At 39.3% G+C, this 72089-nt stretch overlaps 3 protein-coding genes across 3 annotated transcripts; 1 reads left to right on the forward strand and 2 right to left on the reverse strand.

Annotated features, from left to right (window-relative positions):
* Positions 1–3445: 3445 nt before the first annotated feature.
* On the reverse strand, positions 3446–4568 carry LOC110542047 (olfactory receptor 226). Its single transcript, XM_021628701.2, has one exon. It carries the CDS (start codon positions 4427–4429, stop codon positions 3446–3448), a length of 984 nt encoding a protein of 327 aa, XP_021484376.1. The 5' UTR covers positions 4430–4568.
* A 25569-nt stretch (positions 4569–30137) lies between these two features.
* LOC110544769 (olfactory receptor 10A5) lies at positions 30138–31108 on the forward strand. Its single transcript, XM_021630612.2, has one exon. It carries the CDS (start codon positions 30143–30145, stop codon positions 31106–31108), a length of 966 nt encoding a protein of 321 aa, XP_021486287.2. The 5' UTR covers positions 30138–30142.
* A 34201-nt stretch (positions 31109–65309) lies between these two features.
* On the reverse strand, positions 65310–66352 carry LOC110543296 (olfactory receptor 2D3). The gene has a single exon (XM_021629660.2). The coding sequence runs from the start codon at positions 66308–66310 to the stop codon at positions 65366–65368; it is 945 nt and encodes a 314-aa protein (XP_021485335.2). The 5' UTR covers positions 66311–66352; the 3' UTR covers positions 65310–65365.
* Positions 66353–72089: the final 5737 nt, after the last annotated feature.

The following is a 72089-nucleotide window of genomic DNA, read 5'->3' on the forward strand; positions in this document are numbered from 1 at the left end:
AACTGATTGTCTAAGATCAGAAAGAAGGAGAGAAAGACCTCCCCTATCAGTGGACTTGGGGAGGGGCATTCATGCAGAAAGGGGAAAAAGGGTGGGGTCAGGAGAGGAGGAGGGAGGGGCTTATGGGGGGATTCAAAATGAATAAAGTGTAATTAATAATAATAAAAAAGAAAAAATTTACATTTTAAATGATACTCAAAAAATGAATAAACTATAATTCGTAAAAAAATAAATATTTATAAAAATATCTTCACAAAAGCATGGTGCTAACTATATAATCTCAGCTATAAAGGAAAGGATGGATCACATTTGTCTTCTGGACGTCATTGAAGTAAATCAGATTTATTTAAAAAAAAACCAACAACTTGTAACATTTGTTATATTTTGACAAAGTTAGAATTGCAGAAAGGTCAAAAGACACTATAAAGTTTCCCACATATCCAGTCCCGCTTCCCTGATGCGATCATCTTTCATTTTGTGTAAGTCATCCAAATTTCAGAAGTAAACATTGTAATGTTACTGTTAGTTATCCAAATTCTGCCACCTAAAATCTTGTGACTAGTCAGATCCAAAATACTGTATTCCATGAAGTAGTTTTCTCCCTTCCCTCACTGGATATTTTTCAGCTGTTTGTAAGCATTTTTAATGAAGACAAATATGATTTTCAGACTTGCAAAGTAACTGTCATCTTAAATACTCCTTTAATATTCTGGAAGGTTTGAGGATATTTCCTGACTCTGTTCAAAGTTTAATGCTAGCAATCAGTGAAACTTATTAGATCAGTAACTTAGAGGAAATACACACTGTAAATCATAGTACAAAATATCACTGTACATGGTTTGTAGTGGGCAAAGGCTAAAAGACCAAGATAAAATCTAGACTAATAAAATATGTTAGGAAGATTCGAAAGGCAGATTAAAAAATGTGGTGTAACTCACCATAACTAAACACTTTGTTATATATATATATGCATATGTATGTATTTATATCTATGTATATATGTGTATATATATATATATATATATATATATATGTTGTTCTTCTCTTGCCTGTACATGCACTGCCTCCCACCGCTCTGGTTAATGCCTATGTCTGATTGCCTCAAATAGGTACTATACTATTTTGCAAGAGACTGGGGGCCCCTACCCCCAAAAAAGGACAATTATGGGGCTATATTATCTATGAAAAGTTTTAAAGACTGGCAGACTATGAAGGTGGGCTGAAACAGGCAGAATCAAATGGAAATGAAGTAGAATGAATACATATGTTTATGTTTACAGAAAAAATGTGTTACCTCAATGAAGAATGGATAAAATCAGATAATCAATAATTAATTTGAGAAAATTGAGGATTTTATTTACCTCCAATTCAATATGAGGCATGGGGGTTACATGCCTGGAAAAATTCAATTCAAGGCAAAAGGGTCTCAATCTTGTTGTAGTTTACATAGAATAAAACATCCTCCCATTATTTTTAGTGATAGATTGTTGTATGAAGGGCCCCATACTAAGTATCTCAAATTGTGTAGCCAACATTGGAAACAAATGTATTTTAGTATAACAAAAATTGGAAATGAGAAAAGCACAATGAGAAAATTCAACATTACATTTTCTCTTCCTATTAACTGGAACTAGCCTATAAAAATAAATTCATATGACAACTGAAATTATGATTCCCAGAGGAGGACACTCTCACGCAAATCATCGACCCATTCAGAAACAACTTCTGTGGAGATAGTCATTCCTAAACTTCTAAACAAGATACTAATAAAGTTATATAACTTCTTTGGTAAAATAACTATGTGTGTGTAACTCTATTTTATATATTTACATGTAAATGGTAACATATAATACTGTCATACTCAGGAGGAACAGAGCTTGAGTCTAGCAGTCCAAGGTCTGCATGAGAAAAAGTAACAAGACTCCACTCAAACTATACTTTCCAATAATGTTTCACAAGTCTGATTAGACAAGAAACAACTATAAAAAGGCAGTTAATCCAAAGGACACCAGAAAACAAAAGCTTTATTGTCTTCAGATTTTGACCCTAGTGCAAAATAGCAGGAGGCTACCTACACCCTCTCACTATCTCTTTCAAGATAGATAAAGTTATGTATCTTAATGGCTAAGCATAGCTCATTTACATGACTAGGTTAGTCATAAAATATTGTTGAAGAAGTAATTTAACATTTTAACCAAATTCCTTCTAGTCAGAGTTAAAGCTGAAAAAAATAATTAAAGCAGTTTTTATACTGTTACATAATAATAATTTCATTTACTGAATTAACATTTGTTTTGAGTCCCTAAAGCTATTTAGATCATGTTATTTCATCGTCTATAAGACTGCATTTAATGCATGAGCTATATCTTCCTTAAGTAATGCCCATATTTGTAAATGTTAACTATACTTCAATAGTTTTATTATAAATAAAAATACATATGTTCAAATCCTTTCAATAATTATAAGCTAGTGTAACATATTCCCAACTTCTTTCCAACAAGTCTGAAATAATTTGTCCCTACTTTTATGTCCTACCAAAGCTTGAGAGGTTTAGTCCCTGCACCTGCAGAGCTCAGCTGTAGGTTTTACACGGGTGCTTTATCTATGTGGCCCCACATCATATTAATTTATTGTGCATATTTATATCAAGTATGTGGTGGATGATATTATGTACCATGATAAAAAAATGTGACCTTGTATCCATGATGTTTATAGTATAATTAAGGCTACAGAAGATTAAGGAATCAAATAAACTCAGCCACTAATTCAATGACCTCAATAATTTGGAAATAAAGCCAGAAACAACCGTGGTCCAAGAGATAAACTGCTAACACAAAAGTTCGTAGTCTGGGCTGGTGATGTAGATCAGTTGGTAGAGTGCTTGAAAAGCAAGCACAAAGCCTCGGTTCATTCCCTAGGGCACACAGCTGCAGTTCTGGCACTTCAGAGGTGAAGCAGGAAGCTCAGGAGTTCAAAGCAACCTCAGTGGCAACACAGAATACATGCAAATCTGTCTCAAAGTCTTAGTTTCTTATCCCCTTTCCTTAAAACTTACTCCAGATTGTTCACCTTCTGGGCCTCTGTTATTTCACCAACCAGTTGTTGGCCTGCCTCTTTTCCTTCTTATAGCCCATGCTTCCTTTAATGGCACTTGATCTGTCAGAGCTGCAACAGTGTCCACAATGCTGACCCAGGCCTTACACCATAAACCAGAGCCTCATCCAGCAGAAATCCAGCCTTTTTCTTGAAATCTATGCCTCTTCCTTTTTTTGGACTAAGTTACAGGAGCTAGAACTTAATTGACTCCTAACTTAATCCCCCTAATTTAGACTAAAAGAAAAAAAAGGAACAAAGAAATAAAGAAAAACAAAGAAAGGAAGGAAGGAAAGAAGGAAGGAAGGAAGGAAATTAAACCCAAGTTTTATCATACTTCCTAAGTCCCCACCTAACCATCCCTGCCAGGTCTCTTGGCGTTGGCACCCTGGCCCCGATGCAGGTGTAGAGTACGCCGTAGCGCCCTTTTGACCTCTTGGTTGCGCAAGCAGTAAATGATGGGATTGAGCAATGGTACAATGACAGCGTAGAGTACGGAGACAAGCTTGTTGGTGTCAAAAGCTGAGAGTGCCTTAGGCCTGGCATAGATGAAGATACTAGCTGCATAGAAGATGATCACAACAGTGAGGTGGGAGGCACAGGTGGAAAAGGCTTTATGGCGGCCAGCAGCTGAGGGGATGCGCATCACAGCACCCGTGATGGCCATGTAGGAGGCTCCAGTGACGGACAGCGGCCCCAACAGAATAAAAATAGCCAGGATAAAGTCTGTAAGCTCTGCTGTGGACATGTCAGTGCATGAGAGGTTGAGCAATGGAGAAACATCACAGAAAAAGTGGTTGATGGTGTTGGGGCCGCAGTAAGACAGGCGAGAAATGAGGAAAACTTTAACCATGGAGATGCCAAAACCTCCAGCCCAGGATCCAGCTGCCATCTGCACACACAGTCGGCTACTGACAATGACAGGGTAGTGGAGGGGGTGACAGATAGCCACATAGCGGTCATAAGCCATCACAGCAAGAAGGACACACTCAGTGCAGCCCAAGCCCAGGAAAAAGTAGAGCTGTGTCATGCAGCCCTCGAAGGAGATCAGCTGCCCATGGTTCTGTTTGGAACCAGTGAAGCCAGCAAGCATCTTAGGAATCGTAACAGTGACATACCAAATCTCCAGGAATGACATATTAGCCAAGAAAAAATACATGGGTTTGTGGAGGGTGGGGTGTGTCCTAATTGCTGTAATGATTAATGCATTTTCAGTCAGCACCAACACGTAGGCCAGGAGAGAAAGGAAAAATAGCAGTGCTCGCAGTGGTGCAGGAGCTGGGAAACCCAGCAACACAAATTCACTCACTCGCCCACTGTGGTTCCTCTGCTCCATGCTGTCTTGTTCACTGCTCCTTAAGAGATGAGACCAAAGTGTCTTATGAAAGCAGCAGCAAAAAGAGCCTCACTTGGTGAGCTTGCTCTGGTAGGCTGCAATGCTTGTGGTACATGCAATTAGTAACACTCAATGAGCTGAGTGATAAACCAAGAAAACACAGACAAAAATAAATGACTGTATTACACACGCTGTAAGAGATGGCTTGGCCTTTAGAGAAGCATGCACTGAAAAAATACCAGGGGGGGAAAAGACATCAGTCCCAATGTCTGTCTTTTAGTCCTAAACAAAGGCAAGAAGAAAAAGTCAAAGTCATAAATGTTGATGGTGAAAATATAGAAGTGATGCATTTTTGTAAAATTAATTAAACAAACACCAAACTTAAAAAAAAAAGTAGTAGGATATTTAGAGTTTCTTAAGGTGGGAATTTATCATAGTCTGGATGAAATCTCCTATTTGAGGAAGTAAGTTACACAATGAAGAAATAGCAATCCTGTATAACACAGCTGAGTTTCTACTGTGTGCTAATAGTGTAGGCATTGTTTTAAAATATTTGTAGTAGTACTGGCTATTCAGAACAACTCTGAGGTGATGTCACTAATAATCCCACTTATGCCCAAGGAAACTGGACTATAGCAATGCTAACAGAAGGCCTGAGATGATGGCTCAGCAGTTGGGAACACTGGCTGTTCTTCCACAGGACCGGGTTCAATTCTCAGCACCCACATGTCTGCTCACTGTGTCTATAATTCCAGTGTCATGGAATCCAATGCTCTCTTCTCAGCTCCATGAGTACAAGGCACGGACATGGTGAACAGGCACAGATGTAGCCAAAAAAAAAAAACCAAACCAAACCAAAACAAAACAAAACCCATACACATACAATTAAATAATAAGAAAAAATTATAAAAGGAAAAATTAAGTGACTTGCTTACTCACAGAAATTTTACAAAGTGGAACCAGGAATTTGGGACTAGAGAACCTGTGAAATATTCAGGTAACATATATTATGAGTTTACATTCAAGAGAAGAATCTTTGAGTTCAACTTGGAGTGTAACCTTTCCCTGTAAAGAAGGGAGGCAAAGGCATAAAATGAAGGATTACCTTCTTATTTTAAAAATTGGAAAATAAAACAGCTCTTTCATTATGAACTACAAATTTTCTATACCTATGATTTGTCCCCTAAAGTTCAAATTGTCAGATTCTACTTATCTATTTAGAATCCATCCATAACGTCCTGTTAGCTCCACAGTGACCTTCAAACTCTTTAACAAAGTATACAGCTATTTCAGCATCTTCCACTGCTTTCACCAAAACATTATATTTTGTCATGGTGTTCAGTGCATTTCTGAAGCACAAGTTTATGTGTCACTGCACAGCTCTGCTCCTGCTGCAATCTCTATCAACACAGCTGACTCAATCTTTGTTTGAGAAGCATGTCTTCCTATGAACACTATTTATCCTTCTATCATTCCTATACCCCTTATAGGGCTGGCAGTGTGGCTCTGATTTACTGTTGCCATTAAAACCTTCACATACCATCACTACTTTTTACTCAGGTGGATTATAAAAAGAAGCAATGTATCTGGAGTGGCTCATGTGTCCTTACTTGTACAGCAAAGGATAGACATAACTCTCTGGATGTCATTTGAATGTAATATATGTTATAAAATTATATATATATATATATATATATATATGTATATACACATATACATATGAACTGAACTTTTCCAAACCTTTTTATGACAATGAGTGGCATGTTACTTAAGTTAGGGATCTGAACATTTTCTAGATTGTTTTCATAATTATCTTCCTGTTACCCTATATCCACTCATATTTAGCCCAGAAACTATCTAAGCTGCCTCCTCATTGCTTATGCTTATCTCTCTGCTCCTCATCCTTATTTCTTACATCTGCAGCATTTCTCCTGTCCTGTTTCTACTACCTTCATCCTGGTCCCTCATATCAGGTCTTTTTTAACTTCTTGATTTCATAGCCTTTTCACTTGTTCCCTGTTCTTCTCACCTAAACACTAGGAATTTTAACATCTGATTCATTGTTTCTAGAGTGATATTTATGCAGAAGTAACTAACAACAAAACTTTCCAGCTTAGGGAAACACATCCAAATCCTTCCAATAAAGTTTTAAAAGGTATTTTCTTTTCACTTTTCCATCATAGTCTGTCACTGATTTCCCTTTCTAAGCCAGCCATGATGTTCTTCCACTTCGTGACTTGGCTCATATACTTTTCACTGCCCAAACACTGGAGCTCTCACAAAGAATCTTTATCATTCACATTTCAGTCCCTTGTTATCCCTCCAAAGATGTCCATATTTGACTTACAGGAATTACAATGTGATGTGTTTGTTTAACCTTCTGACAGCATTTCGTATGTGGGGTTTTTAGTTAATTATTAGCAAAGATAATGTAACTGCTGGATGAGAAATGAAGGAAGATAACACATGGATAGAACAGAAAAAGTGAAGATGGAAGGAATGGAATACAGTGCAGGTGAAATACATGAATAATTTGTGTGGAAATGATCATCTATATAGAGAATGTAAATAGATCTTCAAGATATTTGACACCTTTGTAAATCTACATTGATTTTAGCTCTTAGAGACTCAGAGAAAACAATTCCACTAGTGGGCTTCCCAAGCACTGGTGGGTAGTCTGACACCCATACAAATATGGGCAGCACCAACTGGATTTTGTGGGTAACAAAAAAAAAAAAAGACATGAAATTTAGAGGGGGCCATATAGGGGAACTGAAGAAGAAAATGAGCGTGGATATGGTTATATTTCATTGTATACCTGTATAAAATTCTCAAGAATAAAGAAAAATACAATTAAAAAACATGAAGTTAGATTAAGTACAGGCAGAGTAGAACTTCTCTAAAGAAAGAGTAAGACCTTTAGATGTGTGGGTAAAGCGTGCTCAACTTACAGAAACTGTTAATTATAAAAGATTAAGTGATGATTCCTGGAATATGGAAACTACGAAGTAGAAGTGAGAGGCCATAAGGGCTGGGGGGCATGATGTGAATAAATGACAGCTTTTAGTGGAAAAGAAAGAAACCACCGTCAACAGAAGTACCAGAAAGAGATAGTATTAACTGGACTTTGGAGTTTTTTGGGTTTAAAGAGGAAAAGTGAGGTGGGCATTCTTTATAAAAATAAATGAATGATTGGAGAATTGACCCTTTGCAGAAGAATTAGCACATGATAGAATCTACTTACTTTCTCTTCTGTCCTTAACTTATCAGAATTATTCTAAGATGGTGATGTTAGCTAGAAGAGGGCTTAGGGAATAAAGGAAGAAACAAGGTAACAGGAAAAATAAAGCTGCTGTGGAGACTCCTCCTCTTCCTTCCATGATCAGGGAACTCTGATAAACCAGGAAAGATTCCTCTATACACTACCTCCCTTCTCTAGTCCAGATCTCCCTCCTCCTTCTGATGCTTTGGGATGGTATTGAAGCAGGAGCCCAAGAGACCAGAAGTGTTGCAAGATTAAAAAAAAAAAAAAGACTAAGATAAATTACATAGAAAGAAAATGCCTGGCAACCTTGGGCAATAGTTTAATAGTTTATTAGAAAAGTTATATAAAGGAGATGGTTTTCTAATTCTCCCACAGACTTATGGCTTCTCCCTTGGGCCTCTCACTGATTGGCAGTTTTTATTACTTTCTTGTTTGATATATTTTTGCTCAAAATGATGCCACGAGCTTTGAACCAGGCAAATCTGGGTATCTTGAGAACTTTACATTTCTTCTTTGAACTTTATAATCTTCTTCTATGTAATAATATTAACATCCCATGAAGTTATTGCGGGAATAAATGTAACAGAGACATGTTATGACTCATCTGTACTCAAATATATAGTCAAGTTATTCAAAGCTGGCATACCTCAGAGACACGTACACACATCCATGTTTACTGAAGCACTATTCACAATATTCCAAAACATGAAACCAGTACAGATGCCCATCACAGATGAATATATAGAGAGAAAATGTGGTATGTATGAAATAGAGTTTTATTCAGCCATAAAAATAATGATATAGTTTATTTGAATAAAAATTTGTGGGGTAGAGACCGTAATGTTAAAAAAAATTAAGTTTGAACCAGAAAGACAAAAAAGGCATATTTTATGTGTAGAATCTAGATTTTAACACACACATATACATTTATATATGTACATATACACACATATATACATTCATAATGTTTACATACAGATAAATATACACACATACAAGTGAGTTTGTGTAAGTAGAAAAGTGACTATTTGGGAAGAGAAAGGGAGAGAACTGGAGGTAAAGGCAACAGAATATAAGCAGAAATAGATGTAGGTAAAGTTTCATGTATACATGTCCATTGTTTCATACAATGAAACGATACAAATAATATTTTAAACTAAAAATAAGAAAAATAAGAGACCACCTAGAACATGACAAGGGCTCACCACTACTGGGCTGTCGACTGACCCTATGACTCCTTCCTCCTAAATTCAGTCACAAAAGATGCTCTAAATTGAGATTGAGATTTCCAGAGTTTAGTCATTTGTTTATAGTTTATACTTTACCTATCTGGAGGTTTGTTATACATGTTTATTTTCTATGAGATGATAAGGATATATTTTAGGTGCTGGGAATTAAATGAAATTATGAAAGGGCTTAGCACAGTCACTGTTAAGTCATGTGATACAGAAGCTGATGAAGTGCGGTCCCAGTCACACTGCCAGTGCTAAAGACATATGACCTTGACAAAATCATCCAAGCTCCATGGCTCTGTGGTCTCATCTGCAATATAAGAAATGTATGATTCAAGCGCTTTTCTGAATACAGTTGTAGAAAACAAATGAGTTAGCATATGAATGGAAAGTTCTTAGACACAGCATCTGGAACACAGGGTTACTATTCGAGAAATATTTGCTGAATCTAATGTGTTGATTTTGGAGAGATGAAATATTAGTTGGAAATATAAAAGAAAAATCTTTCAGATTCGGAGTTTAAGTGGAATTCTTCTAAGTATTTGGGTGAAATTTTTCCAACTTTTTTCAAAATGTAAATGATCAAAAGGAAGTATGATTGTGTAATTATCAATTTATCAGTTATGTGCTAAGAAGTCTCACAGATTTCATCACACACACACACACACACACACACGCAAGCAAGCAAGCACACACCCTCAAGGCTCTTGTTACAGTATTAAAATTACCAATGTCAGATGTGAGACACTTCCCCATACACCATTGGCCAGTAAGGCACCAGAGACCTCCAGAACAGTACAGGCTATCACCACTACTCTTCATTCTTCACCAGAACTAGCTGAAAAAGCCGCATTGCTGAAGACACCTCACACTTTGGTTGCATATTATAAAAAATAAAGCTAGAACTGAGCTGGAAATTCCCCTGTGTCAGCTAGCTTTTACAGTGTTGGAAGACTGATAAGAATCCTCAGCAGACTTGCCCACATGTGATCTCATGGGCTGCAATAAGACCTGCGAGGGAAGATATGCTTACTTTGTAATGACTGTCACATAGGTGACCAACTGCTTTCAGGCTCAGTTTAAGGCATGTTCCATATGAGGAAAGTGATACCTGGGACTAAAAACCCAATCAAGAGCCTATAGCAGGAAGATCATAAGCCATCGGAGGAAGCCTACTACTGTTGCTTTGTGAAATGGACAAGTTAAACTACCTTCTAAACACTGGTGACTATACACATATATCAGTGCTGCTCTCAGTACGCTCTGAGAAGATGCCTTATGCAGAGATTCATACCTAGTTAGTGTTGAGAATAAGTGAGTGCTGAGTGCTCATTCCTAAATAAAACATCTATACCACCCCCCTCGAAGGCTCAGGGAGTATTTGGGTGGGTGGAAAGAATAAGAGTCAAAGGATAGGGAGCAGTGACGGGAAACAGTGCCTTCTGAACATGATAAGGCTACTGCACTCATGAACACTCACTGCAGCAATGGTTACCTAAATAAAACCTGCACAAAACTGCCCGTCAGCACTGCAATATGCATGGAAAAGGAGCTCCTAAGGCCGCACTCATCACTGTGGACCATCAGCAATTGATGATTGCTGGAGGAGTGGGTATCATTTCGTGGTGTAGCCACTGATAAGTTGTTTGTACTTCAGCATGTAACCCCCTTCCCATGGTCTTGAAAGTATCCTATTTAAACACAGTTGATCACAAAAAAAGGCCATCAAACTAGAAGGAAGATTTGTTAAGAAGGCCGGAGGGCTCTGCTGAAGAGGTGCAGGGATGAAAGAGAGAGAGTAATGAGAGGTAAAAATGGCCAAAGTTCATGTTGGTCAATTATATGCATATATATAAAATTGTCGGGTTTTTTTAAAGAAAGAAGGAAACTGGCCAAAAAAGAGAAAAATGGTATAGCAGCAAGAAGAAGTGAACAAATAAAGGACTATCTGAAATAGTATCTACAATAAAAATACAACTTTGAGTAAAAGCACATTATTGGTACACATTCATTTTAAAAACTATCAACACAAACAGCTAGTTGAATTATGATTTATTTGGTCGGGATAGATGCACTACTTAAATGTACAATGTTCACAAACTTCATTTCATATGGGTGCATCCATGTGAAATGTGAAATGAAATCTTCCTTTTAAACATATATTCATTAAATTATAGTGATGAGTTTCATAAAAATATTTTCATTCATATATATAATATACTTTTATCATGTACACCCTCTCTATATTCTCTCCCATTTTTCTTTTTTTAATTCTTTATTAATTACACTTTATTCACTTTGTATCCCCCCTGTGGTTCCCTCCTTCCTCCCATCCCAATCCCTCCCTTCCTCCCCACTCTGCACACACTCCCCTCCTCAAGTCCACTGATAGGGGAGGTCTTCTTTTCCTTCCTTCTGATCCTAGTCTATTAGGTCTCATCAGGAGTGGCTGCACTGTCTTCCTCTGTGGCCTGGTAAGGATGCTCCTCACTCAGGGAAAGGTGATCAAAGAGCAGGCCAATCAGTTCATTTCAGAGACAGTCCCTGTTCCTATTACTATAGAACCCACTTGGAGACTGAACTGCCATGGGCTACATCTGTGCACGGGTCCTAGGTTATTTCAATGCATGCTCCTTGGTTGGAGTATCAATCTCAGGAAAGACCCCTGTGCTCAAATTTTTTGGTTCTGTTGCTCTCCTTGTAGAGTTCCTGTCCTTTCCAGATCTATGCTCCCTGAAAATTTTTTTCTATGTCCATATGTTTTATACTGTCCCTAATAGCCTGTATTTTCTCTTCATGTTCTTTTGAATTTCTCATTTTCTTTGAGCATGTATTTCAATTCTTCCACTTTGTCTTCAAGTCCTAGAATGTTAATTTTGTTAATGAGGCTTCCAATGAGTTTTTCACTAGACAAATTAAATTTTAAACATTTGTATTAATTCTTTGGAAATGTCATACATTGTATTTTGATTACATTTACCACCCCTACCTAACTCCTCCCAGATATAACTCCACATCTCTGCCAAACTTATGTTCCTTATCTTTTAAACCCATAAAATTCAGTTTATATTACCCAATTACTCTTTAGTTTGGGGCCCACCCTGGAACATGACCAACCCATCATATCATTAACAAAAACGAACTCTCTCTTTCCAACAGTTCTCAAATACCAACAGGTCCTCAGCTAGAAACAGGACTTTTACTCAGCTCCATCCATTCATTCTGGGACTTTGCCTTGGCTTTAGCTTTCACGGGTGCTGTGCATACTGTCACGGTCACCTGCAGTTTATGTGCTAGTTTCCTGTTGTTTAAACAAAACGCTGCCTTCTTGAAGTCATCCGCCACTTCTTAAAATTTTCTCCACTCCTCTCTCTTCTCTAAGGATTTCTGTTGTGTCTTACTAGAAGAGATGTGATACAGGCTTCAACTGTCGAGCTAAGCCCTCTGCAGCTTTTTATTCTCTTCGTGTTGACCAGTTGTGGATCTCTGTGATAATTGTTACCTAGCATAAGAAGATACTTTTCTCATGATGATGGAGAAATGCACTAATCTGAGTAGAGCAATACATGTTCTATACATCTGACAGTAGATACAAAAAGTAACAAATCCTCAACACCAAGAAAATAAATTAATTCTCTGTTAAGTGGTGCTTGTAGCAATGTTCATCATATGCTTATCATTTTGTTTCTTCTGTGTTTGTGTTAACTTCTTTTCAGTGTATTAGTCATCTTTTTTCAGCACGTTCTGGCTGTTCCATCACTACTTTCTTATAGTTTCCGAAGCGCTGCCTCTGTCTCTGTTTGGAGAATCTCTTGTTTTCTCTTTTCAGCTGTTTACTTGTAGGCAGCCTGTCATCTTAACCCAGAAATCACTCCATGTACTTTTAATCTTGTTAGAGAGTGCTTGGTCAACTGATCACTTAAAAGAGTTATTTGGCTCCAAAGTTTGGACATTTTTCCTGACATATTTCTCTTATTCATATCTAGTTTTATTCCATTGTGTTTAGAACATTTTTATACAATTTTAGTTCTCTTAAATATGCTGATGACATGGCAGCCAGTCCTGAAGATATCTGATAAGCTAGGGTCAGATGGAAGTGGAGGAGGACCTCCTCTATCAGTGGACTTGGAAAGGGGCAGGGAGTAGATGAGGGAGGGAGGGTGGGATTGGAGGGGAATGAGAGAGGGGGCTATGGCTGGGATACAAAGTAAATAACCTGTGATTAACATAAAAATAAAAAATATTTAAAAAATGAATATGCTGATGATTGTCTTGAAGGCAGAGTCTATTTTGTTATATATTTTTTATTTTTATTTTTTTAATATTAGTTACAGTTTGTTAACTTTGTATCCCTGCTGTACCCCAATTCCTCTTTCCTTCCCAAACCCTCCCTCATCTCCTCCCTGCCCCTTTCCAAGTCCACTGATAAGGGAGAACCTCCTCCCCTTACATCTGATCCTGGTTTATCAGGTGTCTTCGGGAGTGGCTGCAAAGTCCTCCTCTGTGGCCTAACAAGGCTGCTCCTCCCTGGGGGAGAGGGGAGGTCAAAGAGCCCGCCATCAAGTTCATGTCAGAAATAGTCCCTGTTCCCCTTATTAGGGTACCCACTTGGATACTGAGCTACCAAGGGCTACATCTGAGCAGGGGCTCTAGGTTGCATCCATACATGGTCCTTGTTTGGAGAAACAGTCTCATAAAAGACCCCTGTGCCCAGATATATTTGGTCCTTGTGGAACTCCTGTCCTCTCCAGGTTGTTTTAACTCCCCCCAACTCTTTTTTTTTTTTTTTGATTCCCTGCATTCTGCTGGAGGTTTGGTTATGAGTCTTAATATCTGCTTTGATACACTGCTAGGTAGAAGCTTTCAGAGGCCCTCTGCGGTAGGCTCCTGTCCTTATAGGCAGTTAAAATGTATTCTGGGGCTCATGCAGTAAACTACTTGCTGTACAAGCATAGTGACCTAAGTTTTATCTGCAGAATGGTTGTAAAATAAACAAGGCCCAAAGGTGTACACTAGCAATCCCTGCACCTGGGAAGCAACAAGAGAGGCTGCTGGCCATCCGCCTGGGTGAATAAACTTTCTGATGTTGTTGGAACAATTGCCTTATAATATCCATATGCTGTTTGTGCCCCACTTTCTTTGCTTCCCTTTCAACAGCTCCACCAGTCTTCAATGTCGGTCCACTTTTTAGACTATTTTCTCTCTGTTCTGATTGTGTCACATCTGTCGTTGTTTTTCACTTCCATGACAAAGTTCTTCAGTCTCTACATTCCACTACTGAATCGAATAGGCAGCTTAGTCTATATATTTATTTTTGTAGTTCTAAATTTTTATATGTAGCTTCTTTACACATTTCATTTCTTTATTGAGGTTTTCTATATTTTCCTTTTGTGCAGTGTCTTCATAGGTTTCTCTGAAAAGATTTTGTGATGACCACTTTAAACTCTCTGTGAAAGTTATATCATTCTGTAATCTCAGTGTTGGCATGTTTTGATTGTCTTCTCTCATTTAGTTTGAGCTCCTCCTAATTTCTAAAATGTTGAGAATTTTTCTTTTTTTTCTTTTGTTTCTTTTTATTTAATTATTTTTTTATTTTTTTATTTTTATTTTTTTTTTATTTTTTTATCAGTTACATTTTATTAACTCTGTATCCCAGCCGTGTCCCGATCCCTCATTCCCTCCCAGTCCCTCCCTCCCTCCCTCATCTCCACCGTGCCCCTTTCCAAGTCCACTGATAGGGGGGACCTCCTCCCCATTCATCTGATCCTGTTTTATCAGGTATCTTCAGGACTGGCTGCAAAGCCCTCCTCTGTGGCCTAACAGGACTGCTCCTCCCTTCGGGGGTGGGGAGACCAAAGAGCCAGTCATTGAGTTCCTGTTAGAAATAGTCCCTGTTCCCCTCACTTTGGGAAACCAATTGGTTACTGAGCTACCACAGGCTACATCTGAATGGAGGTTCTAGGTTATATCCATACATGGTCCTTGGTTGAATGTCAGTCTCAGAAAAGACCCTGCGCCCAGATATATTTGGTCCTTGTGGAGCTTCTATCCTTTCCCCATCAGACTAACTCCCCTTCTTTCTTATGATTCCCTGTACTCTGCCAAAGGTTTGGTCATGAGTCTTTGCTTTGAAAACACTGCTAGTTAGAGTCTTTCAGATGCGCTCAGTAGACACCTGTCATACGTTCAATGTACATCCCATCTGTCTTTCTAAATGAGGATTGATCATCTTACCCCATGTCTGCTCAATTGATTATCTTTTTTAGGTGTGTAGATTTCATTATGTTTATCATATCTTATAGGTCTATATAAGTGAGTATATCCCATGTTTGTCTTTCTCCTTCTGGGATATTTCACTCAGAATGATCTTTTCTAGATTCCCACCATTTGCCTGCAAATAAACGACTGCCTACAGATTGGGAAAGAATCTTCACCAACCCTTTATCTGACAGAAGACTAATATCCAGTATATACAAAGAACTAAAGAAGCTGAAAAGCAGCAATCCAAGTAATCCAATTAAAAAATGGGGAACAGAGCTAAACAGAGAATTCTCGACAGAGGAATATCGAATGGCAGAAAAACACTTAAAGAAATGCTCATCCTCATTAGCCATCAGGGAAATGCAAATCAAAACGACCCTGAGATATCACCTTACACCCATCAGAATGGCCAAGATGAAAAACTCAAGCGATAACACATGCTGGAGAGGTTGTGGAGAAAGGGGAACCCTCCTCCACTGCTGGTGGGAATGTAAACTGGTACAACCACTCTGGAAAGCTATCTGGTGCTTTCTAAGACAAATAGGAATAGTGCTTCCTCCAGACCCAGCTATACCACTGCTAGGTATATACCCAAAGTTTGTTCAAGTACACAAAAAGGACACTTGCTCAACCATGTTTATAGCAGCTCTATTTGTAATAGCCAGAACCTGGAAACAACCCAGATGTCCATCAACGGTGGAATGGGTACAGAAATTGTGCTATTTTTATACAATGGAATACTACTCAGCAATCAAAAAGGAGGAAATCATGTAATTATTTTTATTTTTATTAATTCTTTTTTATTTCAGTTTATGTACTTTAAATTCCAGGGGTGCCTCCTTCTCCTCTCCACCCAGTCTTCCTCTTTCCATCCTTCCTCCTCCCCATCTCACTTTCCCCCCAGAAAAGAGGAGCCCCTGTTCCCCCATATCAACTCTTCCCGGCACATAGAGTTACATCAGGACTGAGGATATCCTCATCCCCTGAGGGCAGGCAAGGCAGCCCTGCCAGGGGGAAGTGACTCAAAAGCAGGCACTGGAGTCCATGTTGGAAACAGAGTCCCTTCTCCATTCACCAAGTTACCCACATGAAGACCTAGCCACCAACAGGCCACATATGTGCATGGGCTTATGTCCAGACCATGGATGCTCCTTAGTTCATGTTTCAGTCTCTGTATGTCCCCACGCGTCTGGGTGGGTTGTCTCTGTTGATCTTCTTGTGAGGTTACTGCCTGCCCCCCAGGTCCTTTCATCTTTCCTCAACACTTCCCCAGAACCTTTGGAACTCTACCCCATACTTGCCTGCAAGTCCCAGATCCTCTGCTGGCTGGAGCCTCCCAAATGACAGTCAAGTTAGGCTCCTGTCTGCAAGAATAGCAGAGCATCATTAATAGTGTCAGGGGCTGGCTCTCTACTGTGAGGTGGGTCTCAGGTTGGGCCAATTACTGATTGGACATTCCCTCAGTCTTTGTTCCCTCTTTATCTCTGTATTTCTTGTTGGCAGGGTAATTTTTGAATCGAAGGTTTTGTCAGTGGGTTGTTATTCCCCTCCTTCCTCTAGTCCTGCTTGGCTAGGAGGTAGTCAATTCAGTCTTCATGTCACCCTCTGTAAGGAGTCTCAGCTAGAGTCACACCCATATCCTCCCAGGAACCTACCCTGTCTCAGGCCTCCAGCTTCACAAAGAGATGTGCTCCCTCAGTTTCCTTTCTTATTCCCAGCCCTCTCACCTCCCACCCTTGTTTTCCCCACAACTGATCCCCATTCTTGTTTCCCTCCTCATTCCATCTCCTGCCCATTCCCTCTCTTCATCCACTTCTGTTGTCTATTGTATTTATCCTTCTTAGTGACTTTCTAGCACCCTCCCTTGGACCCTCCTTGTTACTTAGCTGCTTTGAGTCTATGGATTACAGTATGTTTATCTTGTACTATAGGTTTAATATATGCTTATAAAGATACACATGTGTGTCTTTCTGGGTCTGGGTCATCCACTCAAGATGATCTTTTCTAGTTCCATACATTCGCCTGCAAATTTCATGATGTCCTTGAGTAGTATCCCATTATGTAAATGTACCACAATCTCTGTATCCATTCTTCAGTTGAGGGACATCTAGGTTGTTGCTGGTTTCTGGCTATTAGAATAAAACTGCTGCGAACATAGTTGAGCCAATGTCCTTGTTATATGGTTCAGCATATTTTGGGTATATGCCAGGAGTGGTTTAGCTGGGTCTATTCCCAATATTCTGAGAAAGCACAAGACTGATTTCCAGAGAAGTTGTACAAGTTTGCACTCCCACCAGCAATAGTGAGGGATTCTCCTTTCTCCACAATCTCGCCAGCATGTGTTGTTACTTAAATTTTTTATCTTAGCCATTCTGAGTGGTGTAAGATGGAGTCTTAGAGTCCGTTTGATTTGCATTTCTCTAATGGCTAAGGAAATTAAGCATTTGAGTGCTTCACAGCCATTCAAGATTACTCTGTTGTGAATTCTCGGGGTTTAGTTCTGTACCCCTTTTTAAAATTGGATTACTTAAATTGTTGGCGTTTAACTTCTTAAGTTCTTTGTAAATTTTGGATATTAGCCCTCTGTCTGATGTAGGGTTAGTGGAGATCTTTTCCCAGTCTGTAGGCTGCTGTTTGGTTCTATTGACAGTGTCCTTTAACTTACAGAAACTTCTCAGTTTCATGAGATCACATTAATTAATTGATCTCAGAGCCTATGCTGTTGGTGTTTTATTCAGGAAGTTGTCTCCTGTGCCAATGAGTTCCAAACTTTTCCCCACTTTGTCTTCTAATAGGTTTAGAGTCTCTGGTGTTATGTCAAGGTTTTAATCCACTTTGACTTGAGTTTGGTGCAGGGTGATAAATGCAAGTTTATTTGCATTGTTCTACATGCATACATCCAGTTAAACCAGCACCATTTATTGAAGATGCTTTCTTTTTTCCACTGTGTGGTTTTGGCTTCTTTGTTGAAAAGCAAGTACCTGTAGGAGTGTGGGTTTATTTCTGGGTCTTCAATTCTGTTCCATTGATCAATCTGTCTGTTTATATGCCAATACCATGCAGTTTGTATTACTGTTTCTCTGTAGGATAGCTTGAAATCAGGGATGTTGATACTGCCAGAAATTCTTTTATTGTACAGAATTGTTTTGGCTATCCTGGATCTTTTATTTTTTCCATACTAAGTTAATGGTTGCTCTTTCCAGGTCTGTAAAGAACTGTGTTGGAATTTTGATGGACATTGCATTAAATCTGTAGATAGCTTTAGGCAGGATGGCCATTTTTACTATGTTAAGCCAGGACATACTGAATATTCCCTTACAAATTTTGTGACTTATTTAGACCTTTGAAATTGCTCCAAAATGGAAAGAAGTACATGGTTAGATGGAGCTAGACATCCAGGTTCATTGTTTTCCTTCTACTGACATTAAAATGTGTGAGTTTATAATTATATCTGGGAATGGACATGAGTCTCAGGTCCTGAATTACCTACTGATACTGTCCTGCTCAGTATGTGGCCCCCACCAGTGGGCACCCTTGCCATTATTAGAAGATGTTAAAAGTTCTGAGTCTCCAGAATGGCTCTTCTCATAAATCTCAGAATGAAGGGAAGCAAGAGTATCTCCTTAACGGTGGGTTGGCATGAAGGTCAGAGCTCTCTATGTCTCCAGAGACACCTAGTGGAGTCTGGAGTCCAGAAGCTCATTACCTTCCAGTGATGTTAACAGTTATGACTAAATACAGTGAAGGGAAAAGCCTGACTCCCCACCAAGCCCTTGCTGATAAGAGCGGGGATAACGTTATCATTCTGTTGTTCTTTGCTTGTGTGGAATGATTATCTAACTTCTATCATACTGGATTACCCCTTTGCTGACTAGAATAAGTGTACTTTGTTAAGGCTTTCTGACTGTGCGTGTTAGCCATTTCCTGATTTTTGGCTTTTCTAAAAGCAGACTTTAGATTCATAAAGGCACAGCAAACCCAGGGAATGTATTGTTTTATGCCTTGGTTCACAAAGTCCCTCATTGGGCAATCTTCTTTATTCCATCTTTCAGAGTCCTACATTTGTGATTTTTTTTTTTGTACAGTACTCAAGGTTTCTAGCTATGGAGCAATCTAGTAAAAGAGCACAATAATTTTGAGGCAAAAAAAAATTGCATGACAAGGTTTACAGAATACCCATTAGTAACATTTTGAATTAGCATAGAAATCAAGGTTTTTGTAAGAATATTACTTACACATAAACATCATAGTATTCTTTCAAGGTAAATTATTATATATCAAGGAAGCATATTATGTTCTCTACAATAAAGATACAAATAAACAATTAAATTACTTAACACATAACTCACAGGCTGCCAAATCTACCCCAACAGAAATGATATGTGGAAACAATGAAAGTGACACAAACAACTTCTTGAAATCTCCTTGAAATAGGATCTGTTACTGTTTATGACTATTATCTTTTAATGATTTTGAGGTTTTTATTATTGCAATGAATTCAGATTTTGTTTACCTAACTTTTTAAAATTTGGTTCAAGTAATTTTATGCCTATTATTTATGATAGGCATAATTGTGTCCCCTACGTGTTCAAAATGAAAATCAGGTGATGTTTTCTAATTGATACTACTACTAATAATAATAACAAGCAATGTCTAGAGCTGAGGTTGAACGTGCACATGCCTAGTCTAGGCACCTTCCACAGTGCCCTAATCACACTGTGGATTCTATTCTATCTACCCCAGTAAGCATTTCAGTTTTCTTACCAGAAAACATATCCCTATCTTATAACACAGTGTTGAAGTCTTATTGATTAAAGCTACAGATAATTTGGTATGGCTATTGTTCAGAATTATAGATACAGAAAAATTGGAAATGGGGCCATAAAAGTAAAAAGGAACAGTTGTTTTTTAAAGGGGATAGAATGATGTTGCGATAAAATGTTATTATTTTATTCCTTATGTGTTAAGAAACCTGAAAAATGAGTCAGAGAGAAACACTACATATGATATAGTATTATCATAGCATTAGTCTAAGTGAAACATGACAAAAATACAGCCTTGTATAATGGGAAAGGGTGGGGAATTATAGCTATATGAGAAGTACAGAGAAAATGATTGATAGAAATCAGTGGACAGTTATATGGAAGAGACAATGAAGACAACGTGTTTGTGAATAATTTCGTGAAAACTACCTGTCATAGCTTTAGCGGCCAGCTTGACACAACCCAGGTTCATCTGGAATGAGAATTCTCAGTGGAGCTTTTCTGGATCAAACTGGTCTGTAGGCGTGATTTGGGGGATTTTTTTTATTATTAATTCAGCTAATTGTAATGGGAGACCCATCCCCCTAGGTAGCTCCACGCCCTGGTCTAAAAGCCAAAAAGTATGCATGCATTTACTTCTGGTCTTGACTGTGGATATGATGTGACCATTTGACTTTTGGATGGACTCTAAGTAGGAATTGTGAACTAAAACGTGCCCTTTCTCATCTAGGTTGCTTTTGTTAGAGTGTTTTATCACAGCAACAGTAATGAAGCTAGAGCACTTACCAGGAAGTGTTGTTCAATCAATTTCAATATAAATGACAATCCATTGCCATAATGAAAAATAGCTTGTCCAAGATCACAACATCAGAGGGAGAAATAAATTTTGAGTTTACACTGTTATCCATGACCACCTCAATCATATTTACCATACAGCACTATTTTTCACTTAATAAAGAAATAAAAAAATATTTCCACTTCCTCATCTAGCAAAAGTATTCTTTCATGTAGTTATTTAATAACTATCTTTGGAATATTTGTGTCTTAGTTACTGTTCTATTGTGTTCAAAAGGTGAGAGTGCACGATGACAGAGCAAGGGCAGTGTGAACAACTGAGAGCCTGCATCTTGATCCACAAGTATGAGGCAGAAAGAGACACTGGGAGACCTCAAGGCCTTCCCCCAGAGCAAGCTTTCTCCAATAAGGCCAATCATACTATCTTCCCCAAGCAGTTCTACCGAATGGGGACCAAGTAGTCAAACATATCAGCCTATAGGAGGCATTCTTATTTAAACCACCATAATTTGAAACCTTATTAATGGCTTTGGATAGTATATACATATCCTAAGGGTAATTTCAGGAAATATTTTTGTGCATTTTTATTTTATTATGACTCATAAAGTTTTGACTACTACTAATAAAATTCCTGTGTACCCTGACCCAAATTTCCTTCATATCTCTATGCTTCCCTATATTTTCAAGTGCAATCAGATTTGTGCAGTGTGGTTGTTTCATAAGGAGCATAGAGTTGATTTGTGCTTTCATTTCAGTAGAGAATCTTCTCTAGACATACACATTTACATCATTTATTTTTAGCAACATCTATAGGAATATGTTTACTGTCCCTACATACCTTGGACATGTTATCATATATTTCTTCACATTTTTTATTTCTTCAAAGGAACACAATATAATCATTTTGTAGTGTCTAAGTCCTTTCACTGAATTATAGAAAAGTAAAAGTAATGAAATTGTGTGTCCAACTGGCATCATTAACTAGAAATCCTGCTCTGTGGTTTAAATATTGCCCTGGTATAGTGGTTGTTTCTTCTGCAAACAGCATAATGTTGAGCATTGATCACGTGTGTTGCACAGATCATTTGTTGTAAATGGAAACACTGAAGAGAAGAAGAAAATGTGGGAAACTATGGGAATTGACCAGTGACAACTAACAGTAGTTGGTGGTAAGACTACAGACATAATGCTGACATAAGCAATTAGGCTGATGCAGTTTCCCTTGATGGGCACAGGGATGGACAGGCATGTGTGAGAGTTGAGGCATGACAGCAGGAGAAAGGCCAGTTATTTATTTTCCAGTCTTTTTAAAAAGGATGTATGTTTAGACAAATATATATTAAAAGGTTCAGTAAAAACTAGTTACTGAAGATAAATAAATACTTGATGAGAAAGATGATCTGTCTCAGTAGGTAGACAGACTTGAAATATTAAGACTCTGGGCCCTAACGTAATATTAATAGAAGCAATACCAATTCAAGAAGCACAAGGAAAAGCAGGAGCCAAGGCTGGAAAGAATGAGTAGAATGGGCATTCTGAGACACACAAAGTTAAAACGATGTACACAAGCCTGAAACATCATGACATACACTCTAATAATAAAAGTATTAAAAGCATAATAAAAGTAATAAAAGCATATGTTAATATGTAGCTAATGTTTGGGTCAAAATACTGTATCTACCCTTCTGATTATCCTGTATGACTCTGGACAAATTACAAAGATATTAGATTTAGTATTATCTGTGAACAAATACATTACAACACCCATTGCACTGCATTATTGTGAGTTTTAAATGCCCTAACAGACGCTTAAGAAGCTTGACAGAAATGTTCGACTCCGATATTCCATCTCACACCAGTCAGAATAGTCAAGATCAAAATCTCAAGTGACAGCACATACTGGCAAGGGTGTGAAGAAAGGGGAACACTCCTCCACTGCTTGTGGGAGTGCAAACTTGTAGAACCACTTTCCACTTTGAATATCAGTCTGGCGCTTTCTCAAAAACTGGGAATAGCTTACCTCAAAAGACGTTCCACAATACAACGAGGACACTTGCCCAGCTATGTTCACAGCAGCTTTATTCACAATAGCCAAAATCTGAAAACAACCTAAATGTCTCTCAACTGAAGAATGGGCAAAGAAACTGTGACACATTTACACAATGGAATGCTACTTAGCTTTTTTATAAGATTTATTTATTTGTTTTATGTATATGAGGGTACTGTTTTCATGCACACCCAAAGAGGGCAATGGATCGTATTACAGAAGGTTGTTAGATATTATGTGGTTGCTGGGAATTGAACTCAGGACCTCTGGAAGAGCGGGCAGTGCTCTTAACCACTGAACTATCTCTCCAGCCCCTACTTAGCTTTTTAAAACAAAGAAATGAAATTTGCAGGCAAATGGGTGGAACTAGAGGAGATCATTGTGAGCGAGGTTACCCAGACCCGGAAAAACACACATGGTAGGTGCTCACTTATAAGTGGATTTTAGGCATACAGTACAGTATAGGCAGACTACGAGGCACAGACGCAAAGAAGATACGTAACATAGAGGATCCAAGGGAGGCTGCATAGATCTCATTTAGGAGGAGAGACAGAACAGACAGAGGTCGTGGTTGAAGAGAGGGAAGGATGCAGGAGTAGAGGCAGCATCTAAGAGGGTGGAGAACAGATCTGGAGAGAGCAAGAGCCAGAGGACAGGACTCTAGAGAAAAGAGAAACTGAAGGTGGAGATGTCTCTGTGACAAGCTGGAGACCTAAGTCAGGGTAGTCTCCTGGGAGGATATCAGGATACTTGAGCAAAGACTCCAAGCAGCAAAGGCCATAGAGACTGAAGAGGACACCCACTAACTAGACTAGTCTTCTAGCAGAGAAAGGAGAACATGAACCCACCCACCAAAATTTTGACCAAAAATTTACCATGCCCACAAGATGTGCAAGGATAAAGATAAAGCAGATAGAGCAGAGATTGAGGGAACGTCCAAACCAATGCCTGGCCCAACCAAAGACCCACCCTATCAGAGAGTACCAACCCCTGACATTATGAATGATGCTTTGTTAAAATTGCAGACAGGGGCCTGGCAGAGTTGTCCTCTGAGAAGCTCTATCCAGCAGTGCCTCAAAACTGATGCTGAGACTCACAACCAAACATTGGGTGATGCATAGGGCATCTTGTAGAAAAGTGAGAGGAAAGAGTAAAGAACTTGGAGGTGACAGGAGTGCCATAAGAAGACCAACAGAGCAAACTACCAGGGCCCAGAGGGGTTTGCTGAGACTGAAGCATCAACCAAGGACCATGCATGAACTGGATCTAGACCCCCTACAAAGAAGTAGCAGATGGGCAGCTTAAGCTTCAAGTAGGTCCTCTAGTAAGGGAAGTGGGGACTGAGTAAGACACAAACTCACCTGCCAACTTTTTGATCACTTTCCCCTGGAGGGACTGCCTTGCCATGCCACAGGAAAAGAGGCCATGATCAGTCCTGATGCAATGTGATAAAATTGGCTGGATGAGGAAAAAGAAAGGGGGGAGGGAAGAGGAAGAGAGGGGAGGACTGGGAAGGGAAGAGGGATAGAAAGACAACACGTATGTAAAGTGAATTTAAAAAAAATAATAATGGACTTAATTTGGGGACTGGAGAGATGGTTCAGTGGTTAAGAGCACTGGCTGTTCTTCCAGAGGTCCTGAGTTCAGTTCCCAGCAACCACATGGTGGCTCACAACCATCTATAATGTGATCTGATGCCTTCTTCTGGCATGCAGGTATACATGCAGATAGAGCACTCAAAATAAATATTTTTAAAAAGTTAATTATAATGATTATTAATTTTATTCACATTTCAATTAACTTTCAAGTTAGCATGGAAAGTAGTTGGTTTAACTATGGCATTTTCTTTTGTAAATATTTTAAAATATTGATTTATGTTTATTTTTTGTGCAGAGTATAAAAACACCAGATCTCTTGGAACTGGAATTCCGGATGATTGTAAGCTTCCGCATGGAACTGAACCTGGGTCTGGTAAAAACAATAACTGCACTTAACCACTAATCCCTCTCCCCAGCCCCATTATGGCCTGTTAGCGCCTATGTTTCATTGTATCCTATTCTAATTCATCTCGCTCCCCTAAAGCCCTCTTTTACCCCGATTCTTTTCTTGCTGAATCTCTTTGCTTCCAATAAATAGTCCCATTCACCTGCTTTATGTCACATATACTGCATTTCCTCTTTCTCTCTTAAGCTTTCTTCCTCCCTTCACATGATCCCCTCTCTATTTCAACACACACACACAAATTCAAATCTAAATTCCACGTATTAGATAAAATATGAAGTATTTGTGTTTCTGAGTCTGACTCGTTTTGCTTAAGAATGATTTCCAGCTCTATTGATTTTCCTGTTAATGCCATAACTTCATGCTTTGTTTGTTTTTTTACTACTGTGTAAAATTCCATTATGCACAAGCATCTAGGATGATCCATTTCCTAGCTGTTGTGAATGAGACACCAGTGAGCATGGACGTACAAGTATCTCTGTGGTATGTTGACTTGCAGTACACATGTCTATACCCAGGAGTGGTATGGCTGGATATATTGTTGTTGGCAGTGTTTAATATTTACTATTGATATGTCTTCTAGTAATGCTGCTGTTAGTCCTAAGCAGCTGTATAACCAAATCACCACACAGACACTGGGTTTATTTAATTAACCTAGAACACAATGCTGGGCAATAGTTACTCCATCCTAAACCTCCAAGTCCTCATAGTTTCCTAACATTTAGATTTCCCACATTATACTTGCTTTTTGTGAAATACTATGTCCAGTCCATCTCACTAGTTCCTAGATCTCTCCTCCAGCTTTCTCTCCAAGCTCTTCTTCCACCTTTTCCTGTCCTCCAACTCCTCCCCTTCTTCCTGTCCTCTGGCTCCTCCCCTCTCCTGCCTACTTCCTTTCCCTGCTCAACATTGTGTCTAGTTGTTTTATTTGGAAGTTTACACAAGTTGAGACAGGATGCTTAGAATAAGTACCACAATGCAATATCTGGATTGAAACCAGAGAGTAGGGGAGGGGAGAAATCAGCATTTGAATGAATAACGGTAAGGTATATACATTTTAAAAGAACATTGTACCAACAATATATCGTACTTCTAGATTTTGCCAAAACCCTATACCAATTTCCATGGCGATTGCACTAATTTATATACTAGTTTATATGTTTGGGGTTTCTCTTTCCTTAATCCTCCCCAGCATTTGCTGTCACCCATTGTCTGGATCGTATCATTCTGATTGGGGTAAGATGAAATCTCAGAGAAGGTTTAATTTGCATTTCTTGAATGGTTGAAGATGTTAAACACTATTTCAAACATCTATTAGCTATTCTTATTTCTTCATTATGATGATGGGGACAATCTGATAATTATTACTAAAATTAGAAGATGGAAGAGAAATACAACAAAGAGGACACACTTTAAACAATATGTTATATGATATATCCATTTAAACCATTAAGCATGAGGTAATAATCAAGGATACCCTGCAGGATCTGCTCATGCAGAAATGAGAAGAATTTGTAACAAAGGGATTCATACAGTAGGATAGAGACTAGTTGGAGGCTGAAACCATTGTCCATGAGCTAAATATTCAAAGCAGCATAAACACACCTCTTCATGTCAGAAACTAAAGTGCCCCGTCACAGTGGGTCAGAAGACTAGGCATTACTCAGAGGTGACAGCCCAGAGGAAATTCACTGCTTCTATGGACAGCAGTCATTCTCATAATCCTGTAGGCCAAGGAGGACATGTTCTTGAGGTGACCCCTGGCAAAGTAAGTTTATTAAGAGGTATGGTTTGACTTCCTCGCTCTTTTCCTTTTCCCAGATCTGATGCTGAGTATTCTGCTCAGTTTCCCTCTAGGTCCCCAGCATAGGCCACTGGGATCATTGATCATCTGGCTCTCTGGCATCAGAGTAGCTCACTAACAACTTTTTAATGAGGACACAGCCAGGGACTATCCATTAGTATATCGTTTAGACTGAATCCCCAGAGAAAACTGAGGACAGAAGTAAATGACAACAGAGCTCAGCCCAAGAGCAACACAGTGGAGTGGAGAAAGGAGACTCCTCTTGGCAGAAGCCACCAAGCTTTTATTGTTGGGTCCCCAGAGTCCCTTGAAGGTCCCAGAGACTGTGATTCTGGATATAGGCCTGGTGGGAGCAGGGACTTGGTGGGAGGAAGGGACAGCAGAGCTGAGTGATCCCAGGCTTACCACAGCTCTCAGCAGGGAGACTCTCGAGGAAGTCAGACGCTCAAATGAAGTGTCTACGCTTGTTTCCTAAGTCCATTAAATTCTACTTGTCCACAGAGACATTGGCCTTCTCTCACCTTCCTGTATATATTTCTGAGATGTCCAATCTGTCCTCAGGGTTTTAACAAACCACCCCTATGGAGATGAAACTTGAGCATGCATCAGAAATGGAGCCTCCTACTCAGCTCCTCTGCTTGCAGTAATGATGAAGACTTACACACACACACATCGCTCTATTCAACACTTCTTGGTGTATCCAGAGTTTATTTTAATTTTGTTTGAGGTAATCTGTCATTATTCTGCTCAAAATCCTTATGTATTCCTTCATCTTCAGAATTAAACACATTCTCAATGTGCCATGTAAGTCTAAAACTAGCTTGCTACTCAAAGTTCAGTTTTGCCTTTCATATGTCTGCTCAATTGTACCCATACTGAACATTTTTTTCTTTTTACAAAATTCATTTTTAGTTTCTCTAAATACCGCCCCATTGTTCACCTTAACAGAATGAAGTCTAAATAAAATACCTGGGTTCACGTTCTGAGTGAGACCCTCACCAATCATGCAAGTTTATACAATGACTCCAAATTTTCATCCTGCCATTATTAAATTTGTAAATGTAATATAGTAATAAAATTATTTCACCTGTAATGATAAAATGAGAGCAGCAGAAGCCAACTACTGACTTATGTGACCTCTTGATAAATTGGTTATACAAATAGGTTTTTTTTAATTGCCACAAATGTGGTTTCTAGTTTGTCACTTGTCTTTTAAATATTGTACAGATATTTTATTCTTATTTACACGTTAATGTAAATACAAAATACATCAAAGTGAATAATGTAGAAATTATGGAATAAATAATAAAATAAAATTACATCATTAAGAGAAATAGTGAATGAATACTTCAACAGTTTTGACATTCATAGATATAATTTTGTAATTTAAAATGAAATTACATTTGCCTTAAGTGATCTTAATATTTGTAGCAACCACTAAACTAAACACATGAACTCTCTTCTAGTCCTATTTAACCTTCTTTTATAACATAGTTCTAAATGGCTATTATGTCAAATGTTGCTATGTCTCTTCTTTCAATTATTAGTTGATGTTACAATATCATAATAGAAATGAAAAGGCAAATTCTAGAAAACAAAATTCTCCAAACTTAATCTAAAAGTGTAGAACATGCCTAGTTCAAAATGTTTTTAATAATAATTTAACACATATTTGGCATTTGGCCTATAACGTTAGGCTAACTGAGTAAAATCCTTTCCATTATTGAAGAAAATCCATGTACACCCATGACAGATCATCAGATATCAGTTCACTGTGTGAACATGAGTTGATTTCTGGATTCTCATATGTGTTTCGTTGGTCTTGCATCTGTTTTTATGTCCTTTTGCATGTTTACTACTCTTTGGAAATTTGCCATGTAGCCTAGATATCATTTTCTCATTTTTAATTTTTGCTCAATTTTTTCTTTTAAATGTTCAAAAATAATTAATTTTTATGGATTGAGTCATCTTTCTTTTTGTGACTGTTAGTGTAGTATACTTCTTAGACATCAGCATTCTAGGTGCATTTTCTTCACAGTTGTCTAGACTCAATTTCATTTAAATCATCTTCCATATAGAATATTATTATATGGTAAATGTTAGAGGTTAGCTGGGTTTTATTCCATTCTATCTATATTTGCTATGGGTTTTACATAAACTCTTGTATCTGAAGCATATCTGTACTTCACTTGTTTCTACTTTTGGAATTTGTTTTTACTATCATATTTTCACAATTATATAAACATTTTCCTGTCTATGTTTTCACCAATTTTATTTTCATATTTCCTAAAATATTAACTGATTCAGAGATGTTCTTATTCTTCATACACGCCCTCCAAGATATTGTTTTTTCTTTTATATTTAGTTAAAATTATTTTTTTATTCACACATGAATTCTATATTTATGTAATTTCAATCTCTATCACTTATTTTTACCTGACTTTTTAAATTACTTAAATATCTCTTTCATTATACTCTAGATTTAATAATCATTTATACATCATCACACCAGTTCAGTTACTCTACAGAAACTGAATAAATTTTGAAATTTCATGTCATTTAGAATCTACTTTTTCCTTCATGTAGTTGATGCACTACTGATAATGCTGCCTCAGAAGTTTGACCAAATAATTTAAGGAATCTGTTATGGAGGTACTACTTGTTTGTTGGGGGTAGTTGGAAGTTGTCAATTTTAAATTATTTGAAGCCCATTATAGACATTAATTCTCTAGTTCCTTTTATTAAATTATTTTCTTATACTAAATTATTTTCAAGATCTTAATTTTGATACACAACGGATCATGCAACTAATGATAATGAATTGTCAATATGGGTTCTGATAAACTGAAGAGGAAGCTCCTAGGATTGGTACCCACGAACTAAGTAGGTAAGAAAAAAATGACAATTTTGTAAGCAGAGGTAGCCAGCAGTAGCTTCATTGAAGGGATTCCATTAATCTGATCCCCTAAATTAGTCCTTTAAGTACTACTGTCTCCTTTTGCTCATATGACTTACCTCAAAAAACAAAATTTAAGAAAACAAAGACTTTTAAAACCTCCTACTTTGTCAAAGTCATGGAAGGCAAAGTCATGAGGCAATCATAAAGGTAACTACAAAATTTGTCAGTACATAAAAATTAAAACAGTGATATGTTGATTAAGGGAATTTAATATAATGTATAAATGGAATCTTTACACTGTTCTTCCACTTGATTCTATTCCTTTGCATTAGGGACCTCTTTATTCAGCCTAGTTAATAAAGAATTTTCAGTGTAAGGGAAGCATAAAAATGTATGGAAATGTTCCATTTATTTTATAAAGTTAATATTTTTTAAAAAGAGTAAAATAAAGGAAATTATCACCTGTGCCAGAGTTTAGGTATTTGGTCTATATCATAGTCTTTGTTGTTAGGTAGCACAAGGTCCTTTTCTTTCAACAGATCTTGTTTTATTTTTTTCACTGTCAATTATCAGGAGTCTGTAAAAATAAATCCAGAATCAGCTTTGTGTGATCAAGAATCAATTTCCATGAGCATATGGGATATTTATGCTCAGGCCCATGGCTACAGGAAACTGGACAAGAATAACAGAGTTTGTGCTCATGAGCTTCTCTTCCCTGTCTTCTGAAATACAGACCTTGCTTTTCCTGGTATTTCTAGCCATCTACCTGGTCACTCTGCTGGGAAACAGCCTCATCATTCTGGTGACTTTGGCTGACCCCATGCTGCAAAGTCCCATGTATTTCTTTCTCAGGAACTTGTCCCTCTTAGAGATTGGCTTCAACCTGGTCATTGTGCCCAAAATGTTGGGGACCCTGATTGCCCAGGACACAAGCATCTCCTTCTTTGGCTGTGCTACTCAGATGTACTTCTTTTTCTTCTTTGGAGTGGCCGAATGCTTCCTCCTGGCCACCATGGCATATGACCGCTATGTAGCCATCTGCAGTCCTTTGCATTACCCCGTCATCATGAACCAAGAAATGCGTGCCAAACTGGCTGCTGCCTCCTGGTTCCCAGGATTCCCTGTAGCCACTGTGCAGACCACATGGCTCTTCAGTTTTCCATTCTGTGCCACCAACAAGATCAACCACTTCTTCTGTGACAGTCCACCTGTGCTGAGGCTGGTCTGTGCAGACACAGCACGGTTTGAGGTCTATGCCATTGTTGGGACCATTCTGGTCGTCATGATACCCTGCCTGCTGATCCTATGTTCCTACACTCGCATTGCTGCTTCCATCCTCAAGATCCCATCAGCTAAAGGAAAGCGCAAAGCCTTCTCCACCTGCTCCTCACATCTCCTCGTTGTCTCTCTTTTCTATGTGTCTTCAAGCCTCACTTACTTTAGACCTAAATCAAACAATTCCCCTGAAAGCAAGAAATTGTTATCCTTGTCCTACACGGTTGTGACTCCTATGCTGAACCCCATCATCTATAGCCTGAGAAATAATGAGGTGAAGAATGCTCTGAGCAGGACCTTCCATAAGGCTCTGGCTCTCAGAAACTATATCACATAAACATCAAACATCCTCTCTCCTTCTTAAATGTCCACTGAAATGACCCTCACTTGTTAAATGGCTGTTAGGAACCTAAGTAGAGACAAAAAAGCAGAGGTAATTGATATATATCTATAATTCTCTGTCTACCCATTTTTTTCTCATCAGAATTATTAGTATTTTTGATGGTGCTGTTGCCAATTTGTTCAGGGTATTTTTTTTGCTAATCCCTATGAATGTGACACATATTTTGAACCATATGAAACTCCTAATGGGCACTTGGGAACATATACCAGAAAACACAGCAAAAAATATCTTATCTGGCTTTAGACTAGTATAGATTCAGGTGCAAAGAAACACCCCTATTCTTCTACTATATGTTTCTTTTGTTCTTTCATTTTATTTCACATGCTCCATAGGCTGGTAGTATGGGACCCCAAAGAGAGGAAGGTGAATATGAATTCACATGCATGTCTATACAACATAAACAGTCTCATTGACTCTTTTCTCAGCCTATTTTTGGTTTGGTGGAATAAACCCAGTCTACAGTTTTCCCAACTCCATTTTAGGGCCCTACACCTTTGCTCTTAAAAGTTGCAGTTGTTTGTATACTATTCATCATGATACTATCCTCTGTGTATTTGCAGACTCAGAAACAGGTATTTCTAAGAATGCTACTGTAACTAGCTTAGTGAGTTTGCATCTGCAAATTATGTGAATAGTCAGCATGAAAACACAAAAGAGCATCACAAACAAGTTAACCAAATATTGAGGAGTTCAAATGAAGTTAGTATTAAAAGCAAATAAATTTTGTAGCTGAGTAAAGTAAAACCAAAGGCATTTAAACAATATAATTAGAATACAATTCTAAAACTTAAGTGTTTGAATATTAGTTTTGTACTTTTTCAGTGTCACATAATACATAAAATTTATTTAGCTCAGAGTCATGGTAAAACGATATTTTATAATGGTGGATTAGGAGAGAAGTGAAAGGGCAAGAGTATGTTTGAAAAAGACATGAAAACCATACATTTAATACACACTACAACCAAATTAACAAAAAACAGCTATATTTATAAGAATTCAGAAACAAATAGCTTCACACCATGCCATGTTGATCAACACATTTGGAGGATCCTTCACTTAAGATACACATTAATAAACTAGAAAGTTTATACAAGGGTGACCACACTCTTTATATACCTTAAGATTGTAAGTATTCAAGTGAAGAAATGAGTGATTTTTTTTCATTTTTATTAGTTCAGTTTATTCACTTTGTATCCCAGTTGTAGCCTCCTCCCCAATCCCCACCGAATCCCACCTCCCCTCCCTCTTCTTCTCCCATGCCCCTCCCCCAGTCCAATGATAGGGGAGGTCCTCCTCCCCTTCCATCTGACCATAGTCTATCAGGTCTCATCAGGACTGGCATCTTTGTCTTCCTCTGTGAACTTGTAAGGCTGTTTCTCCACTCAGATGATGTTTTTAAAAAGGGAATTTGCACAAAACGCTCAAAAAAAAAAAAAAAAAAGGAAAGATAATTCATGCCATTAGAAGCCAGAAGTCATACTTTAGGAGTGTAGGTGAACACAGCCTGAAAGCCACCACTTGTGCCAAAAGTCAACATGTGCTGGGGTGGAATAGTTATTTAGAATGTGCTGGAGAAGTAGATGAGCAAGTAAAGAGACCACAAAGTACCACATTAGACATGAAGGTTGTAGAGGGTCAAGCTGCAGGGTTAACCTGGATGTGAAAGCCAGGTGGAGATGGACTTAGAAATGCAGAACAGCTGGTATTTCCTTCATCGTTTTAACACAAGTTCACTCCCTTAACCATCCTGTGTCTTAGTTACCTACTTGGTGGCACTAATCAACTGCTGTCTAAAATTATTAAGCTCCTTGAACTTGTAATAAGTATTTTTGTTTAAATGGTCCTAAATAAACATTCAAGGATCTGCTTTTACTTCCTTTGTAATATATAGTCTTAAAGGACAAAATGAAACCCCATGCTCTGCTAATATTTTGTCTTTTGAAAACTTGAAGAGATTTTGTTCCTTATATTTTACTTTGTGTTTTTAACTTGTTAGAATAGTAAATGTTTGCATAAAGAAAGAAAGAGAGAGGAATTATTACTGTAAATATGTGACTGAGCAAAAGCATGTTTCATGGTGTTTTTTCCCATGTCAAATTATAACTAATGGATATAATTAATAGAGGACTACTAGAAGTCATTGCCTTGTAGGTATTCATCTATGCCTGACACTATGGAGAAACAGCTGTATCATCAATACCCTGAAAAACTAGGCCATTAATCTAGGCAAATTACACATTCATGATGGAAATACATGAAAAACTAAAACTCTCTATAGTCAAGGTTTATAAATCAAAATAGAAGGGCCAGAGAAATGGCTGAGTGGGTAAGAGCTGCTCTTGCAGAGGACCCAGGTTTGGGGGCCAGCCATTGTAACTCCAGTTTCAGGGAATCTGATACCCTCTTCTGGCTTCTGAAAACACTGCAAGCACATGACACATACACATACACTCAAGCAAAACACTCACAAAATAAAAATAAATAAATCTTTCACAATTAAATCAAGTACACTTTCTTCTAATCAAGAAGTTGTTTCACCTATTTTCCTCAAGAGAGCATTGTCTTGACCTGTATGCTGACGTAAAATGGCTCTCATGCAGCGTACCACTTCTAATGATGTCCCAAGATCCAACACTACCTTGCCTTCATGTCCTCTCTTTCTCCAGGATGAATACATGTAGTATACACATAATTCTCTCTACCTTACTTCCTTCTTTTCCTCTACTGTTGATTAATGAATTCAAACTTTGTTTAAGTTAATAATTACCTTAATATTTATTCGAGCTTTTTTTAATGTGAATTACCCTTTATTTTATTCTTTTTTATTTTTATTAATTACATCTTATTCACTTTGCATGCCCCTGTAACTCCCTCTCTCCTCCCTTCCCAATCCCACCTTCTCTTCCCCTTCTCCACCCATGCCCCTCCTCAAGTCCACTGATGAGGGAGGTCTTCCTCTCCTTCCTTTTGATCCTAGTCTATCAGGTCTCATCAGGAGTGGCTGCATTGTCTTCCTCTGTGGCCTGGTAAGGCTGCCCCCTCAGGGGAAGGTGATCAAAGAGCAGGCCAATGAGTTCATGTCGGAGACAGTCCCTGTTCCGATTACTAGGAAACCCACTTGGAGACTGAACTGCCATGGGTTACATCAGTGCAGGGGTTCTAGGTTATATCCATGAATGGTACTTGGTTGGAATATCAGTTTCAGAAAACATTTCTGTGCCCAGAGTTTTTGGTTTGTTGCTCTCCTTGTGGAGCTCCTGTCCTCTTCAGGTCTGACTATCTCCCCCTTCTTTCATAGGATTCCCTGCATTCTGCCCAAGGTTTGGATATAAGTCTCAGCATATGTTTTGATGCCCTGCAGGGTAGAGCCTTTCAGAGGCCCTCTGTGACAGGCTCCTGTCCTGTTCCCTGTTTTCTCCCTCTTCTGATCTCCATCTTGTTTGCCTTTCTGAATGCATTTAGAAATATTTTTTTTAAAGCCTGAAATGTCTTAGTTTGGGCTGTATATGGGCGAGGTGCTTGTGGGTGTGAGAAGGAGCTGGTTGGGTGCTCTGTCGCTGGAGTCGTGTGAGTAGCCTGCTGCAGGGCTGGGGACTGAATTCTGATTATCAGATTATGAGGGTTCAGCTTTGTGGATGTTGAATGATCAGCACTGTACTTAATTTAGCGATATAGATAAAAATGCATGGCTATAACGTGACAGATGGGAAGCATGAGCTTCCCACAGTCCAGTTGCCTTAAATATTTACATTTCCACAAATGCAAAGTTTTCCAGCTGAATCATCTCATGCTCTCTCCACATTCTTACTCCACGGGTTATGACACTTGAATGGAGTTCATGTCAAGTTGTACTAGTGGTGTTTCCCCTTTATTGAGTATCATTCTTAACTCAGTTCCACATAATGGCTAATTTTTCAATCACTTTAAATACAACTTGTACTATCTCATTAAAGGTGCTTTTGCATCAGCAATATCACTCAACCAATCAAGAATACAGAAAATAGGGCACAGCGGCACAGCGGACTCATCTTTCTCAGCGCAGACCTAACTGCCTGGGGTATACAGCCGCTGAGACGGAGCCACAAGCACTTTAGCGGCAGACAAAAGCCAGCAGTACGTGCCCCGGAGTCCCAGATTCGCGCAGCAGCTGCACCATCCTCCCAGGGCGCGAATCTGCTAGACACCATACTAGCTCCGCAGGATCGCCATCACTGACGGTACGGCCCGCCCAATCCCACAGTGACAGAGAATACGCTATATACTCACCGAAACCAGGCAGAAACGTCATACAACCTGGACACACCAGGCGCTGGGCCTCCCAAGCTTGGAGAGCACAACGAAGAGATCCCAGGACTTCCCAGAAAGCATTGGGACTAGCAACCCAGTCTCCAGTTACAGCAGGACGTGGCAGCGGAGCAGCACTGAACTGGCGGGGCACCACAGCCCTCCAGTTTAAGACTAACCAGGGCCAAACCAGAGAACAGAGAGCCTGGTTACCCCATCCCTGCTGAAGTGACCCTGAAATCTCCAGCTGCAGCAAGACCTCAGAACCTGGCAGTGACAGCAGCACAGAACTGGCAGAACACATCAAAGAAGCAGGGCCAAACCAGAGAGCAGAGAGCCCCGGATACCAAGATCTCTGCCAAGAGACCTGCCTGTAAGTGAGTGCACCCTTGAGAATCTGCAGTTCCCCAGATCCTGGGTCCTTCTAAATCAGAAGCCAGGCATCGAACCCCCCTCCCACCCACATACCCACTTTAGGAAACAGAGGGGCACTAGGGACATTAAAGTTCCTGCCCTGTGGGCCTGATTGAGGAGCTAAGACAGTTAATGCCAGAAATTGCACTGCGATCATCATTAGCGCCTGCGACATATACAGTGCAGAGCCCCACTCACACACTCAAGGGTTCAACATTAGCCATCACTCTGTCCCTCGAGAAACTCATCCACGCACACTTACACACACAGACACACGCGCGCGCGCACACACACGCTTGCATTTGCCCCGTGTGCGCCTGCGTACTTTCCTCCCACAGGTACAGCTAGTCCTCAGCACACGCTGAGAGTGCTAAGCTTCCTGAAGAACTCTCCAGACACCAGAGAGAGACAGCACCAGTCTGATCTGCAGAATCCAAAAACAAACAGGGAAGGTTTCAGATAAGCCAATGGCCAGAGGTAGGCGAAAGAACACTTCCAACATAAATCAGGACATCATGACTTCACCAGCAAACCCCAAAATCGATGGATACACCAATTCAGCAGAAGCACAGGAAAATGATTTTAAAGCCATGCTTGCCCAATTATTTGAGGCTCATAAGGAGGAAATGAACAAGTCTTTCAAAGAGATGGCCAGTCAATTGGAGGCAAAGAAAGAAGAAATAGACAATATCCTTAAAGAAACACAGGCAAACATAGCCAAACAAATAGATACACAAGTAGAGGAAAAATTAGTGGCATATAAGAAGGAAATGAAAAAAGAAATAGAGGCCATCGTAGAGAGACAGGAATCCAAATTCAAACACATGAAAGAAATGGTGCAAGGCATGAAAACAGAATTAGAATCAATAAAGAAAACACAAAATGAGAAAACCCTTGAGCTGGAGAACTTGGAGAAAAGATCAGGAACCACAAAAGTAAGCATCACCAACAGAATACAAGAGATGGAAGAGAGAATCTCTGGAGCTGAAGACACACTTGCAGAAATGGATACTTCTCTCAAAGAAAAAGTAAAATCAGAAAAGTTCCAATCACAAAATATCCAAGAAATCAAGGATGCTATGAAAAGACAAAATCCAAGAATAATAGGAATTCACGAAAAAGAAGACTCCAGACTCCAAGGTCCAGAAAATATTTTCAAGAAAATCATAGAAGAAAATTTTCCCAACTTAAAGAAAGAGATGTCCATAAATATACAAGAGGCCTACAGAACTCCAAATAGACTAGACCAGAAAAGAAACACATCACGTCACATCATAGTCAAAACACTAAATCTACAGAACAAAGAAAAGATATTAAAAGCAGCAAGGGAAAAAGGCCAAGTAACATATGAAGGTAGACCTATCAGAATCACACCGGACTTCTCATCAGAAACTATGAAAGCCAGAAGGGCCTGGGCAAGTATCATGGAGACTCTAAGAGATCACAAATGTCAACCCAGACTACTATACCCTGCAAAGCTTTCAATCAACATAGATGGAGAAAACAAAATATTCCATGACAAAACTAAATTTACACAATATCTACACAGCAAACCATCCCTACAGAAGATACTAGAAGGAAAACTCCAATCCAATGAAAACAAATTCACCCAAGAAAACAGGGCATACAGATAATGTCCCAACAAAAATGAAAAGAAAACAAGCAATGAAACAGGGTTAGATCATCGACTCCATTACAAAAGGAACTAACATGCATTGGTCACTATTATCTATCAATATCAATGGACTCAACTCACCAATAAAAAGACACAGGCTAACAGAATGGTTAAGGAAACAGGATCCAACATTCTGTTGCATCCAAGAAACACACCTATGCAACAAAGACAAACCTACCTCAGAGTAAAGGGCTGGAAAACTGTTTTTCAAGCAAACGGTTCCAGAAAACAAGCTGGAGTAGCCATCCTAATATCTAATAAAATAGACTTTCAACCCAAGTTAATCAAAAAAGATAAGGAGGGCCACTATATTTTCATCAAAGGAAAAATCCACCAAGAGGACATCACAATCTTGAATATCTATGCCCCAAATACAAGAGCACCGATATTCGTAAATGAAACATTATTAAAGCTTAAATCATACATTGATCCTAATACCTTAATAGTGGGAGACTTCAACACTCCACTCTCACCAAGGGACAGATCAACTAGACAGACACCAAATAGGGAAATAAAAGCACTCACAGAATCCCTAAATCAAATGGACCTAATAGACGTCTACAGATCATTTCACCCAAACTCAAAAGAGTACACCTTCTTTTCAGCACCGCATGGAACCTTTTCCAAAATAGACCATATGGTGGGCCACAAAGCAAGCCTCAACAGATACAAAAGGATTGAAATAATCCCTTGTATACTATCTGACCACCATGGACTAAAGCTCAACCTCAACAACAACAGAAACAACAAAACGCCGACACGCACATGGAAACTGAACAACTTACTACTCAATGACAGCTGGGTTAAGGAAGAAATAAAGAAAGAAATTAAAGACTTCCTAGAATTCAATGAAAAGGAAGGCACAACATACCCAAATTTATGGGACACATTGAAAGCAGTGCTCAGAGGAAAATTTATAGCACTAAATGCCTGCAAGAAGAAATTCGTAACATCACATACAAACAACTTAATGGCCCAACTGAAAACTCTAGAAAAAAAAGAAGCAGATACACCCAAGAGGAGCAGATGGCTGGAAATAATCAAACTAAGGGCTGAAATCAATCAACTAGAAACAAATAAAACTATCCAAAGAATCAATGAAACAAAAAGCTGGTTCTTTGAGAAAATCAACAAGATAGACAAACCCTTAGCCAAACTAACTAAAAAGCAGAGAGAAACTATCCAGATCAGCAAAATCAGAAATGAAAATGGGGACATAACCACAGACATTGAGGAAATCCAAACAATTATTAGGTCATACTACAAAAGCCTATATGCCACAAAATTTGAGAATCTAAATGAAATGGATAATTTTCTTGAAAGATTCCATCTACCAAAACTAAGTCAAGATCAGGTAGAAAGACTGAATAGCCCTATATCTCCCAAGGAAATCGAAGCAGTCATTAACAGTCTCCCCTCCAAAAAAAGCCCTGGACCAGATGGCTTCAGCGCAGAATTCTACAAGACCTTCAAAGAAGTGCTAACTCCAATTCTCCTCAAGCTATTCCACAAAATAGAAACAGAAGGAACACTACCAAACTCATTCTATGAAGCCACAGTCACCTTAATACCTAAACCACACAAAGACCCAACAAAAAAAAGAGAACTTTAGGCCTATTTCTCTTATGAACATTGACGCAAAAATACTCAATAAAATACTTGCAAACCGAATCCAAGAACACATCAAAGATATCATCCACCATGACCAAGTAGGCTTCATCCCAGGCATGCAAGGGTGGTTCAACATACGGAAATCCATCAATGTAATCCACTACATAAACAAACTGAAGGAGAAAAACCACATGATCATCTCCTTAGACGCCGAAAAAGCATTTGACAAAGTCCAACACCCATTCATGTTTAAAGTATTGGAGAGATCAGGGATACAAGGCACATACCTAAACATAGTAAAGGCAATATATAGCAAGCCTATAGCTAACATCAAACTCAATGGAGAGAAACTTAAATCAATCCCACTGAAATCAGGGACAAGATAAGGCTGGCCATTGTCCCCATATCTCTTCAACATAGTACTTGAAGTCCTAGCCAGAGCAATAAGACAACTAAAGGAGATCAAGGGGATACAAATCGGAAAGGAAGAGGTCAAAGTGTCACTATTTGCAGATGATATGATAGTATACATGAGCAACCCCAAAAATTCAACCAGAGAACTCCTTCAGCTGATAAACACCTTCAGCAAAGTGGCAGGATACAAAATCAACTCAAAAAAATCAGAAGCCCTCCTATATACCAAAGACAAAAAGGCTGAGAAAGAAATTAGGGAAACAACACCCTTCACAATAGCCACTAATAACATAAAGTACCTTGGTGTGACTCTAACCAAGCAAGTGAAAGACCTGTTTGAGAAAAACTTCAAGTCTCTGAAGAAAGAAATCGAAGAAGAAATCAGAAGATGGAAAGATCTCCCGTGCTCATGGATTGGTAGGATTAACATTGTGAAAATGGCCATACTGCCAAAAGCAATCTACAGATTCAATGCAATTCCCATCAAAATACCAACTCAATTCTTTACAGACCTTGAAAAAAAGATTCTCAGCTTCATATGGAGAAACAAAAAACCCAGAATCTCCAAAACGATCCTGTACGACAACAGATCATCTGGAGGAATCTCCATTCCTGATCTCAAGCTGTACTACAGGGCAACAGTAATAAAAACTGCATGGTATTGGCATAGAAACAGAAAGGAGGATCAATGGAACCGCATAGAAGACCCAGAAATAAATCCACACACCTATGAATACTCGATATTCGACAAAGAAGCCAATTCCATTCAATGGAAAAAAGACAGCATCTTCAACAAATGGTGCTGGACCAACTGGATGTCTACATGCAGAAAAATGAAAATAGATCCGTATTTATCACCCTGCACAAAACTAAAGTCAAAGTGGATCAAGGACCTCAACATAAAACCAGATACCCTAAATCAATTGGAAAAAAAGTGGGGAACAGCCTAGAACTCATTGGCACAGGAGACAACTTCCTGAACAGAATACCAACAGCACAGGCTCTAAGAGCAACAATCAATAAATGGGACCTCATGAAACTGAAAAGTTTCTGTAAAGCAAAGGATACCGTCATCAAAACAAAACGACTGCCTACAGATTGGGAAAGAATCTTCACTAACCCTTTATCTGACAGAAGACTAATATCCAGTATATACAAAGAACTAAAGAAGCTGAAAAGCAGCAATCCAAGTAATCCAATTAAAAAATGGGGAACAGAGCTTAACAGAGGAATATTGAATGGCAGAAAAACACTTAAAGAAATGCTCATCCTCATTAGCCATCAGGGAAATGCAAATCAAAACGACCCTGAGATATCACCTTACACCCATCAGAATGGCCAAGATGAAAAACTCAAGCGATAACACATGCTGGAGAGGTTGTGGAGAAAGGGGAACCCTCCTCCACTGCTGGTGGGAATGTAAACTGGTACAACCACTCTGGAAAGCTATCTGGCGCTTTCTAAGACAAATAGGAATAGTGCTTCCTCCAGACCCAGCTATACCACTGCTAGGTATATACCCCAAGTTTGTTCAAGTACACAAAAAGGACACTTGCTCAACCATGTTTATAGCAGCTCTATTTGTAATAGCCAGAACCTGGAAACAACCCAGATGTCCATCAACGGTGGAATGGGTACAGAAATTGTGCTATTTTTATACAATGGAATACTACTCAGCAATCAAAAAGGAGGAAATCATGAAATTTGCAGGCAAATGGTAGGATCTAGAAAAGATCATTCTGAGTGAAATATCCCAGAAGGAGAAAGACAAACATGGGATATACTCACTTATATAGACCTATAAGATATGATAAACATAATGAAATCTATACACCTAAAAATATAATCAATTGAGCGGACATGGGGTAAGATGATCAATCCTCATTTAGAGAGACAGATGGGATGTGCATTGAACGTATGACAGGAGTCTACTGAGCGCATCTGAAAGACTCTAACTAGCAGTGTTTTCAAAGCAAAGACTCATGACCAAACCTTTGGCAGAGTACAGGGAATCATAAGAAAGAAGGGGAGTTAGTCTGATGGGGAAAGGATAGGAGCTCCACAAGGACCAAATATATCTGGGCACAGGGTCTTTTCTGAGACTGACATTCAACCAAGGACCATGTATGGATATAACCTAGAACCTCCACTCAGATGTAGCCTGTGGTAGCTCAGTAACCAATTGGTTTCCCAAAGTGAGGGGAACAGGGACTATTTCTAACAGGAACTCAATGACTGGCTCTTTGGTCTCCCCACCCCCGAAGGGAGGAGCAGTCCTGTTAGGCCACAGAGGAGGGCTTTGCAGCCAGTCCTGAAGATACCTGATAAAACAGGATCAGATGAATGGGGAGGAGGTCCCCCCTATCAGTGGACTTGGAAAGGGGCACGGTGGAGATGAGGGAGGGAGGGAGGGAGGGACTGGGAGGGAATGAGGGATCGGGACATGGCTGGAATACAGAGTTAATAAAATGTAACTGATTAAAAAAAATAAAAAAAAAGAATACAGACAATAGCAAAATAAACTTCTCTGGCTGAAGATAGCTTCTGCTCCCCATATCTCTAATTATCCAAGGATCAGTTGCTTATCAGAAGGCGTTCATTTCATCTGCACTCATTTTGGTTGTTGCAATCAATCAACACTTAATTAACTCACTGGTATAGCCGGTGCCTGTTTTCTTATAGCCCCGGGAGTCAAATCTAGGACCATGTATATGGGAGAAAAGTACTTGACTCTCCAATCAAGTTGGATGAAAAAAAAATAAAAAAAGTGATCCTGATGCCACCAACCCTGAGAAGTGGCATTTAACTTTATTTCCTGTTATTTGGTGTGATACGTGCACAGACAATAAAAATGAATATATAAAATACTGTTGAACAGAGATATGCACAGCACGGAAAACACTGACAAGTCATGACTAGACACTGTGATTCTCGATGCAGATGACAAAATGGACAAGCTCTCAGAGTCACACAGCTTTGCCTATATGCCATCAAAACAGCCAGAAAGCACAAACACGAGTGTGGATGTAACCCGATAATACCGTTTCTCATATCTTTTTATTATCCTCACCATTTAACTGCATACGTGTGTGTGTTTGTGTGTGCATGTATGTATATGCAAGAAAATGGAGTAAAATAAACCAGATCCAGAAATACTAATACCAACATTGCTCAAATGTGCAATAGAAAAAGATGAGAGAAAAGCAAAAAGAGACTACTGGAGAGGAGGATCTTTAGAAGAGCATATACATGTATGTGCATGCTGAGGAACTGTCAGTAACTGAAAAGGAACACCTCAGATTCAGGAAGTGCAACCAGTTAATGAAAAAGAAACCTACCACAATATATATCAAGCCAAAACTACTAAACCAAAGATAAGAGAAAATGTTCAGCAACAATCAGAAAGGATAGATACTGTCCACACTATACAGAAGAGCCAAAAGTGGGGTTTAGTTTTTGTTTTTATTTTACAATTTATTCATTTTATATTCTGTCCCCTCTCTCATCTCCTCTTGGTCCCTCCCACCCTCCATCTTTCTCCATCCCTTTCCCCCTAGTCCTCTGAAAAAAGAAGTCCTTTTCCCCTGCCATCTGACCCTAACTTATCAAGTCTCAATAGGACTGCCTGGATCCTCTTCCTTTGTGGCCTGGCAAGGCTGTGTTTCTTAGCTAGCAAATATGAAAGCTAGGAGATAGTGAAATGGATTAGGGATGTAAACACACACACATAAAAAATGTCATGTACATGGTTTATTGAGAAATTTATTGTTTTGATAAAGAAAACATGAAATGGGTGTGTACTGGTAACAATTTTATTATTAAAAATTCCACGCATTGACCTATAAATTCAACTTGCTATGATTTCAACTATAATGAATTAAATGAAAATTTTCTATTAGCATATATTATATAAAATAATGGGCCTCTTGACCCATTGTCTTACAGTATGCAGCATAAACTTTCATCACATGCACCTCTCTCTTGCCCACCAGTCATGCACCCTTCTAAAGATCCCTCCACTCTAATAGTCTGTTCTTGCTTTTTTTCTCATCTTTTTATATTGAACATATGAGAAATGTCAGTCTTTTTTGGATCAGGTTTATTTTACTCCATTTTCCTGAAAAAGGCAGGATTGCATTCTTCTCTATTGATAAATAATATTCCTACTTCCAATATCTATCCTGTTTGCCCTTCTGAATAAGGATTAAACATCTTCCCTAGGGTCCTCCTTGTTGTTTAGCTTCTTTAGAACAATGGATTTTAGTATGTTTCTCCTATGTTTTATGTGTAATATCCACTTAGAAGTGAGTATATATACCATCTGTGTCTTTCTGCTTCTGGGATACCTCCCTCAGGATGATCTTTTCTAGTTCCCACATTTGCCTGCAAATTTCATGATTTCCTTGTTTTTAATTGCTGAGTAGTATTCCGTTGTGTAAATGTACCACACTTTCTGTATCCATTCCTCCGTTGAGGGGCATCTAGGTTGTTCTGGCTAGATTCTGGCTATTACAAAAAACATAGTTGAGCAAATGTCCTTATTGAACGGTGGGATATCTTTTGGGTATATGCTTAGGAGTGGTATAGCTGGATCTTGAGGTAGCACTATTCCTAATTTTCTGAGGAAGCACCAGATTGCCATCTGGCACATCTTTACACAAGCAACTTTGAAATGGTTTCAGTGGTGTGACTTCAAGGTTTTAAGATGAACCTGAGCTGCCATCTTGTGGCAAAGACGTTTATTACTTTTTTCCCCTCTGGTTAGCATTCAAAGAGCTTTTCCATTTACTCTGTTTCTGTGGAAAGAACAGGAGTGAGGTGGGCTCTCTCTGTACTTTGATTTGCTTCTGCTTAATGGCAAGTATGGTGAATGCCTGACATACATTTTGCCTATTTTTGTTCCTTCATTTATTTATTCCTTATTTATTTATTTATCTTTTTATTTATCTTTTTTTGTGAACTCTGTTCATCTTTTGCCCACTTATTGATTGATTGGCTCTTTAGATGTCAACATTTTTTTATATTTATAGACTTTGGATATTAACCTTCTCCTGGAAAATAGCAGCCAAATGTTGTCTTCCATCTTCTGGACTTTCTGTTCTGGTTTTCTTTGCTTTGTTTGATTTTTTTTTATTATTTTGTTTTGCTATTCTGTAGCTTTTGAGCTTAACATAATACTGGTCATCACTTCTTCCTATTACTTCCTTATCTATGCCTGTATCTTTAAGTGTCCCTCCATTTTATCTGCAAGTATTTTTATATTTTCACATAAAGAGCTATTTTACTTGATTTTTTATAGAAAATGAGGGAGAAATCTAGTATTTTTTTACATGAGGACAAGACACTGTCTTTTCTCCAACACAGGCATTTTTATACTGTTTATGCCTTTATTGAAAAGTAAATGCAATTGGCTAGTTGGAGTTACTTCTGGGTCTTCTTCCTCTAATCTACTTGTATATGTGCCTGTTCTTATGACAATACTGTGCATGTTTTCTTACTGTGACTCTGCACTGTATTTTGAAATCAGGTGTTTTAATTTAAACAACATTGCTGTTGTTTCTCATTAAATTTTAAAGTATTTTGGGTCTTTAGGGTGGGTTTTGCTTTCTCTGTTTCTGCAAAGAATGTTATAGAAAGAATATCTATGCATTGATGGATGCATTGCCTGTCAATTAAAAAAAAAACTATGGCCAGTAGAAAAATATAGAATAGAAGGTTGGATGTCTAGTAAGCAGCAAGGATTCTGGGATAGAGCTAAGTATGAAAGATTTGCTCAGGAATATGTGAGGAGGACAGACACATGGTACGTAAACAGAGGTAACCAGTCATGTGGCAAAATGTAATTTAGTATCAATGAGCTATTTTAAGTTATGAACTAGTCAGAGAAGAGCCTAGCTATATGGCCTAGATATTTGTAAATATATTTTGAGTCTCATAAGTCATTATTCCAGGAGCTTGGGGCTGGGAGAAAAAAACACATACCCTACTACAAATGTCCCTGGTAGTCTGATAGAGATTTCGTTGAAATTGTAGTTTGGTTTTAGAATCATAGTGATTATCTTAATATACAATACTAATTCTTCCAGTCTATGAATGAGAAGTCTTTTCTTATAGACAATATAAGGACTGGTGGAGGGTTGTATTTAGCTTGTAATCAATAGTTTTCAATTACCCTGCTAAGAACATGAATCCCAAAACTAAAATGCCTAGGCTTTGATACTGATCTTGCTGCTTTTCAGCTCCATAATGCTGGGTAATTTGCTTATGATCTCTGTGCTTTATTCTCTTCTTCCATAAAGAATGACAATTATAGTCCTGCTTAAAAGCTTAATTGGGAGCGTTCTTGAGTCAGTGTGGGTAAATCAGTAAAGAACAATTCTAGGCACACTGTAATTTCAATAGAAATGTAAGCTATCATGATGATGTGATGACAGTGTTAGTTAGTAGGGTTAACCGTTAAGTTAGTAGGGTAGTAACAATAATAGAAATTAAGGTGTGACAGAAAACTTGATGATGATTAAGATGTAGAGGTAGCAAGGAAACCAGTATTTAAAGGGATCCTATGCTAGCTTGTCTGAACACAATGTTGTGAGGTATAATCAATTTTAGGGTATTAATACAAACAAATAATTAAATCTATTTTTTTTGAAATATAACCTTGGCAGTCCCAAAAATAATAGGTAACAAGGGGAAACAGCCTGTAAGACAGACCAACCAAAAGACTTTTGTAATGGAGCAGGATTAACTGTGAGGGGAGTCACTTCTTAACCTTAGAAGCTGAAATCTCCCAGAAATGTAAGTCATCAGATTTGGTACAAAGCAAAGATGACAACCCAGAGGAAATCCACCACTGCTCTGCAGAGCAGCCATTCCCATGAATCTGCAAGCAGCAGGGACTTGAGATGTGGAGGTGGCTCCTTGCCAAGCTAAGCTCATCAGGAGGTATAGTTCTGCTGTGTGGACCATAACCCCCTCCCTGCTCTGATCCTGCCTATGCACCCAAGGTTCCCCCCAGGCCCTATTGTAGGCCGCTGGGAGTCTTCGTCACCCATGCTCCTTGTGCAACAGAGTAGCTCATTAACAACTTTTTAATGAGGTCACAGACACTGACTGCTCATTAATAAATTTATTAGTCTACAGCCCCAGAGACTCAGGAAATTGAGAACAAAAATCAGTGACAATAGTGTTTAGCCAGAGTAGCTGCATCAAAGTGAAAGAAGAAAGAAAGAAAAGAAGTTCTCTTGGCAGACTACCAGACTTTTACTGTTGTATCTCTAGGGTCCTTGCAGGTCCCAAAAACTGTAATTCTGAAAATAGAGACAGGGAGGGACCCGGACCTTGGTAGGTTGAAGGAACAACAGAGCTAAGTGATCCCAGGCTTGCAACTTTTCTTGGTCTACCAAGATAGACTTTTTTTCTTTATAATTTTATTAATTACAGTTTATTCACTTTGTATCCTATCTGTAGCTCCCTCACTCCTCCCCTCCCAATCCCTCTTCTCCACCCATATCCTTCCCCCAGTCCACTGATAGGGGAGGTCTTCCTCTCCTTCCTTCTGATCCTAGTCTATCATGTCTCATCAGGAGGGGCTGCATTCTCTTCCTCTGTGGCCTGGTAAGGCTGCCCCCTCCTCAGAGGGAGGTGATAAAGAGCAAGCCAATCAGTTCATGTCAGAGACAGTCCCTGTTCCATTACTATGGAATCCATTTGGACACTGAACTGCCATGGGCTACATATGTGCAGGGGTTCTAGGTAATCTCCATGCATGGTTCTTGGTTGGAGTATCAGTCTCAGAAAAAACCCCTGTGCCCAGATTGTTTGGCTCTGTTGCTCTCCTTGTAGAGCTCCTGTCCTCTCCAGGTCTTACTATCCTCCCCTTCTTTCATAAGATTCTTCACTCATAAGTTGATATTAGACATATAATATAGAATAAAAATACTAAAACCTGTACACCTAAAGAAACTAATCAAGAAGGAGGACTCTAGCTAAGATGCTCAATCCCCATTCAGAAAGGCATAGAGGATAGACATCAGAAGAGGGAGAAAATAGGAAACAGGACAGGAGCCTACCACAGAGGGCCTCTGAAAGGCTCTACCCTGTAGGGTATCAGAACAGATGTTGAGACTCATAACCAAACTTTAATCAGAGTGTAAGAGAGACTCTCGAGGAAGTCAGATGCTCTTTGGGCTTCCTGGGATGCTATGGAAATGAGAGGTTGCTCTTGGAACTGTTTACCATCTTGTCTTTGGTAGCCATAGATGCCCTGTTGTTTCTCCTTCATATCTAAACAGATTATTTGTTTCCTAAGTCCTTTTAGACTACACTTTCTAAGGATCCACTAGCAGCCTTCTCTCCACTTCAGACACCCCATCCATCCCCAGGGTTACGATAAATCATCTCCATGAATTTTTCAGTCATTTTGTTTCTCTCACCAAAAATTTGCAATCTCTACATTCTCAATCCAAATCCTATTTGTGCTATTTACCAGCTATGCAAGTTCATGCAAATTGGTTCAAATTTCAATTTCTGATTACTTTATATGTGAATGATGCGATAATATTTCATCTATATAATGGTAATAATGAACCCAACCATAAAAAATTTAAGTAGCCTGTTGTTTGGTGGCAGCAGGAGTATGAGGTGATGCAATCAAGTAATGTTAGTCCAGCCCTTCTACTCAAAGAACTTTCATATTCCTTCCAGCTCAAAGGATGCTCTGGTCCGCAAGACTACCAGCAGGTGTTTGCCACTATTTGCAGCATGGCTGATTTATCAGGTTTCTTCCTTTTCTAACAGAGTAGTACTGAATAAAGGCACTGACTTGCAATTGACACAAAATACGAGCTATGTCTGTGTAAGCAGTGTCCTTCACGGGTAAGGAAAGTATAGAAGAAGACAAAGTAGTAAGTGTCAGAGTAGTAAGTAGTAAGATTGAAATCCATCAATACTACCCCAAGTACTGTGTCTTTTTATATATACCTTATTCTGCTCTAATATAAAAAAAACTAACATGGAGGAAGAAAGAAAATAATAGTGTCTGATATGGGATGTCAAACGTTTTTGGATGTGTCAGGAGAAAATGTACCAAAGCCATTAAATACAAATAGATGAACTATTAATATACACAAAGAACTATTTCTGCTGGGTCATGGAACTTAAAAAGATGTATCTGATTTATAAATAACACTACTTGTTATTTACAGCATGAGTCTTCAGCAGAAATATATACTTTATTATCACAGTTTTATATCTTTTCTGTTTTTCTATCAAGAGATCCTTCCTTCTTCCCTGTCTATACTACCCCAAGATGATGATAACAACATTTGAGATTCAACTCTAAGTTTTCCTTTCTTTGGCTGTAATTCCACTATGTAAATCTAAGCTCATCTTCCTTTACACACATCCTTCTTCAAATATATTGTATGTATAGATATTAATCATCAATCACCTTGTACTGTATTTTATATATACAGAGAATACAGTAAGGACAGCTTATCACTTGTGTCATTATTTCTAACACTTAATCTAGTATAACTCCAAAAATCTCTTTCTACTGTTTGTTTATTCATTTATTTTTTTTTCACTTTACATCCTGGTCTTAGCCCCATCCCTCCACACCTCCCAGTCCTACCCTCCCTCTCTCTCCCCATCTCCCTTCCTTATTCCTCAGCAAAGGGAAACTACCCCTTGCAATTCATCCCAGCTCATCAAGTTGTATCAGAGATGAGCATGTCCTCTTCCCTATGGCCAGGCAAGGCAGCCCCTCTAGGGGAAAGTAATTGAAAAGCTAGCGAAAGGGTCCATGTCAGAGAGATCCTGTGCTCCTCTTATTAGGGAACCCACATGAGACCTGAGCTGCCCATCAGATACATCTTTGTAGGACAAGGGCATCTCTCTGACAAGCTTGAAACCTAAATCAGTATAAGCTCTTGGGTGGGGAGCAGATAGGAAAGGGACTCTGGCAGAGTCTCCTTTTGCAGGGGCCATAGAGACAGAAGAGGACACCTTCTAACTAGACAAGTCTCCTAGTAGAGGGATGGGAACACCAACCCATCCACAAAGCTTCTACTATTTTTTAAAGTCTGTGTGGTTATGAAAACATTTATTAAATTGTGCTTTATGCATATTTTTCTGAAATATGTTAAATGTATTTTTAATTTATTCATTTTACAACCCAACTGTAGCCCCTCCATCCATCCCCCCAGTCTTACCCTCTTTTCCTCTTCCCCTTATTCCCCCTTCCTTGCCCCTCAGAAAAGGGAGCACCTTCCCATCCCAGCACATGAAGTCGCTCTTCCAAGGTGGCCTGGAAAGGCAGCCCAGCCAGGGGAAGTGATCAAGAAGCATGTAAGAAAGTCTCCGTCAGAGATAGTCCCCATTCCCCTTACTAGGGAACCCACATAAAGACCAAACTGCCCATCGGGTACATCTGTGTAGGGGGCCTAGGTCCAGGCCATACATGCACCATAGTAGGTGCTTCCATCTCCAAAAGCTCCCCTGGACCCAGGTTAGTTGGCACTGTTGGTCTTCTTATGGAGCTCTAGGTTCCTCTATCCTTCCCCCCACACTTCCACAAGGCTCCCTTCACTCTGCCCAATGTTTGTATGTTAGGCTCATCATCCATTTCAATCAGTTTCTGGGTAGAATCTCCCAGACAGCTGTGCTAGGCTTACTTCATTCATTTCAATCAGTTTCTGGGTGGAATCTCTCAGACAGCTGTGCTAGGCTTCCATCTGTGCATAACAAAGTGTTGTTGACAGTGTCTGGGGTTGGCTCTCTTCCATGGTAGTCCAGGCATCAGTTGGACATTCCCTCAATCTCTGCTCTGTCTTCATCCCTGCACATCTTATAGGTGGGGTAAATTGTGGGTCGATGTTTTTGTTGGTGGGTTGGTGCTCCCCTCCCTCCACTAGGAGTCCCATCAGATTAAATGGTGGCCTCTTCAGTCAAAGATAGTCCTTATTCCCCTTACTAGGGCACCCACATGAAGACCAAGCTGCCCATCCTGTACATCTGTGTACAGGGCCTAAATCCAGGCCATACATGGACCATACATGGTACTTCAGTCTCCAAAAGCTCTCCTGGGCCCAGGTTAGTTGGCTCTAGCAAGACCCCTGCTAATAAGAGTACAGCTAGAGTCACCCATATTTTCCCAGGGGCAAGACCTGGAATCTCTTACTTTTTTAATAACCCACTTAATTTAACTAGGGAGGTTTGTACAAGCCTGAGTGCAGGGTTACTTATGGGAGCATGGGCAACTTACCAAGTGCAACACTGCTGAAGAAAGTTATTCCTCCTTCCTCCAGAAGCCTAAGCTTGTGTATAGCCTGATAGGCCCCCTAGAACCTATTCAGAAATGTTGAGAGGCATGATCATGTGAAAATATCATTGAGACATCAGATTCTAAGTTCACGAATGCTGTGGCCATGTCATGATGAGAAGACAGCATTTCACAGTACATCTCCACATCCTCTGGCGCTTATATTCTTTCTCCTCCAGTTTCCACTAAGGATGTTCTCTAATTCTTAGTGAGCACAGGGAGATATAGATGTCACATTTAAGCGTGACAACACAGCAGGTACTTTTCCTTACTAGTTCAACCAAGTTTAAGTCTCTGAATTAACTTCTGCCTGCCGAAAAAGAAACTTCTAACTAGATGTCTATATACATAAAAATGCAAATAGATCCATATTTATCACCCAGTACAAAACTAAAGTCCAAGTGGATCAAAGACCTTTACATAAAACCAGACACACTAAGTCTGTTAGAAGATAAAGTGGGGAAGAGTCTTGAACTCATTGGCACAGGAGATAACTTCCTAAACAGAACACCAACAGCACAGGCTCTAAGAGCAACAATCAATAGATGGGACCTCATGAAACTGAAAAGCTTCTGTAAAGCAAGGACACTGTCATCAGAACAAAATGACTGCCTACAGACTGGAAAAGGATCTTCACCAACCCTGTATCTGACAGAGGGCTGATATCCAGAATGCCTGCTCTTTGATCACCTCCCCCTGAGGGGGTGGCATCCTTACCAGGCAACAGAAGATGACAATGGAGCCACTCCTGATGAGATTTGATAGGCTAAGATCAGAAGGAAGGAGAGGGGGACCTCCCCTATCAGTGGACTTGGGGAGGGGCATGCGTGAAGAAGGGGGAGGGAAGGTGGAATTAGGAGGGGAGGAGGGAGGGCTTTATGGGGGGGGATACAAAGTGAATAAAGTGTAACTAATAAAAGATAAAAAAAAGAAATAAAACTTTGTTAGAATTTGGGTTATAATCTCAAAATCAATTCTATTATGAATGGCAAGGAAAGTGTTGTGATTATATGAAGTTTTGTACCTTGAAAGAGACTTGAGCTTCTGTAGAAAAATGAACCCACTATTGGTTCATCATTGTGATGAAGCATCAAGGTCTTCAACACCACTTAAAACGTCTCTCTCTGTGTTCTAGTTACAGTGAGGCCATGGTATTGCCAAAATTGGCTGTATGTATATGTACATTTATTTGCAAATTTCTGTTCTTAGGAGCTGGATTCCTAAGTTATACTATATAGTCTTCTTTGTAGTGAATAGACTAGTTTCCCCTCTCTTTAGCAGTGTAAGAATTCTTCCAGTCTATGATATCCTATAAAACAAGGTTTTGGAGAAGGAAGGAGTATGTATTTTATTCAAGAGTTCTCTGAGAACAAGGGAGATTGACTGTGTCTTAAAACACCTATGGACTTGCATATATACCACAGGCAAACCAAGGAGACCAACACCAGAAGGCCTGCTAACACTCCCATGCCCGCCCATTCCTTCAGATGATTCATGGCTGCAGCAATCCATGTTGATAATCCTGTGGCTAGTCCTGCGTCCACTCCGGTAGAATTTACTGTGACAATGGCCACTCTCAGCTGCTCCATCGTAGTATCGAATTCTCTAGTCCAATTACCTAAAATATAGCTCGACAATTGTTTAGACAGATTTGCAGCGCAGGAAAAATTCTCATGTTGTATGCTAGTGACACAAAGTCCAGCATACTTTCATTGACAGCCAGGTTGAGCGATTTGCCATAGGGTATCAATTTGCTCCTGCAAGAGGTCAATCCTCTGATTGAACACCATCAAGCTTCCTTTTAGTTGAGCATTAATTCTTTTATGTACAACTAAGGCATGAGCTACATTGGCTAAATGATTGTTCAGGGTCTGAGCAGTCTGCCCAGTATGACTCATGGCTAATGCCCTGGTGGTTGCTCCAACAGCCGTCAATGAGATGGTAGTAACAATGGTGGCTGTAGTTCCAAGATCCCTTTTCTGTCTGAAGAGAGTCATAGTGTGAGGGGCATCAATGGGCATAGGCACCCAGTGAGGCATGCGAGTAACCAGGGCATACCTAACTTTACTAGCATTCCAGCATTGGGAAAAAAAGCAAGTATCATTACCACAATTACTTGGCTCTATCTGGCTAATAATGAATAAAAATGGGGGATATAGACAAACAGGTGTGGGCTTATAGGAAATATTATGAGAAGCCTTAACCCCTCGTTGGAACATCCTGCGTCAGTTCTAGAACTAGCAGTGGTGGTGTCCGAGGTCTGAGTAGGTTCAGGAGACCATTGCCCCCAGGGGCGAGACGTGCTCCATGCCAATTGACTAACTCCATGTTTTCCTCCAATTTTGAAAGTCATTTAAGGTTCTTAAATTATTTTTTTCCCTTTTTTCTTAAATTTTTCATCAATTACACTTTATTCATTCTGCATCCCCCCATAAGCCCCTCCCTCCTCCCATCCCAATCCCACCCTCCCTCCTCCCTCTGCTTGCATGCCACTCCCCAAGTCCACTAATAGGGGAGGTTCTCCTCTCCTTTCTGATCTTAGTATGTCAGTTCACATCAAGAGTGGCTGTATTGTCCTCTACTGTGGCCTGGTAAGGCTGCTCCCCCCCCCCAGAGGGAGGTGATCAAAGAGCAGGCCAATCAGAGTATGTCAGAGGCAGTCCCTCTTCACATTACTATGTAACCCAATTGGACTCTGAACTGCCCTGGGCTACATCTGTGCAGTGGTTCTAGCACAACAGTGTGATGCAGCCATGATCATTCAGGCCTTTACAGCCATTGAAGCAGGACATTCTCCCCAAGCATGGTTGGATACCATAAAAAGCTAAAATGATACGCTCAGGATGTGAGGCTAAGCACTGCACTCAGGGTCAGCCGCTTTGGACCCAGAGAAGAGCATGTCTGATTGCATGCGGGTTGATGCCCCAGGTCCCGCCTCTGAGAAAAAGGTATTGGACGGGTCTGATGCTCTTTGGGTGGATGACACCTAAATGAACACCTGTACAAAGTCCCAATTTATTTCTAATATCAGAGATCAGACCTCTACTCTTGCCTGATGCGTCTAAAACAAAAAGGGGGAACTGTAGAGAGCTGCGGAATGCTATGCCTTAAAGATGGAGCTGGTTTCCGCCTTCCACCTTCCCGATGGTGAGTGCTCTCTGTCACGAACAACTCCACATTTGGCTAAGGCCGAGGATCTGGCTTGCTTCCATGTATGTGGACCTATCTGCATTGACCCGTGGCACGCCTGGGTTGGCTACCCAGAGGCTATTTAAGCTGTGGGCTGGCTTTCCCCGGGGTCCGTGGATTGTTCAATGTTCCTGAATAAACTGCATTGAAAAAAAAAAAAAAAAAAAAAAAAAAAAAAACACCTATGGACTATTTTAACTTGTGACCAGTTAAACAGTAAATCTCATGTCCTTTTCTTGCTGAAAAAAAAAAAAAAGAACTCAAGAAGTTAAAAAGCAACAAATCAAGTAATCCAATTAAAAAATGGAAAACAGAGCTAAACAGAGAATTCTCAATAGAAGAATATCAAACAGCAGAGAACCACTTAAATGCTGTCCTTGGTCATCAGGGAAATGTAAATTAAAACGACCCTGAGATTTCACCTTACTCCCATCAGAATGGCTAAGACAAAGACACAAGCAACATTACATGCTGGAGAGGATGTGGAGAAAGGGGAACCCTACTCCATTGCTGATGGAAATGGAAACTTATACAACCACTTTGGAAATCAATTTGGCACTTTCTCAAACAATTAGGAATAGTTATTCCTCAAGATCCAGCTATACCACTCCTAGACATATATCCAAAATATGCTCAAGTACACAACAAGGACTTTGCTCAACCATGTTCTTAGCAGCTTTATTTGTAATAGCCAGAAGCTGGAAACAACCCAGATGTCCCTCATCTGAGGAATGGATACAGAAATTGTATTACATTTATACAACAGAATACTACTCAGCAATTAAAAAACAAAGAAACCATGAAATTTATAGGCAAATGGTGAGATCTAGAAAAGATCAGTCTGAGTAAGGTATCTCAGAAGCAAAAAGACACACATGGTATATACTCACTTATAAGTGGATATTAGACATATAACATAGAGCAAACATACTAAAATCTGTACATCTGAAGAAGCTAAGCAAGAAGGAGGATTCTTGGTAAGATGATCAATCTTCACTCAAAAAGGCAAATGGGATGGACATTGGAAGAGGGACAAAACAGGGAACAGAACAGGAGTATATCACAGAGGGCCTCTGAAAGACTCTATCTAGCAGGGTATCAAAGCAGTTACTGACACTCATAGCCAAACTTTGGGCAGAGTGCAAGAATCTTATGAATGAAGGAGGATAGAAAAAGACCTGGAGAGGACAGGAGTTCCACAAGGAGAGCAAAAGAACCAAAACATCTGGGCAGAGGGATCTTTTCTGAGACTGATACTCCAACCAAGGATCATGCATGGAGATAACCTAGAACCCCTGCACTGATGTAGCCCATGGCAGCTCAATCTCCAAGTCGGTTCCCTAGTAAATGGAAACAGGGGCTGTCTCTGACATGAACTCAGTGCCTGGCTCTTTGATCACCTACTGCTGAGAGAGGAGCAGCTTTACCAGGCCACAAAGGTAGACAGTACAGCCAGTCCTGATGAGACCTGATAGGTTAGGGTAAGAAGGAAAGGGAGGAGGACCTCCACTATCAGTGGACTTGGGAAGGGATGTAGAAAGAGATGAGGGATGGAGGGTGGGATTGGGAAGGAATGAGGGAGGGGGGCTACAGCTGGGTTACAAAGTGAATCAAATGTAATTAATAATAAATAAATAAATTTAAAAAAAAGAAAAAAGAAACTTATCTGGATGCAGCTGAGAATAGTACTAATAAGATGAACATAAGCATAGGATCTAGAGAGTACTAATCATTGATATAAACATAAGCATAGTGCTTTCACTAGTTAGAAACATATTGTTCTTGCAGGAAACCCAAGTTCTGCTCCAGGCACCCACATAGTGGCTCACAACTGTCTGCAATTCTAGCTCCAGGTAATCTGATACCCTCTTGTGTCCTCATAGGACCTCAGACATGTACATAATACCTATCTACTTGCAGACAAAACACTCATATGACATTAAAAACTAAAACAAAATAGAAAGCACTTTTACATATCTATTTTTTTCCAGTGGTCAAGCACTTTTTTAAATTTTTTATTTAACTTTTATTATTTACACTTTATTCCTTTTGTATCCCCCCATAAGCCCCTCCCTCCTCCCTTCCTGGTTCCACCCTCCCCCCCCCCTTTCTGCATGCATGCCTCTCCCCAAGTCCACTGATAGGGGAGGTCCTCCTCTCCTTCTTTCTGATCTTTTTTTTTTTTTTTTTTGTTCTTCTCAATGCAGTTTATTCAGGAACCTTGAACAATCTTCTGACCCTGGGGAAAGCCAGCCCATAGCTTAAAATAGCCTCTGGGTAGCCAACCCCAGCGTGCCTCGTGAGCAATGCAGATAGGTCCACATACACGGAAGCAAGCCAGATCCTCATCCTTAGCCAAATATGGAGTTGTTTGTGACATCCTCATCCTTAGCCAAATATGGAGTTGTTTGTGACATATCTATTTAATAAAATAGTACGAGTTGGTTGAGAGCATTAGGCCTTGAGGTTGCCCCAGCCATGTTATTTTTAAACCAACTTTACAGTACCAAGCCTGAATTTTTTCCTCTTTGTTTATTTATTTTTTAATTTATTACAATTTATTCACTTTTTATCCCAGCTTTATCCTCCCCCACATCTCCTCCCAATCCCACCCTTCTTCCTTCTTCTCCCATTCCCCTCCACAAGTCCACTGATAAGGATGGTCTTCCTCCCCTCCCATCTGACCCCAGCCTATCAGATCTCATCAGGAGTGGCTACATTGTCTTCTCTGTGGCCTGGTAAGGCTGCTCCCCCCTCAGGGGGAGGTGATCAAAGAGCCAGTCACTGAATTCATATCAGAGACAGCCCTTGTTCCCCTTACTAGAGTACTCACTTGGAGACTGAGCTGCCATGGGCTACATCTGTGCAGGGGATCTATGTCTTCTCCACGCATGGCCTTTGGTTAGAGTACCAGTCTCAGAAAAGATCCCTGTACCCATATATTTTGGTTCTGTTGCTTTCCTTGGGGAGTTTCTTTCCCCTCCAGGTCTTTCTATCTGCCCATCCTTTCATTAGATTCCCTGTACTCTGCCCAAAGTTTGGCTATAAGACTCAGCATCTGCTTCAATACCCTGCTGGTAACATGTTCTTAGCAGTTTTATTCATAATAGTCAGAATCTGGAAACAACCTAGATGTATCTCAACTGAAGAAATTGTGGTACATTTACACAATGGAATACTACTCAGCAATTAAAAACAAGGAAATAATGATATTTACAAGCAAATGAATGGAACTACAAAAGATCATCCTGAGTGAGGTATTCCAGAAGCAGAAAGACACACATGGTATATACTCACTTATAAGTTGATATTAGACATATAATATAGGATAAACATACTAAAATCTGTACACCTAAAGAAGCCAAGCAAGAAGGAGGACCCTGGGTAAGATGATCAATCCTCACTCAGAAAGGCAAATGGGACGAACATTGGAAGAGGAAGAAAGCAGGGAATCGGACACGAATACCATAGAAGGCCTATGAAAGACTACCAAGCCTGAATTTCTAACTGTAGCTCAGGACTCAACTGCAACCGTACTATGGGTATCCATAACAACTGCACCACTGCTATATCAGTGGGAACACCTTGCCAAAAGTTCACTTTTGTAGCATGAATTCCTTTTCCTGTAGCCTATACAATACTTTATAGCACCATGGAAATGTGTTAGCCAAGAGGAAAATTCCAATTTGATTTCTCTTTGTTCTGTAATCAAAGTGTGGGTTGTTTTCAACAATAGGATGTTACTGCCTAACAATGGTGGGCAACCAGGGGCATCATCAGTAGTCTGTTGTTTGGAGTGCCTCTGGGGTCTCCCTTACCGACAATTCGGATGATATCCCACTCCTGACCCTAGCAGTTTTGTTGAACATCCTTTGGTTTCTGTGAGCACTACTGTCCACTTACATAGGGCACCTTCATCAAAATCTTTTATAATTAGCACATAAAGTGGTGGTGTTCCATATGGCATTCCATTCCTTCTTAATGTTGCTTGACTTAGCCTATTTTCTACCTTCACTTTTTTCCATATCCTTACCTCTATCTCTGCTTAGACCTTTCCACCCCCAGGGGAGAGCTGCTCACTTTCACATAAATAGCTTATATTTCATTTTTTGTAGGATTTTTTTTTGTATTTGCTTTCTGAACTATCAAAGGATCTAAGTTCATGTTACATTTCCTACTTAATCCAGAAAACAGCCATTACTTCAAAGAACACTAATTCCTTTTATGAAAAAAAAATTAGACAAATCTGAATATTAGGTTGTGGTGGTTTGAAGAATGACCCTCATGGGCACATATATTCAAATTCTTAGGCACCAGAAAGCAGAACTGTTTGAAAAGATTAGAAGGATTAGGAGGTGTGGGCTTGTAAGAAGAGGTGTGGCCTTGCTGGAGGACATTGCTAAGGGTGGGCTTTGAGTTTTCCAAAGCCCACACTAGGCCTAGTGCCTTTCTTTCTCTCTGCCTATTACCTATGGATCAGGATGCAATTCTCAGCTAATGCTTTAGTACCATATGTGCCACTGTATTTCCACCATGATGATAACAGACTAACCCTTGGACACTGTATGCAAGCCCCATATGAAACGTTGTCTCTAATAAGAATTGCCTTAGTTATGGTGTCTATTCACAATAATAGAATAGTTACAAAGACATAGGCCTTGATCTTAATTTTAATGTATCACTATGTATTTACAGTTACAAATTCATAAGAGTTCCTTTTCAAAAATTTATTAAATATAAATAAACATCATTTATTATTAAATAAATTTAATAATAAATTTATCAAATATTAATAAACATAATGATTCTTAAGAGATTTTATACAATGTATTTTCATCATATTCATTCTTTCATTTCTTCAGCTCCTACCACATTTACCCACCCTTCCCCAACATAGTGTCCTCTTTTTTAAAACTTTCATTGATTCTTTGTGAGTTTCAATCATACACTTCAGTCCCACTCTTCTCCCTGGCCTCTCTTATCTTCCCTTTGCCCTTGCAACCTCCCCTGCCAAATAAAAACACACAAACAAACAAAAATAAAATACCATAAAATAAGAAAGCATAGAAAACGTCTCATCTTGGTGGCTGTGGTGTCCCGGCGTGTCCACACATCTTCACTTGCAAATGCTCATTGCAGTGAGTCGTTGCTTTGGTTTAAGGTCTCTGGCTCCTATGACACTGTTGATACTGGATCCTCACAGGGACTCCTCCCATTTATCTTGTTGCCCTTTGTTATGGAGAACCTGTAGTTTGGATCAGCAGGACTAGCCCTTTCATGTGTCCCAGCAGTTTATAGATGATGTAGATTTTGAGGGGGCCAACTCAAAGCCCTGACCTGGGCCTGGGTGGCAGCTGAGCTGGTCAGCCCTCTCCCGTATTTACACCATCAGGGATAGCTCTCCAGCACTGCTTTTTAACAACTATAAATTCATTTTTATTTATTTAACAAATATAAATTCATTTTATTTCATCATAGCATCACTTCTAATAGTGAGAAAATTATCTTTAAACAAAATGAAAACTGAAGTTCAGAGAGTTTAACAAAACTGTTGAGCATCACAAGCAGAGAGTCCCAGAGCTAAGGTTAAATTCAAGTCATTCAGCTTCAGACTCAACATTTTCCTCGTCATGGTGTTGATGTTTCTCTTTACCAGAGTTTGGCTTTCTTTCTTGGAGTTGATCCTGTTGGTATTGGCACTACATCACAGCCTCATGGGAAAAGAGACTCAAAAAAAAAAGTAAGGACCCATAAGGAATAAAGAAAATCTATTAGCACTTGGACAAACCAAGATTCTACCTCTTCATCTGACCCCAAGGACAAAGGAGACAAAGCCAAGGACAACTAAAGCCACGAGTTTCCTGTAATCTGCTTCAGCTTCTTCTGGTCCTTTATGGTCCATGTAGAAACATCTGATCAGTTTCTTCAGCTTGCTCCAGCAAGGCCAATGTGTCTCCTTTAACACTTTCTAAGTTTTAAGAGAATGAATATTGGTAAATATATAGGAAGGAGACAATTGGAATGTCTATTATTGATCATGCTATTTAAATATTGTCACTGTTTATCTGTTTCTGACCAACAAATATGCAGAGATTTTATAGAAATTTCCAATCTCCTCAAACAAAACTTCTCTCATTAATTAATGGTAAGACATTTCTATTTATCACACCTTTATTATTACTATTGCTTGTTATTAATTTATAGTTAGCACTCAAAGTAATGGGTCCCATTAAGCAGTGCATCTTTTGAAATACTGTCAAAGCTTACTGACATTCTGGATCTGACAGAAAGAAAAAAACAATGAGACTTTAAATCCAGAACAGCTGGGTGAGGTGACTCCTCCAAGTTCAATGCCTACCCACCAACATGAGTTCTCCCTGATAAATTTAAACTAAGTATAAATGTCAAACTCATCTTCCAACTGAAGGCATTTCTCAACATCAATAATACAACCTAACACATAGGAAGTGTTTTTCTTATATGATCAGTTCTTTTTATGATGAGTTTATTTCCACAATGGATTCAGACCAAATAAACCCTTACATGGAAGAGTGAGAGTGCTGTCTCCTCCTCCCTCGCTTAGATCCAGTGATCTTTGTGATGGGTCTTTGTGATGGACCAAGACAATACACAGACTCTTGACCTCTTTTTTTTAATTTTTTTTTAATTTTTCATCAATTACACTTTATTCATTCTGCATCCCCCCATAAGCCCCTCCCTCCTCCCCTCCCGATCCCACCCTCCCTCCTCCCTCTGCATGCATGCCACTCCCCAAGTCCACTGATAGGGGAGGTTCTCCTCTCCTTTCTGATCTTCGTCCATCAGTTCACATCAAAAGTGGCTGCATTGTCCTCTACTATGGCCTGGAAAGGCTGCTCCCCCCAGGGGGAGGTGATCAAAGAGCAGGCCAATCAGATTATGTCAGAGGCAGTCCCTCTTCACATTACTATGTAACCCAATTGGACTCTGAACTGCCATGGGCTACATCTGTGCAGGGGTTCTGGGTTATCTCTATGAATAGTCCTTGGTTGGAGTATGAGTCTCTGGGAAGTTCCCTGTGTTCAAATTTTCTTGTTCTGTTGCTCTCCTTGTGGAGACCCTGCCCTCTCCAGCTCTTACTATTTCCCAGTTCTTACCTAAAATTCCATTCACTCTGCCCAACAGTTGCCCATCAGGCTCAGCATCTGCTTTGATAGTCTGTAGGGCAGAGGCTTTCAGAGTCCCTCTGTGGTAGGTTCCTAGGTTGTTTCCTGTTTTCTTCTTCTTCTGATGTCCATCCTCTTTGCCTTTCAGGATGGGGATTGGACATTTTAGTTAGGGTCCTCTCTCTTGCTTAGTTTCTTTAGATGTACACAATGGAATATTATTCAGCAATGAAAAATAAGGAAATCATGAAATTTGCAGGTAAATGGTGGGATCTGGAAAGGATCATCCTGAGTGAGTTGTCCCAGAAGCAAAAAGACACACATGGTATATACTCATATAGACATACAACATAGGACAAACCCACTAAGACTCTTGACCTCTTAAAGGTGTCTTTCTTGCCCATCCACATATATGTCATCAGTAGACTCACAGGGACTATTAAATTTTCTCATCATTGCCTCATGCTCAAAGTTACCCCTCGTAGCTCACAAGTAAAAGGGAGAAGGAGGTTTGGCTCCAGGACAAAGTACAGATAGTTTGATATGGGAATATCACCCTGATACTTAAGAGATGAGAGGACTCGTGACAGGTGTGGGGATACACAGGCAGGAAAGGTTGCTCAGGGAAGGAGTGCTAACTGTCTGGTGATGTGATTGGTGCATGTACAGATGGATGTACACAGTGATGCAAGAGCAGAGAGACAGAAGTCAAATTAGCAAAATGGAAAACGCTTCCCACAGGGGCCTTTAGATCTAGACCATGAGAGGACTATGGAACTTAAGAGGCAGTGGGAGAGGGGAGTGTGCACACATGCACCAACATGCTCTACATGCAGTACTCTCTTAATAATTGTAGATGCCACCATCTCATTTAACCACCACACTTAAAATAGAGATAATGATTCATAAATTTATTAAGAGAAAAAAAATTACTATTCCCAATTCTCTGAGATAGCACCAGATTGATTTCCACATTGGTTGTACAAGCTTGCACTCCCACCAGCAATGGAGGAGGGTTCCCCTTTCTCCACAGCCTTTCCAGCATGTGTTGTCACTTGAGTTTTGGATCTTGGCCATTCTGACAGGTGTAAGACGGAATCTCAAAGTCGTTTTGATTTGCATTTCCCTGATGACTAAGGACACTGAGTGTTTCTTAAAGTGCATCTCCACCATTTGAGATTCTTTTGTTGAGAATTCCCTGTTTAGCTATGTATCCCATTTTTTGATTGAATATCCATATCTCAAGACCAATCTATACCACCCCTGGGAATACACCTGAAAGATGCTTCAAAATACAACAAAGATATTTGCTCAACCATGTTCAGCTTTATTCGTAATAGCCAGAAGCTGGAAACAACCTCAACCAAAGAATGGATAAAGAAACTGTGGTACATTGACACAATGGAATACTGCTCAGCCATTAAAAACAATCATGAATTCTGCAGGCAAATGGATGGAACTAGAAAAGATCACCCTGATTGAGGTAACACATACCCAGAAAGACACAAATGGTATCTACCCACTTATAAGCCAATTTTAGTCATATCGCACAGGAGAGAAATACTATTACGAACAGAACCTAAAAAGAAAAGCCCGATGGGCATCTTAGGTTTCATGTGGGCCCAAGAGTTAGGGAATATCTCTGACATGGACTTTGTTGGCTGTTTTTTGATCACTTCCCCCTGATGGGACTTCCCTACCAGAACACAGGTGAGGAAAACTAACTCAGTCCTCAGGTGAATAGATGAATTGGGGTATCTGGGTAAGGGGGCTCCCCTATTGTGAGCAGGTCTCCAGCTTGTCCCAGAGATTCTGTCCTCCTTGGTTTTTCTTCTTGATCCCATCACTCTTGCCTCCTATCCCCACTCTCCCCTCATCTGATCTCCACTCTAATCCCCTCCACATACTCTTTCCCACCCAGTTCCCTCTCCTCATCCACCTCCAATGCACCCCAAATTCACTCTCTTTAGTTGTGCTGTAGAAGGGCAAAGCAAATGACAAGGACTCAGTCAACTAAATACACCTGTATGACAGTAAAATAAAAAATAAAAATGGGCAGACGGGTTCAAATTATCTTTCATTTTACAAAAAGACTTTATTAGGGATATGCTCAAGTTACAATGTATACAGATGAAAATGTCTTTATGTAACACAGTACTGTGTAAAATGAACATACTCTATGACAGTTTTAAAATAGGCTGCTTTAAAAAGAACTTTCAGGTTTCCAAAAATTTGAGAAGATGGTACAGAGTTCCCATACACCCTGTGAACTGTGTGTCCTACTAGGTTGTTTTACATTGTTAAGTATATTTGCTACAATTAATTTTCTTAGCCATATTATTCTCTGAAGTTCAGACATGCTTGATCAGATTTCTAGTTTACTTGCTTCCCTTCCATCTGCTATTTTACATTTTCCTAAACCAGGATCCCTCCCAGGTCACCACATTCCGTTTAATTGTTGTATCACTGTAGGTTTCTCTTTGTGATATTCTCTGAATTTCCCATTTTTTGATAAGCTTGATAGTGTTCAGGAAGTTTGTCCAGATATTTTGTAGGTTCTCCCTTTATTGAAATTTTCCTTATATTTTTCTCATGCTTAGACTGAAGCTACAAATTTGGCGATGAAATTTACAGGGACAGTGCGCCAGTTCCATCACATTGTATTAGAGGTTCCCTCAACGTGGCTAATTATTGTTGTTTTAACATGCATATCAATGAAACACGTTATATCCCAGTCATTAATCAGAGTTGAACAAGATAATGAAATAGTAGTTCAGTAAGTAGGTTTCAAGATGAATGAACGTAATAAGGGAAGAAGTCAACGTAGGTCTAACGTAACACTTCCTGAGGAAAGTCAGTTCTACTGCAGGGCTGGCCGGGCTGCTGAAACAAGTACTGGACAATACAACAGCATGAGCCATTCTAGGTTTATTATGGTTGGATTTGATGGCTGTTGAGTTCTGCTGTTTTCTCTGATAATCTAAACCTACACAAAATTTGAAACACTTATTTAAATTCTTTTCTTTCTTTTTAGGAGCTTTAGGAGAGGACATAATGAGCTAGCAAGTATTACCACCTTGGGTCCTTTTCATATACTGAGGTACTCTTGGCATAAATGACCCCTGTCTTGATTACTCTTTTGAATATTTTGATTATTTTAATCATTGTTTATTCCAAGGCTTTTACAGCTGAAACATTTAAATTTTTTCAATGTTCTTGATGTTGGAATCATGCGTACAACTAAGTTCTATTGTAATCATCTTCATCCCTCCTTCTTTCTCCTTCCCTCCTTCCCTCTTTCTCCACTTCTTTCCCTCCCTCTATGCATGCTAGGTAAATGCTCTACCACTGAGCCATATTCCAAGGACTCTTTAAAATAAAACAGGTCTCAATGAGTTTTCCAGACAGACTTTGAATTTGAGATCCCCTGCCTCAGCTTCTCAGGTAGCTGAGTGTATTAGTTAGGTTTTCTAATGCTGTGATGAAAAACTGTGACCAAAAGAAATTTGGAAAGGAAAGGATTTATTTGGCTAAAATATCCTGAATCACAGATCAGTGAAGAAAGCCAAGGTGAAAATTCAAAATGGAACAAAACATAAAGACAGGAACTAATGCAGAGGCCATGGAGGAGTACTGCTTACTGACTTGCTCTTCTTGACTTGCTCAGCCTGCTTCCTTACAGATCACATGACCACCAGCCCGGGGGATAACAGTGAGCTGGACCATCCCATATCACTAATTAAAAGAATTCTATACAGGTTTGTCTACAGCTGGGCCTTACAGAGGCAATTTCTCAACCAAGGTTCCCTCCCCCCAGATGACAGGAGCTTGTGCCAAGTTGACACAATGGGATTTGGGGCCTGTGACAGCAGATTTGGCTGTGATTATGCCTAAGACAGGTCCATGGCAGATGAGTTGACTATGCATCCATTGAAATAGCACCTCCCACCTTGCATAATAGAAAAAATCCAATGCAACCTTTGTCTTCTGCGGTGTGTTCTGGCTTAGCGTGGTCACCATTTGCCAGTGTGTTCTTTTGTATCACAATTCTTCCTGAAATGAATTAATTAATAGTTTCCATGCAAAATCCTACTCCATTTCAAAGATGTTACTATGGTGATAAAACCCAGACCCACAGGTCACTGTTTCTGAAAGAAGGTCATTCTTGCAGCTAGTCTCCTGAAGGCACTTTTGACATCCTTGTTCCTCAGACTATAAATTATGGGGTTTAGCATTGGTGTCACCACTGTATAGAATACAGATAATATCTTATCCCGCTTCTTCGTGGTTTTGGTGTTAGGCTGCATATAGTTAACTATCCCAGACCCATAGAACAAGACAACAACTACTAGGTGGGAACCACAGGTTGAAAAAACCTTAAGTCTCCCTTCCCCGGACTGTATTTGGATCACAGTGGCAATGATGTTCCCGTAGGAGATGAGGATGAGGGAGACAGGTGCTAGAAGGATTACTATGCCCATTGCAAAGATGGCCATTTCCGTGCTGTAAGTGTCTGCTGACGCCACCTTCAGGAGGGCAGGAAGTTCACAGAAGTAATGGCTGACTGTGTTCTGCCCTCGATAGGGAAGACGAAAAGCAACAGTAATGTCTATCACGGATACTAGGATGCCACTGGCCCAGGACCCTAAGGCCAAGAGGAGGCATAGTTGTTGGGTCATGATGGTGGAGTAGTGCAGGGGTTTGCACACAGCCATGTACCGGTCATAGGACATCACTGCCAGCAGAGCACACTCTGTGCAGCCAATCGGAAGGGTGGCAATTACCTGTGTCACACAGCCCCAAAAAGAAATTGATTTCCTCTTTGCCAGGAAGTGGGACAACATTTGAGGAACAATGCTATTTGAGAGACAGAGATCTGCAAAAGACAGGTTTCTAAGAAAAAAGTACATTGGGGTGTGAAGTCGGGAATCCATAAGGATAAGGATAATGATGAGCAGGTTTCCAAGTACAGTCAGCACGTAAATGATGAGGAAAAGAACAAACAGAAGGATCTGGGTCTGGGCATCTTGTGAAAGACCCAGTAACAAAAACTCATTCACAAAGGTCTGGTTTTCTGTTCCCATTGAGGTTTTCACTTGTTTACCTGTTTGCAGCAAACAACGAGAACACAGTGTCATTGGGTTCATGACATTAAATGCTGTAAAAGGGGTGCATATTAAAAGGACATCTAACTGGATATTTTTAGGAATTTGTATTTTCTATCTAACATGTTTTAATTAATACATGTGATTTTTTTATTCTATTTATTTGCTTATATTTTACATCAACTTTACACACACACACACACACCAGAATCTTTCTTATAACCACTGCTGGGTTTTTTTAAGAGCTAAAATACAGTATATTTTAAAGTCTTCCCTGGGAGTGCTGGAAATATGGCTAAAAATTTAGAAGTACTGGCTGCTTTTCCAGAACACCCAGTTTCAATTCTCAGCACCCACATGGCAGCTTATCAGTATCTTTAGATCTAGTCTGAGAGAATATGATGCCTTCCCTGGTCTCTGCAATCACTAGGCACACATGGTGCACAGACATAAATGTAGACTGAAACCACTCGTAAACATTAAAACAAGTTAAAGTCTCCCTGGATAGTTTAGATATGGAGGTTAAATTTTATATATGTAAAAGAAGTTAAAATTGTTATAAAGCCTAGCTAGCATAACTACATCTAAAACAATGAAGGAATATAAATTGTGCATGTGACATATGTGCAAAGGGGTCTGTGAAATAACACTATGACAGTATTAGAAGATAAAACCACAAAAAAACAAAATTCTAGGGAGAGGCTAAATAAATGTTAACTATGACATTCAGCTCATGTGAAATATTATAAAAATTAAATTTGAAAAAGGTTCAAATAGAAGGAAAGGAGGACCTCCCCTATCAGTGGACTAGTGGAGGGGCATAGGGGGAGAAGAGGGAAAGAGGGTGGGATTGGGAAAAGAGGAAGGGAGCCACATCAGGGACACAAATTGAATAAATTGTAATTAATGATAATTTTAAAAAAATGATGGTCCAAAAGATGAAATTTTGCAGATATTTAATATTTCAAATACTAAGATGTTATTAATTTATTTATATCATAGTAGTTCAGATAATAGCAGTTCAGACAATAGGAGTTCAGATAATCTCACTGAAATTAATTAGGAATCAAAGTCATATTCCCATGGCCCACATCAATAGTTCAAGCATGGGGACACATATGTGTAATCCCAGCATTGTGGAGGCAGAAAAAGGCAGATCTCTGGGGCTCACTTGCCACCCAGTCTTATCTACTTGGCCAGTTCCAAGCCAATGTATATCAGAGATCCTTTTGTTTCTGCCTCCACAGTGCAGGGATTACAAGCCCATGTCACCACATCTGACTTAAATTTTAATGTGTTCTGGAGACTGAACTTAGGTCTTTATGCTTCTAAGGCAAGCATTTTTTTTTTGACTGAGATATTTCCCCCACCTGGAAAAAATTTAACAAGAATGTCACAGAAGAAATTCAAATGACAAATAACTGATCATCTAAAGAATCTACATACCCTCACTTAGAACCATACAACTGAAAAAAAATGAAGCAATGGATAGCTGTTCTTTCTCATATTAGGTTGGCAGAGATAAATGAAGTCATGCACTAGAATATAGACAGGTGTGTTTATAAAATATCCCTCAAAGGTAATTGGAAATGTAAGAAAGTATAAAATGAATGTTCCTTTAGAAAAGATCATATGGAGCGAGGTAGCCCAGGCCCAGAAAGACAATCTTTGCATGTTTCTCTCACCTGAGGTTCCCACTCCATCTCGTTAGATGTGAGTACATAATCAAGAGTAACTGCAGAAACCAGGAAAAATTAAATGGGACCATTCAGGGGTGGGTGTATAAGCAAAGGAGAGTGGAATGAGGGTTGAGCATCAATGATTTGAAGGAGAAATGGAAAAAACAATGGCGCTCTAATTAGTAAGAAGGAGGGAGATACAGAAAAAAAAAGGCGGGGGAAATAACAGAATGTCTGAAAGAATCATAAATCATACTACAAAATATTTCCTGAAAATATCTATGATATATGTAATTCAGTGTATAAATATACATATATAGTTTAAATAAAAACATCTTTTCTGAAAATGTTCCCAAAAGCTAAAACCCACCTAACAAAAATCCCAACACCAGGCTTGAGAAGCGCTCTTTTGATCAAGCTTGTCCAAGAAACTTCCAAAACATTGTAAGAGACTGCTATTGCCCTTGGTTGCTACCCCACCTTCTGGAACTAGAAGGTAAATCCCTATTGCAAAACACACCATGTGCTTTGGACTCAGAGCCCAGAAGCCCAGAGCTGGATCTAAACTTAGAGCCTCCCCAGCAACAAGGACTAGCTTTCATGGTACTAGAGGCATCAGGCAAGTTTCCAATGGATAGTAACAACCAACAGTCCTACCTAGCTATCATGTCAATGAAACACAACCGTAACTGGCATGCGACAGTAATGCAAAAGCTGCTGCAGTGGCACGCATACCTTAGTGGAAATCATCGGTTCTCTAAATGGACTTAAACCTGCTCGGCAGAGAGAAATTATGCCTGGTACAAGAAACCTAGTTGGTTACCTAGGACTAGTGAAATCACAGGTCTTGGAGGCACACTACAAGTACTACCACCACTTTACCAAACCAGCATAATCCCTAACTACATCCTAAATATTTGTCTTTACACCCAAAGATACCTGTAGTTCTCACCATTCACCAAGGAAACTTCTCTTTGCATCAGGTGGAGACTATTAGGAAAACCACAGCTGATCAAATGCAGAAGCACAGAGCCTCAGTGGAAACATCTACAAAACAACTTCTGAACCCAAGGATCAGGGATCATTGCAGAAGAGGGAGAGAAAGACTGTAAGAACCACAGAAAGAAAGAGTTTGCTGTGAGATTTTTATCACCTAGAAAGGTCAGAAGCCACACCCATGAAGTCTCACTAACATGGCTGCCTAAACATGACCTGAATAAGGCAGGTCACCAATAGACATGCTGACATGGAAAGGGAAAAACTCAAGAGACCTCAGCTTTAAACAAAGAACTACAGGAAGCTAAGGAATGCTGATTGTGGGAGAAATGGTCTTCCCCAGAGAACAGCACATACGTTAGCTATCCAACACCAAATGATCAGCCCTGAAACAGATACATCATAAGTAACATTACATGACTAATAAAGTTACATGTATTTGTACATATCTATGCCTATATGTACATGCATATATATGTATATAGGTAACAACAATTTTTTAAAAGATCCATCGATTTGGAAGATATAAAGTAGGCCATACATGGGAGGAATTCAGGGAGAAAAAGAAAGGGAAATGATATAATTATATTATAATCTCAAAAAAATGTTTGAACATTATAGTAAAAATGAATGTTTCCTTTTCTTGGAAAAGAGCATCTTTTGGGACTTTGAATCTTATAAGTTAATTATGAACATGCATGACACTTTGTTTCAAATATTCACGTATATAATTATATCAAGAATAAACTAACCTACAGAAAATATAAGTTAAATAAGATATATTTTTCTTTTCTAAAATAGTATAGTTTACTATTCTATTCTAAAATAGAATCTATGCAGTATAATAAAGAATTAGTAAGAGTAAAGATATCTGAGTTACACGTACATGAATTGGGTCCTCATTTTTATAGCTATGGAGACTCTTCTTGCCAATCTATAAAATTAATGTTATACCAAAACTATGATTCAGACGTTAAGATTAAATGAAAACTTAATAGGAAATTTGCTAGAGAAATTTCCTAGAGACAACACTAAAGAAATGGCCACAGTGATAAACGTAGTGAGGATATAATGATCTTAAATAAATTAATCGTTAATTACTAATTACATTTAGGTTTTCTACAAAAAGCTGCCTGACATTTGTCTAGTAAACAGTAGGTTGTCCCCCCGTAAAGGCACACAATAAATAGATAAATAAATAAAAATAACAAGTGTAGGTTGAGAAACAACATATATGATATAATTTTTGTATCTGTGTTATGTATGCAGAAATAATAACCTTCTCACAGTGATGACTTCAACACCAAGCAGAGAACAGACACTTAGAATTCTGGTAGAGTCTGTAATAGATAAAGGATTCCCTTTATCTGCTGGGACTGTATTCTAAGACCCCCCCAGTGGATGCTTCAGGCCATGGCAAGTATCAAATCCTATAACTTTTATTTCCTACACATACACACATATGAAAAAGATTAATTTATAAGTTAAGTCCAGCAGAGCATTGACAACAATAGCTAATAAAATAGAACAGTTATGAAAGCATTGTATAATGAATGTTAGGTGATTATGGTCTTTCTCTTTTGAAAGAATGAAGACACAAACATTAATATTCAAAGATTGTGGTCAACAAGGGCTGGCTGTATTAAGGAATAGCGAAATTATGGTTAAGGTGGAATTGTGACATTAGAAATACGAGCTACTGAATAAAGAATGTAAAACGAGAATACATATATGAGGAAATGTAGTCTCCTATCAAGCAGGAAAGTGAACAATAAAAAGTAAATGATTGAGAAGGAACTTGGTCATGAAATGTAGTGGCATTCATATTTCATAGGCCAGGGATGCTTTTCCTCACAGTCTAAAGATTTTATATGACTATTAACTATTAACTTTCCTGAGTGAATAAACTGCCTGTTGTGAAAAGAACATGAAAAACAATCAAGAGAGTATGGGGAATAAAAGTTATAAGAAATGGAGAGGAACCTAAAACCAAAACATCCTGATATGTGGAGAAAAGGCAGGAGGAAGAAAATCCAGGAAGAACTTGGAAGTCTGGAAGCTGCCTCTGAAGGGATATACAATAAATCATTATATCTCTTGTGCTCTAGTAACACTGAAATCATGAACTCTTCCCAGGCGTCTTTTCATTTTTCCTCATATAACTCACTAGATAGGATTAGCCTCAAACTCATGATTCTCTTTCCTTTCCTGGTGGTGGGATTACAGTCATATGTCACCATACCTGGCTCTAGATGTCTTTATTTTTACTGGTTAATTTTTCTTTGACAATGTCAAACATGTATATCTTAATGACTCACATAGACACACAGCTGCACACAGGAGAGTTCTCCATGCATACGCTCTCTGCTTTACAGCTCTCTGACACAATACCTCAGCCTCCAAGATACACTCACACAGTAGGCACATAGTTTTACTCAGCACCTGATGTCCACCAACTCTTTCATGGGGCAGAGTAAGTGCTGACCAAGGCTGAGCCATGCAGCAACTAATCATGCCTGTTGTGTATGAGAAGAATATTTAAACATTGAATTACAGCTTTGTGGTATCGGTAGTAGGGTTGTTACCTTTTCTGCACTAAGAGAACCATTTTGGTTGTAACTGAATTCTCTCTTCCATGGTGTCATCAGGGGGATTCGAGTCAGTGGTGCTGATTCATTCACACCTCCTACACACAGAGCAATGCTTAAGAGAATAAAACATTCTTGATGAGCTCCTCAAAGCAATATTCTTAGTGTCCTTGCAACATCTATTCTATTTATTGTGCCATCCACAAAGGGAGATGGCGGATTATGTACGAAGGTAAGGGAACAATGAGAAGCTGGAGATTGAGAGCTGAGGAAGGGGAGAGCCAGGCAGAGCTGCCTTCCACACCAAAGACAGAGCAGCACTGGAAGGCATGGCCTCTGAGCCTTTGTGTTTCCTGCGGGTCAGCTTCATCCCTGAAGGGGAAAGTTTAGATTACAATTTTCAGACTAGGATTCTGGAAAAGAGTGGGAATAGATTTTTTTTGGGGGGGGAGGGGGCTAGAAGCCCAGCAAGGAAAACCATGAACAAGTTAAAGA

The sequence above is a fragment of the Meriones unguiculatus genome, chromosome 14 (genome assembly GCF_030254825.1).
Source record: "Meriones unguiculatus strain TT.TT164.6M chromosome 14, Bangor_MerUng_6.1, whole genome shotgun sequence".
NCBI lineage: Eukaryota > Metazoa > Chordata > Mammalia > Rodentia > Muridae > Meriones > Meriones unguiculatus.

Coding starts and splice junctions, on each gene's coding strand:
- LOC110542047 (XM_021628701.2), bottom strand. CDS start 4,429: ATGGAGCAGAGGAACCACAGTGGGCGAGTGAGTGAATTTGTGTTGCTG.
- LOC110544769 (XM_021630612.2), top strand. CDS start 30,143: ATGCTCAGGCCCATGGCTACAGGAAACTGGACAAGAATAACAGAGTTT.
- LOC110543296 (XM_021629660.2), bottom strand. CDS start 66,310: ATGGGAACAGAAAACCAGACCTTTGTGAATGAGTTTTTGTTACTGGGT.